Consider the following 72089-nt stretch of genomic DNA (forward strand, 5'->3'; position numbering starts at 1 on the left):
CGTAGAGGCCTGGACAAAAAAGGCCCTGTCCCTTGTTGAGACCAGCTGGGCATCCTTAGGACCAGGAACCACAAGAAGATGTTGTGCAACAGACCCCTCTCACGCACACACATAGCTATAGTACCTCTGTTTTTAATGGACTCAGTTTCAACTAACTCTGTTTCAACCATCCAGCTATGATCACCAACTAAAGGAAAGAGGACAGTGTTGTTAAAGAATATATCTTTTCACATCATTAAATAGTTTAGAAACCCAGTTTTGTCAGATTTCAAAAGCTAAGTGTGAGGGACCTGATTAGAGTCTGCTTGGGAGGGTGACCACTTAAAATTTCTCCCCAGTCACTTTCCCTCAGTCTCTCAGTCACACTCACAGAAATCTTGTCAGACTTCTCAAAATTAGGCACCAGACGGTTTTAAAATTCAAAACCACAAAAAAGGTGTATTGGATAACAAAAAGGTATGGGAGAGAGATCAAAATAATATTGATTAGAACTGATCAATATAAACAGACCAATCAGTTGGCAGCAGACGGATGGCAAAATTATCATATCCTAAATACTAAACGCAGAGAATTTTCAGGCTGAGGTAAAATATATATATCTAAATATCACTGGCAGAAGATCTATCAAACTGCCTCAGGCTTCAGAATTCCACTGAATTCTATGGCAGGAAGGCTGTGCCTTCTGGGCATTTAGAATGCCCCTCAGTTCAGATGTTAGCCCTAGGCTTTGGCTATTCAGAATCATAAAAAAATAACAAACTGACAATCACTCCTCACACACGTAGAGAACTCCTGAGTGGTGCCAGTTAATTCTCCCTTACAGACCCTCTCACACTAGCTTTCAGGACTCACACCTCGTGTGTCTCAGCCCTTACTAGGTTTCTGGTCTGAGTCTTGGGTAACCCTGATGACCACCAGAATCCAGTTCCACCTTCAATGTGTCTTTGTGTGATCTTAGTTTATACACCAGATACTGCCTGATGTGCTGGCAAAATCTCCTTCAGAGAGTTTCCTCCATAGAAGGTGCCTGGTTTTTGCCCCCTTCTGCCTTCAAACTCTCTCTTTCAGACAGAGACTACACACAGTGCTGTCTCCCACAAGAAGCTCAGCCTCACTGGCTGTTCTCAGCTCTCACACAACTGATCGGCCTAAGCCCACAGCCCACATCTCACAGAGGTCTGAGCAGAGCAGCTCTGATAGCTGAGACAGCTGGAGAAATTGCTGAGAATTTCTGAGTTTTTGAAGGACTTCATTCTGAGGTTTGTGGGGCTGCCTAAAATTCTGAGGTGTGATAGCTGGAGAACTGCTCTTTGTTTGGTTGACTGCTCTTTGTTTGGTTGACTGGGCTAAGGGTGAAAGAGATTGAGAGTGATTGCTGCTGATTGCTGAGGAGTGCCTCTGCTCCACCCTCTTTGCATTTTAAGCTGCGCCTTGCCAAAGGGCGAGAGCTAAAGGGCATTTTAAGAGGACAGAAGTCTTGGGTGTGTGCTCGATGCAAGGAGCTCCTGGTCCTCAGGGAACAAGTTCGTACCCTTGAGGCCGAGGTGACTGCCCTGGAGAAGCAGAGACGGTCAGTTAGGCACTTGGGGAAGACTCTCGGGGGTGTATTAGATGAGCCCCGCTCCGAACGTAGCAGCCCCGTTGCTGCCAGAGAGCGTGAGGGTCGAGAGGGAACAGGGCACCGTGCCAAGGATAAGGGGAATGCGCCCTCAGAAGGGACCTCTTCTTCGGTTGGTGAGCGGAAATCCTTTCGCGCCAAGGAACCATCCCTGAGCGGGGGGAGAGGGGGGGGGTTGGTAGTTGGTGATTCAATCCTTAGGCAAGTAGACAGCTGGGTGGCAATGTCGGTGCGGTAGTTAGCAGAGTGAGCTGCGTGACGTGCCCGACACTGAGCTCCAGGAAATAAATCAGCCAGACACCTGCAGCTAGTGCCAAAGTAGTGTATTTACAGAGTATACAGTAAGTGCTCACTAGTGCAGTCCAATATATTGATTACACAGACAAAATGCTCCGCCAGACAGCTAACTCTCGAAGAGAGACCCGTGTGTTGCACACACAGCTTACTTATAGTTCAGTCAGCCAATCCAGGCTGTGCAGTGTCATGCTGACTCAGCAGGTTCCTTCACCTGTTCTCAGCCGGCTCAAACCAGCCTGCTGATAAGGTCACTGTGACCTAGCATGCCTGCTAGATCACCATCTGTCAAAGTAGAGCTGTCAAACTGGGTTAAGATAGATTCATACCTCAACAGGCAAAACTGCGTACTGACCGTATGGTGACTTGCCTGCCTGGTGCGAAGGTAGCGGACATTATGCATGTAGTAGATAGGCTGATAGACAATGCTGGGGAGGAGCCTGTGGTCGTGGTGCATGTTGGCACCAACGATATGGGGAAATGCAGTCGTGAGGTCCTGGAGGAAAAATTTAGGCTGCTAGGCGGGAGACATAAGGCCAGGTCCTCCAAGGTAGCTGTGACGGAAAGCAATGGGATAACCATAAACTGAAGACGCACAGGGCTGCGTCAGGTGACCTGAGGGTGGGGGCAAAGTGCTCAGAACTCTCAGGGAGGGAAAGTCTGTGAGGGACATAAGCTGCTGAGGCAGTGATTCAGTCAGTGAGGATCTGACAGTGTTGGTGCCTGTCAGAGAAGTCTGTCAGTGGGGACCTGACAGAGACTGAGAGGGTCAGTTTGAGCCTGACAGAGACTGAGAGGGCAGCTGATCCTGTGAAGGAGCTTGAGGCGGAGACGGGGAAGTCTTCCAGAGACTGCAAGCTCGACAAAACCAGCCAAGAGGGCTGTGTGTGTGTGAGTCAGTTAAGACCTGAACGGTCACAAACTCTGAAGATCTAGTGAGGTGGTTGTGGGAGTGGATGTGGGTCTGAGACACCAGAAGGGCTGAGAGGAGAGACTCCAGTCGAGGGGTAAGACTAGACACATCAACCCCAAGAGGCCAGACCTTGGCTAGAGGTGTGTGTGTGGGGGGGGGGGGGGTTAAAGGGAAACTGTGAACTGTGTAACTGTGAGAGACTCAAGAAAAGATAAAGTGAATGTAAAGCCGGAAACAACTGAACAACGTATTACCTGTGTAAATATCTCCCATATCCCCAAGTTAAGAACTTTGTGTTACAATAAATCTGTGGTTTAAGTTAAAGTTCTCAAGAACCTATATTTTGTGGGAAGAACAAACAAAGCTGCTGTGGTCCCATCAAATAAACAAGTAAAATACCCCGAAGAGACTGAAATAAAGAGATCCACTGAGGATGTGAGGCTGGCGCTGCTATAGTAGCCTTCTCAGCAGTGCTACCTGTTCCACGTGCAGGGCAGGAGAGACAGGCACAAATTAGAAGTCTCAATGTGTGGATGAGATGATGGTGTAAGGAGGAAGGGTTTAAGTTTGTTAGGCACTGGGATGCTTTCTGGAACAAGCGGGAGCTGTACAAAAGAGACGGTCTCCACTTGTCCCCGGATGGAACCAGGCTGCTGGCGCTTAAAATCAAAAAGGTGGCAGAGCAGTTTTTAAACTAAATCTTGGGGGAAAGCCGACAGGAGATGAAATGTCTCTGGTTCGGGAGGACTCGTCTCAAAGAGATGAAGGGTTAGCTGCTATTTTTCTACCGGGTAATGGACCAGAGTTGTCCACTGTAAAGGTGACAAACAGTATGGACTGTCTGCCAAAGTCTCGAGGCAGCAGGAGGAAGGTGGCGGGCCTCGCTTGCCTGGGAAATTATAGATGTTTGTATGCAAATGCTAGAAGTGTTCGATGTAAAATTGGTGAATTGGAATGCTTAGTGTTGGGAGAAAACATAGACATTGTGGGAATTTCAGAAACTTTGTGGAATGAGGAGAATCAGTGGGACACGGTGATTCCTGGATATAAGCTATATCGGAAGGATAGGGAGGGAAGGGTTGGAGGTGGGGTGGTTCTGTATGTCTGAGAGGATATACGGTCCAGTAAGACTGTCAGAGAATTAGATTCACTTTTAGAAATGCTTTGAGTTGAAATAGAGGGCCCAAAAGTAAATTTAACTATGGGAGTTTGTTATCGCCCACCAAATCAAAAGAGAGAGGACGATTATAATATGATGGAAGGCTTAAAGATAGCGGCAAAACATAAAAACTGTGTCATAATAGGTGATTTTAACTAGCCGCAGATTAATTGGGTCAATATGTGTTCTGGTCAAGAGAAAGAGATTGAGTTTCTTGATGCTCTCAATGACTGCGCTATGGAGCAGATGGTCTCAGAACCTACCAGGGGTGGGGCGATCCTGGATTTGGTCCTAAGTAATGCCCAAGGCTTGGTGAGAGATGTAAAAGTGATTGCGCCACTTGGGAGCAGTGACCATAATGTTATGGATTTCACCATTTGTATAAATAGGGAGTTGTCCAAAATGACCACCACAAGCACGTTTAACTTTAAAAGGGGTAAATACACTGAGATGAGGAGGCGGGTGAGGAGGAAACTGAAAGGAAAGGTACATACGGTCAAAACCCTTGGGGAAGCTTGGACGCTATTTAAAACTATAATCCTAGAAGCTCAGATAAAATACATACCACAAGTTAGGAAAGGCACAAACAGGCATAAGAAAAGGCCTGCATGGTTAACAAACAAAGTAATGGAAGCTGTAAAAGGTAAGAAGGACTCCTTTAAGCGGTGGAAAACCAGTCCAAGTGAGATTAGTAAAAGGGCACACAGGCTGTGGCAAATCAAATACAAAACTGTGATCAGGCAGGCAAAAAGGGACTATGAGGAGCATATTGCAAAAAACATAAAGACCAACAATAAAAATTTCTTCAAATATATTAGAAGTAGGAAACCAGCCAGGGAGGCAGTGGGGCCCTTGGATGACCATGGGGTAAAAGGATTACTTAAGGAGGATAGGGAAATGGCTGAGAAGCTAAATGAATTTTTTGCCTCCGTCTTCACTGTGGAAAACGAGAACTTTTTGCCCGCCCCAGAATCACTAATTTTGGAAGGGGTGTTGAAAGACCTGAGTCAGATTGAGGAGACAAAAGAGGAGGTCCTACAACTGATAGATGAATTAAAAACTAATAAGTCACCGGGTCCGGATGGCATACATCTAAGAGTTCTGAAAGAACTCAAAGTTGAAGTGGATCTTCTAACAAAAATCTATAATCTTTCATTGAAATCTGCCTCCGTTCCTGAGGACTGGAAGGTAGCAAATGTCACCCCCATCTTTAAAAAGGGTTCTAGAGGAGATCCAAAAAATTACAGGCCAGTCAGTCTGACTTCAATACCAGAAAAGTTGGTAGAAACCATTATCGACAGAATGAGTAGGCACATTGATGAACATGGGTTATTGAGGAAGACTCAGCATGGGTTCTGCAAGGGAAGATCTTGCCTCACTAACCTGTTACATTTCTTTGAGGGGGTGAACAAACATGTGTACAAAGGCGACCCGATAGATGTTGTTTACCTTGACTTCCAGAAAGCTTTTGATAAAGTTCCTCATCAAAGGCTCCTTAGAAAGCTTGAGAGTCATGGAGTAAAAGGCAGGTCCTCTTGTGGATCAAAAGCTGGCTGAGTAATAGGAAGCAGAGAGTGAGTATAAATGGGCAGTCTTCATAGTGGAGGACGGTAAGCAGTGGGGTGCCGCAGGGCTCGGTACTGGGTCCCATGCTCTTTAACTTGTTCATAAATGATTTAGAGTTGGGAGTGAGCAGTGAAGTGGCCAAGTTTGCGGATGACACTAAATTGTTCAGGGTGGTGAGAACCAGAGAGGGTTGTGAGGAACTCCAAAGGGATCTGTTGAGGCTGGGTGAGTGGGCGTCAACGTGGCAGATGCGGTTCATTGTGGCCAAATGCAAAGTAATGCACATTGGGGCCAAGAATCCCAGCTACAAATACAAGTTGATGGGGTGTGAACTGGCAGAGACTGACCAAGAGAGAGATCTTGGGGTCATGGTAGATAACTCACTGAAAATGTCAAGACAGTGTGCGTTTGCAATAAAAAACGCCAATGCCATGCTGGGAATTATTAGGAAGGGAATTGAAAACAAATCAGCCAGTATCATAATGCCCCTGTATAAATTGATGGTGCGGTCTCATTTGGAGTACTGTGCGCAGTTCTGGTCGCCGCACCTCAAAAAGGATATTATAGCATTGGAGAAAGTCCAGAGAAGGGCAACTAGAATGATTAAAGGGCTGGAGCACTTTCCCTATGATGAAAGGTTGAAACGCTTGGGACTCTTTTGCTTGGAGAAACGTCGACTGCAGGGTGACATGATAGAGGTTTACAAGATAATGCATGGGATGGAGAAAGTAGAGAAAGAAGTACTTTTCTCCCTTTCTCACAATACAAGAACTCGTGGGCATTCGATGAAATTGCTGAGCAGACAGGTTAAAACGGATAAAAGGAAGTACTTCTTCACCCAAAGGGTGATAAACATGTGGAATTCACTGCCACAGGAGGTGGTGGCGGCCACAAGTATAGCCATCTTCAAGAGGGGTTTAGATAAAAATATGGAGCACAGGTCCATCAGTGGCTATTAGCCACAGTGTGTGTGTATATATAAAATTTTTTACCACTGTGTGACACAGAGTGTTGGACTGGATGGGCCGTTGGCCTGATCCAACATGGCTTCTCTTATGTTCTTATGTCTTCACTTCAGATTCTCTCTCTGAAGACTTCTCTCGAAGACTCTCCTTGCTAAGACCAACTCTTGAGGTGTTTTTCTGCTAAGCAAGCCTCATTTTGTTACTTTTTCATTGCTAGGGCAATGTTTCAACCTATCACTGCGAGCCTGTTCCTCAACTACTCAGGCTAAGTTCCTGAGTCCTTCATACTAAGCAAGGTCAGCCTGGTCAGTATTTGGATGGGAGAGAATTCCGGGGTTGCTATGCAGAGGAAGGCAATGGCAAACCACCTCTGAACATATATGCACACGCACACACACACACACACACACACACACATGTACAGAGAGAGAGAGAGAAAGAAAGGTTACATAAGCACTCATAATAGTGTAATAGAAGCAGGGACAGCTTTTCTCACCTCTTTTCAGCCAAACTGTTCCTGCAAAAAATGCCTTCCTATTCAATAAAGACTGAAAATTCTCTTGGTCTCTTTGCATCAGTCCTGAGAATTCAGTGTATCATCTGCTCAGTTTGCACAGCCTGTGCCTCTCAATATTGCTATTTGCCCTGTGACTAATTTTGTATTTACACACGCACACCTACCAATGTAGCATATACTTCTAATTCTAACTTCTATCCTCAGACTCCACATGTGCTTTATCTATTTCTAAAACAATATATTTTAAATTCATAAATACAAATTATAGTCACATATTTAAGCTAGAGTATTTTTTGCTTTGAAATTAACCCCTCATATAGATTAATACATCCAGGTGGGCAGCCATGTTGGTTTGAAGCAGTAGAACAAAGTTTGAGTCTAGGGGCACCTTTAAGACCAACAAAGTTTTGTTGAAGGTATGAGTTCTTGTGTGCATGCACATTTCCTCAGATACATACATAGATACATAGATTAATACAGATCGCAATATACATAAAGTGTGTGTGTGTAGTGGGAGAATCACTCTTTCACTACTTTGATAGATTCTTGGGTAATTTTAACTTGGCAACCGCCTTATATTCATAATATGAACAGAAGGCAGGTTTTTTGTTCTATTTATTTTATTTATTAGTTTGATTTTTATCCCACGCAGCTCAGGGCAGCTATTATGTATGTTTTAATCCACCAGCCAGGGTTGTGATGAGAAGAGATGAGGCAGGAAAGGGGTGGGAGTGAAAAACACAGCAGAATTAGTGTGGACAGAGAGAAATTAAGGCATACCAGGTTGGTTGATGGGTTTAGCAACATTTTATGATAGGCAAATCTTGCTTCAGCCTCATACTTTATAAACTTTGCAGGCATGGAGACATTTTGTTAAAAAGGTTTGCAGCACCATCCAGAAAGTCTGAGCATTCATCATTCATTTGTCTTGTCCATGCCCCTAGTGGCTACAGTGCTGAATTTCATTAAAATAAAATAATACCGATTTCGCACACAGCTTACCCCATGGTCACGTTCCTCTTCTCTGCACAGCATCCATTGGATTTCCCACTATTTGTGCCAGAGTTACAGAAAGTGTCACAGCTTTCACGTAGCAAACGTAAACCGCTAAAACCCAGTTTACGTTTGCTATGCGAAAGCCACGACACTTCCTGTAACTCCAGCGCAGATAGTGGGAAATCCAACGGCCGCTGCGCAGAGAAGAGGAACATGACCGTGGGGTAAGCTGTGTGCGAAATCGGTCTATATGTTTTTGGATTATTCCAGCTTCACTAGGCCTTCAAGCTTATGTTGACCCTGGAAATTTTATACCTCAAACTCCTGTCAGTGGCCTTATCTTCTTGATCTTACTTATATTTTGATATATGTTTTCTCCTTATATTTTATTGTAATATTTTAAATAACCTCCATGCTACCTTAAGCCCAAAGATGATCTCCTAACAGGACATTTTGGTTTCATCTAAATCACAGCCAATCCTATAATATCAGATAGTTTATCAAGCGGCAGATTTCAGTACTATTATGTGTTAAATTATCAGTTGTTTGATATATTTTGTAAAAAATTAAGGAACACAATTGGATGTTCTTGTTTCTTTGTTAAAATTCCTTGGATGTTTAAAAACAATATTGTTCTTCCCAACCGTAAAAGAACATCTAAATACTCAGACGTTTGAAAGAGAGGCATAATATAATGCTAAAGAAGTTCTTTACTGAAAGAATTCATGTGTGAAGGAACATGGGGAAGCAGATCTAGTCTGTTTTTCCCTCAAAAGCCAAAAGCATCACTGCCTGGGGAGGCAGTGATGATGCTAGTCTCCAAAAGAGATCTAATGGGGCTTAGGGCACTCAGCAAGAGATAGTATAGTACTGGGATTGTGTTATCTGAAGTTGTAAAGTGGTGGGGTAGGATTCACAATTAGTATTAGTAATGAACAGTTGATGCTATTTCAGAATATTTAATAGCTGATTTCAGAATATATAATAGCTGATTGTCAATTAATTAACAATCACATTTACACTATACAAGACCAAGTATTCATTCATTCTGGACATGTCTGATAATATACATGGTTAGTATACAATAATATTTGAGAAAAATCTCAAGCAGGTTACTCAGAATCCTACTAAAGTCTGTTCAGTGGGGCTTACTGCCAGGAAAGTGCTCTTAGGATAGCATGATTACTATCATCCAAGTTTATTTAACAGATGACATGATAATATTTACTATCTGACAGTTTACACAAAATAGATAACAACTAGCCAACCACTTGAATTTCTTAAGTAAAATTTACATTCAACATTTATATTTCATCTTAAAAATTTCACTCAAAATTTGAGTGGTAAAATTTGAAAATTCATATGGTTTGAATTTTTGTAAATATTTGGTACAATTATTGAAAGCTGCAGCAGAAGTAAAATTGGGTCATTATCCAAAGACCTATCAGAGATAAATCATTACTTATCTATGTGTGCCTGAAGCTAAAATATGAGTGCAAGAAATGTGCAAGGGATAGATGAGTTCTGCATGGAGCAGCAGAGGGGGAGTGGGATCTTGAACTGGAAAACATTATAGTTGGTCCATGTTACGTGTCATATCAAGCCCAGGATGAATTGGCTGAATATGTGGTCAAAATACTGAGAAAATTATAATGTGGAGGCAGCAAATGCATCAGTACGATTTTCAATTTTAGTTTATGAGACTGCATATTGTTGGGAGAAAACAAATGTCGTGGGGTGTAAAGTTTGGTGAACTGAAGAATGGAAGTGTCTGAATTTATGAGTTTTTGGGCTCTGTCCCAGTATTCTGACAGTGCAAGAGCCACAGCCAATAAAATATTCCTGAACATAGCCTCAGCCTCCAAAATTAGTCAATCAAAGGGCATGTTGGTTTACTAAAGAAAGCATCCAGAAAAGACATGTCCAGAATTAATGAATACTTGGTCTTGTATAGTGTAAATGTGATTGTTAATTAATTGAACTGTCTAAGGGAGACAGTGGCACAAATGGAACAGTATAGTCATTTTTTAAAAAAAGTATTTTCTTATATCCATTATCTCCCCATATAGGAATATAATGTAAAAATAACATATACAACATAAAAATATCTATGTTGTACTGAGACAGTGACACTGATTGGATGAGCTGCTTAGATTATAAAGCAGATTACCATCCAAATTTTGTAACATCATAAGAACATGAGAACATAAGAGAAGCCATGTTGGATCAGGCCAATGGCCCATCCAGTCCAACACTCTGTGTCACACAGTGGCCAAAAAAATTATATATATATATATATATACACACACACAAACACATATATACACACTGTAGCTAATAGCCACTGATGGACCTCTGCTCCTTTTTTTTAATCTAATCCCCTCTTGAAGCTGTCTATGCTTGTAGCTGCCACCACCTCCTGTGGCAGTAAATTCCACATGTTAATCACCCCTTAGGTGAAGAAGTACTTCCTTTTATCCATTTTAACCTGTCTGCTCAGCAATTTCATCGAATGCCCACGAGTTCTTGTATTGTGAGAAAGAGAGAAAAGGACTTCTTTCTTTATTTTCTCCATCCCATGCATTATCTTGTAAACCTCTATCATGTCACTCCGCAGTCGAAGTTTCTCCAAGCTAAAGAGCCACAAGCGTTTTAACCTTTCTTCATAGAGAAAGTGTTCCAACCCTTTAATCATTCTAGTTGCCCTTTTCTGGACTTTCTCCAATGCTATAATATCCTTTTTGAGGTGCGGTGACCAGAATTGCTAGAATATCCTTTTGAGGTGCGGTATTCCAAATGAGACCGCACCATCGATTTATACAGGGGCATTATGATACTGGCTGATTTATTTTCATTTCCCTTCCTAATAATTCTCAGCATGGCATTGGCCTTTTTTAATTGCAATCGTACACTGTCTTGACATTTTCAGTGAGTTATCTACCATGACCCCAAGATCTCTCTATTGGTCAGTCTCTGCCAGTTCACACCCCATCAACTTGTATTTGTTGCTGGGATTCTTGGCCCCAATGTGCATGACTTTGCACTTGGCCACATTAAACCTCATCTGCCACATTGACACCCAGTCACCCAGCCTCAAAAAATCCCTTTGGAGTGCCTCAGAATCCTCTCTGGTTCTCACCATCCAGAACAATTTAGTGTCATCTGCAAACTTGGCCACTTCACTGCTCACTCCCAACTCCAAATCATTTATGAACAAGTTAAAGAGCATGGGACCCAGTACTGAGCCCTGCAGCACCCCACTGCTTACCGTCCTCCACTGCGAAGACTGCCCATTTATACTCACTCTCTGCTTCCTATTAATTAGCCAGTTTTTGATCCACAAGAGGACATGTCGTTTTACTCCATGACTCTCGAGCTTACTAAGGAGCCTTTGATGAGGAACTTTATCAAAAGCTTTCTGGAAGTCAAGGTAAACAACATCTATTGGGTCTCCTTTGTCCACATGTTTGTTCACCGTCAAAGAAATGTAACAGGTTAGTGAGCAAGATCTTCCTTTACAGAACCCATGCTGAGTCTTCCGCAATAACCCGTGTTCATCAATGTGCCTACTCATTCTGTCCTTGATAATGGTTTCTACCAACTTTACCGGTATTGAAGTCAGACTGACTGGTCTGTAGTTTCCCGGATCTCCTCTGGAACCCTTTTTAAAGATGGGGGTGACATTTGCTACCTTCCAGTCCTCAGGAACGGAGGCAGATTTCAGTGAAAGATTACAGATTTTTGTCAGGAGATCCATAAGTTCAACTTTGAGTTCTTTCAGAACTCTTGGATGTATGCCATTTGGACCTGGTGACTTATTAGTTTTTAATTTGTTTATCAGTTGTAGGACCTCCTCTCTTGTCACCTCAATCTGACTCAGGTCTTTCAACACCCCTTCCAAAATTAGTGGTTCTGGAGTGGGCAAACACTTCTCATCTTCCACAGTGAAGACAGAGGCAAAAAATGCATTCACTTCTCAGCCATTTCCCTACTCTCCTTCAGTAATCCTTTTACCCCTTAGTCATCCAAGGGCCCCACTGCCTCCCTGGCTGGTTTCCTGCTTCTAATATAGTTGAAGAAATTTGTATTGTTGGTCTTTATGTTTTTTGCAATATGCTCCTCATAGTTCCTTTTTGCCTGCCTGATCACAGTCTTGCATTTGATTTGCCCTAGCCTGTGTTCTCTTTTTTTAATCTCACTTGGACTAGCTCTCCACCGCTTAAAGGAGTCCTTCTTACCTTTTACAGCTTCCATTACTTTGTTTGTTAACCATGCAGGCCTTTTCTTATACCTGTTTGTGCCTTTCCTAACTTGTGGTATATATTTTATCTGAGCTTCCCCAAGGGTTTTGACTGTATTTACCTTTTCTTTTAGGTTCCTCTTCACATGCCTCCTCATCTCAGAGAATTTACCCCATTTTAAAGTTAAATGTGGTCGTGCCGGTCTTTTGGGGCAACTCTCTATTTATACAAATGGTGAAATCAATAATCAATTGTCACTGCTCCCAAGCGGTGCGATCACTTTTACATCTCTCACCAAGTCTTTGGCATTACTTAAGACCAAATCCAGGATTGCCACACCCCTGGTAGGTTCAGAGATCATCTGCTCCATAGCATAGTCATTGAGAGCATCAAGAAACTCAATCTCTTTCTCTCGACCAGAACACATATTGACCCAATCAATCTGCGGGTAGTTAAAATCACCTATTACGACACAGTTTTTATGTTTAGCCGCTATCTTTAAGCCTTCCATCATATTATAATCGTCCTCTCTCTTTTGATTTGGTGGGAGATAGCAAACTCCCATAGTTAAATTTCCTTTGGGGCCCTCTATTTCAACCCAAAGCGTTTCTAGAAGGGACCTGTCTCTGTCTCTGATTCTCTGACCTCAGTCTTACTGGACTGTATACCCTCTCTGACATAAAGAGCCACCCCACCTCCAACCCTTCCCTCCCTATCCTTCCGATATAACTTATATCCAGGAATCACTGTGTCCCACTGATTCTCCTCATTCCACCAAGTTTCTGAAATTCCCACAATGTCTATGTTTTCTCCCAACACTAAACATTCCAGCTCACCAATTTTACTTCAAACACTTCTAGTATTTGCATACAAACATCTATAATTTCCCAGGCAAGCTAGGCCCGTAACCTTCCTCCTGCCACCTCGAGACTTTGGCAGACAGTCCATACTGTTTGTCACCATCTCTGACAACTCTGATCCATTACCCAGTAGAAAAGTAACAGCTAACCCTTCATCTTTTTGAGATGATTCCTCCTGAACCAGAGACATTTCCTCTCCTGTCGGCTTTCCCAAGATTTAGTTTAAAAACTGCTCTGCCACCTTTTTGATTTTAAGTGCCAGCAGCCTGGTTCCATCCGGGGACAAGTGGAGACCGTCTCTTTTGTACAGCTCCCGCTTGTTCCAGAAAGCATCCCAGTGCCTAACAAACTTAAACCCTTCCTCCTTACACCATCCTTTCATCCACACATTGAGATTTCTAATTTGTGCCTGTCTCTCCTGCCCTGCACATGGAACAGGTAGCACTTCTGAGAAGGCTACCTTGGAGGTCCTGGCCTTAAGTCTCTCGCCTAGCAGCCTAAATTTTTCCTCCAGGACCTCACGACTGCATTTCCCCACATCGTTGGTGCCAACATGTACCACGAGCACTGGCTCCTCCCCAGCACTGTCTATCAGCCTATCTACTACAATCATAATGTCCGCTACCTTCACACCAGGCAGGCAAATCACCATACGGTCAGTACATGGTTTTGCCACCCAACTGTCTACTTGCCTAAGGATCGAATCACCAACCAAGACCCCCCCTCTCTCCCTGCCCAGGGATGGTTCCTTGGCGCGAAAGGATTCCCACTCACCAACTGAAGAAGAGGTCCCTTCTGAGGGCACATTGCCCTTATCCTCAGCACGGTGCCACATTCAGAGCGGGGCTCATCTAATATGTCCCCGAGAGTCTTCTCCAAGTGCCGAAGTGACTGTCTCTGATTCTCCATGTCAGTCACCTTGGCCTCAAGGGTTCGAACTCATTCCCTGAGGACCAGGAGCTCCGTGCATCGAGCACACACCCAAGACTTCTGTCCCGTGGGCAGGTAGTCATACATGTGACACTCAGTGCAAAACACTGGAAAGCCCCCACTCCCCTGCTGGCATTCTACCTTCATGATAGCTTTTTTAAAAAAAAAATGCAGTTCCCTTTAAATCCTGTTTATGTGGCTCCCCTTTTGGAGGGTCAACTTACCTTATTAGGAACACAAGGAAAATGGGGACACAGCCCCCAGGCCATGGGCCCTTTAGCTCTCGCCCTTTGGCTCACGCCAAAGGCTCTCGCCTCTGGCAAGGTGCAGCTTAAAATGCAAAGAGGGGAGGGACGGTGGCTCAGTGGTAGAGCATCTGCTTGGGAAGCAGAAGGTCCCAGGTTCAATCCCTGGCATCTCCAAAAAAGGGTCCAGGCAAATAGGTGTGAAAAAACCTCAGCTTGAGACCCTGGAGAGCTGCTGCCAGTCTGAGAAGACAATACTGACTTTGATGGACCAAAGGTCTAATTCAGTATAAGGCAGCTTCATATGTTCATATGTTCAGAGAGTGGGGAACACAGCCACTCCTAATCAATCAGCAACAATCACCTTCAATCACCTTCACCTTTAGTCCACTCAACCAAACAAACAGCAGTTCCCCAGCAAACCACAAACTCAGAATTTTCAGCAGTCACACAAACTCAGAAATTCTCAGCAACTAATGAAGTAAGAAATTGAAATTTATTACCATATGTTACTAATAAAATTGTTTGAAACCAAGAAATTCTCAGCAACTTCCCCAGCTGCTCACTCTTATATCAGTTATTCTCTGCTGTATCTCAGAGCTTCTCTGAAATGTGCTCAGCCTCTGGCAAGGCGCAGCTTAAAATGTATGGATGAAACTAAAATCTGACACAGGGAATAGTTAAGGATGGGGAAGAGGTTTTGGGTGGTAGTAAAATGAAGGACTATAGAGCGAGGAGACTAAAGGAAGGCTACAGAGTAGGCAGTGAATTAAAAAAAAGCAGAAGGGTGAGAAGCTGGGACAGATGAAGCAATGAAGGGCAAACTTGAAAGGGAACTCTGAAGAAACTTCATAGTGTTTAAGAGTAGGAGGATCTGTATCTCCCCATTGTCTATGGGGAGGTCATGGAGAAAGACTAGTGTCAAGAGCTGGTCAAGAGACAGAACCCTGAACAAAATAGATAGTGACCAAACAAAACAGGAACCCATAGAAACAATGGGTCGCGGAGAGCTGGGATTTGATCTAAACTTCTGCAAGTGAAGAAAATAACAGTGTTTGCGTTTTTTGTTTATTCCTCTTTCCCACTGCAGACACACATATCACCAGTTCTGAGGAGAGTCCACTGACTCCTAGAGACAGTGTATTGAGAAGTGCTGTGGGTTTCAGTGGCATGAGAAACAAGAAGAAAGTTTTGTTTCACAAGTGGAGTTCTGTTCAAAGTACTTTTGATACAACCTATGGGACTGAAAAAAGAAGGAAGGGTGGGATAAGACTACATATATGATTAGAAGCAGAATTCCAATTATGGAAGGAAAAGTAGAGAAGCTCTTAAAAAGTTCCATTCCTGACCTCCATTTTATCTCCCCCAGATGGTCATGTCCACTATACAAATTATGCATAAATAAACACAACTTTTAGAGCAAGTATACACACTTAGGGCATACAGAAAGTGTCAGTGATGGGAAAGAGCTCTTTCAACAAGCCAAAGCTGCAAAAACAAGTATAAAGAAGCAGTTCAGAGAAGCAGCAAAGAGAAAGCAGGGTCATATTCAGTTGTGAAGGCTTATTCTCACAAATGAGGGCAGTGCTTATAAAAGTTTTGCTGTCTTCAATTCATACTGCAAACTGTGCTAAGTGTGCCAACCTTCTACTCTTATGATACTGGACTGCAAAGAGGTAATGTTTGTTTGTTTTTTACTATGCTTGATGAAGATGGAGCCCGGATAGAGAAATTGTTCCCTTTTCCTATTTCATCCAACAGACTCTCCATTGCAATAGCCACTCCCCACTTCCATATGAAGATGCCCTTCTGGGCTGTTCTATTCCACTATAGTTCTAATTCAATTACAATAATGACCCCTCCCAACATTTCTTTTTTGCACATTGAGCAAAACTGCTGTAGGTCTACAAAAAAGGCTTCAAGTAGTCAAAGGATTCCTTAAAAACAAGGAGTTGTTCAGCTAGTACATGGAAGGCAGGTCCAGCCTTCTAGAGAGTCGGGGTTGCATTCTTAATGGGGGGTTTACAGGTAGTACTGGTAGTACTGAAGGAAACTGGCCACTCAAACTGGTTGAATCAACAAAGTTATCTACTTAGCACAGGGCTTAGATGCTCTAGAGATGGAGAGACCTCACTTATTCCTGAGTTTCATCTGTCCAGGGCTTATTTGACCCCCAATCTTGTGAAGCACTATATGCGCTCTGGCTTGGTAGCTGGAACATGAGCTGCCACTTCTTCCTTTGATAAGTTGCCTCCTTGTAGGCCCACCATCTCTGTCACTTCTTTTGGGTGGGAGGAGAGTTTAAGGGACTGGTAATCCAGGATCGGGCCCTATAAGGTAAGGGACTAACTGCTCTGGAGTCTGACATGCTGGCTGCTTCTTCTGAAGTTAAGCCTTCGGGTGCAGTTCCTTAACTGAGGACTCAGGATCTAGGCTGCCTGGGTCTAGAAGTATCTCAGGGCTTGGAAGGAGTCCAGTTGTGTCCCCTGAGACTCCTGGTCTTCCCCTGAGTGATCTCTCACTTATCCTGGTTATCTTCTGAGGAATCTGTTTCCAAGCTTGGCCCAAGGTGGGGTCACCGCAAAAACCTTCTGAAAGTTTCTCCCTGCCAATTGGTAAGATTGCTAATTGCCACTCATGCACATTGTCTGTGGTGGTTCCTGCCTTGTAGAATTGCCTGCCCTGGGAGGTCAGAAAGGCTCCCACAGTACTATCATTCTGCACAAACAAAGGCATTCACACCTTCAGGAGAATGACATGCTATATTTATATCCCGCCCTGAGCCTGCCCTGGAGGGGAAGGTGGAATATAAATATAATAATAAAATAAATAAATAAAATAATGAGGTGGCAAATACCTGAGGTGATAGAAAATGAAAATTATCACGTCTGCATCAACTTCAAGGATTTTGTTTTTGAATCTTTGGATTTCAGAAATTCTTTGGCAATGTAGATCATTGCAATGCAATGCATAAAAAAAGAAAAATAACTCAATAAAAAGTGGTATGTGAAATGACTCTTATCTTTTCTTTGACAAGAGTTTGAGTGAAGTAAATCTGATGATTTTGTATTTTCTCTGCACAAAACCTTTGATGTAGTAAAAAGCATTCTTTTGATGTTTAAAATGAGATAGCAAAAATTTGTTTCATTAAGACAAATTTGAGAAAGCTGCCCTCAGGAAAAAACAACAACTTTGTTATGGAGCAAGTGTTTCTGGCTATGTGTCTTCCTCCTTCTCTCCTGTACATTATTCCATGTGCTGTGGTACTGGTATTGCCACTTCATGTGATATGTTTGCTTAGCTGATGCAACTGCTCTCCTCTTTATTCAGCTAGTTCAAATGTAGATTTATATGGGTGACTGCACTACTGATACATCTGCTTCATATGTGAATGCATATGCCACACACATCTTGTTATATTTGAAGCCACTACCTGATGTTTAGTGGACAACTATTCCTCTTTTTTTACATTTGTTCAGATTTCCTGTCCAATTATTTATAGTAACCACTTGAATTATGCATTCATCTAATAGTGGCAAGTGGCAGGTTCTAGAAGGGTAGCCGTGTTGGTCTGCTGCAGCAAAAAACCAATAGGCTCATTGTTACTCATTTCAAATAATAATGTGCCCTGCATTTATAATTCAGAAAATAAACTGTTCTAGTAATCAACAGTAGCCACTTATTTTAACTGCTGTCACCTTCTAATCAATACTTGCATTATGAGAAGGTCTGCACAAAGTTAAGATGTGGCTATGGTTGACATCAGTGGGTAATGAGCAGTTGCATAGCATGCGTTTGACAAGTGCTTCTCATGAGAAGACTAGGACAAAAGGGTACATTCATAGTGAGACCATTGAACCACTTCAGACTCCATATAAGGTGACTTCATTTCCTCTGTGTGGAATCAGCTTCTATATGAGCTAACAACTGTGCTACAGTTTCATACGTCATTAGGCTAATGTTCTGTTTAACTACAGCTATCAATCATTTTGTTATTAAATCCTTTTGTGCCTTGCAGCAAGTGTGAAAATCAAAATCCTTCCAAATTGTATTGTATAAGGATGGACGTATCTTGCCTGATGATGTTTTAAAACCATTGATCATGGACTGCTTATGAAATATTGATTCTTATTTCCTGCTTGAGAAGTGTGTGGTACTGGAAAACTTAGAAACAATATATCAGGAAATCAACAAACAAGAGTTTCAATGGATGTAATAATGCAGGTATGCTGGGTTAGAAGATCTTTACCATTGCAGACGTGTCATATTAATATGTTTGGGTGCAGGAAAGTCCTCATAAAGTGAGTGATCCTCTTACGGAAGAAGTGCCTGAGAATGGGGTTGAGCTAAAGGGAGCAGGAAAATTTCTGTGAATGTTTTAGTGTCCATCTAGAGATTGTACAATGTTGTCCCTCTGCCAGTTTTCCCCTCCTGGGACTGCACTGCAAGAGGATAAAGTTTCATTACCCAATCGGCTAAAGTTACCCATATGATATGATTACAATATTTTGAAAAGCAAAAAAGGGACATATTTCTTGACTACTTCAAACAAATGATCACTATGACAAATCTCATTTTAAACACCTCTGCTATTTAAGCTGTGATGATATCCCTAACCTTCCAACCCCAAAAGAGGACATTTTCATCGGTTTTTTAAAAGACTCCCAAAAGAGGAAAGACCAGCAAAAAAAAAGACATCTGGTAACCCTGCCATATGATCAGTCCAGGAAGCATTGCTTTCATGTGTATTCAACTTTTTTTGCTTTGCTGTACAATACAACTAGAGATGTAGGCTATGACAACTTCACAGTCATGACATTATTCTTAATCACTTGGAATCACTGTAGGAGGGGGGAAGAAACACTAGCCAGTAAAAAATGATGACAAAGCAAAGGCAAGTAGCAGAGAATTAGTTCAAAATGAGATAATGAAGAGGGGTTTTTTTGTGAAATATTTATCTTGCATGCAAGATCAACTTGAAACACTCACTGTCCTTGTTCTGATCTATAGATTGTGTCTTTATATGGTCATCCAAAGAGCTCAGCCTGTACCATGCAACCTCTTGGTTCAGCAAAGTCTGCAGTCTCCTTCAGTTGAAGGAGACTTTTTCCAGCTTAAGTATCACTGTTACTTTTGACAATGATGGAGCAATGGAAATTGGAGAAATGTGAAGAAAACTTCAAACTTCACCCAAGTAAGTAGTAAGATACAGGCCCCTATTTGCATTATGACCTGACAATCCACATGCTCTGAACCATGTTTAGGTGGCTGAAGTATATATTTCACGTGTATGAACATTCTATTCACTGTAGTTGCAGTTACTAATAAAGGGCACCAGTATGCTGATGACACCCAGTTATTTCTATTGATGGATGGCAGACTGGACACTATTCCCAGAAACTTGGCCAAGGGCTTAGAGGTCATGGGGGGCTGGTTAAAGCAGAGTTGGTTGAAACTGAATCCTGGTAAGATGGAGGTTCTGCGGCTGCATGGAAGGGAGCCACAGTTGGGTTGCCAACTCCCAACCCTTGATGGAGTGTCCTTAATGCCGTCATTAACCACTTGGGAGCCTAGGTGTGACCCTATCAGTAGAAGCTCAGGCCATGAAGGTTGCCAGACTGGCGTTTCTCCAACCTGTGCTAAGTCAGGCAACTGGTTCCCTACCCATCTCACCCTGACTTAGCCCTGGTAATCCATGCAAAAGTTATCTCCAGGATAGACTACCGTAGCTCACTCTACATAGGCCTATCCTTGAGGCTGGTCTGGAAGCTCTAACTAATCCACATTGTGGCCACATGGGTCCTTACTGGTACCCCTTAGATAGCACACATTCAACCTGTGCTGTGCGAGCTGCATTGGCTTCCAGTGGATCAGATTGGATTCAAGGTGTTAGTTTTGGCCTTTAAGGCCATCAGTGGTCAGGTACCCACATACTTTCAGGACCACTTCTTTTAGTATTCCCTAAGAAGAGCATTATACTCAAGAAGTAAGAGAGCTATCTGGCTGCCTGGTCTGAGAGAGATCTGGCTGTCCTCAACCAGGGCCAGGGCTTTCTCAGCCCCGGCTTCTATCTGGTCGAACTCTCTGCTGGAGAATATCCCATATCCTGTGGGATCTGTTGTCTTTCCACAGGGCATGTAAGGCAGAGATGTTCCACCAAGCATTTAGATGAGGATAGAGATGGTACAGCTTATTGTCTGGCACTCTCATACCCCACCATTCTCTGACCCCACCCCCACCCCACCCCAAGGTCTGTGGAACTGTTGCTTGGAATGGAGCATACATTTTGGTGTATGTACAGTGTATTTTATCATTTATGTTAACCTTTAATTAATCATTGTATTTTCCTGTTATAGACCAACCTGAGCCCTGCTTGCAGGGGACAGCAGCCTAAAAATCTAAATAAATAAATAAATGTAGTCTCCGTTAGGATTAATTCAGTTTGCATATGAACACTTTAAATCAATACACTCAGTGGCCTTTGAACTCCGGCTTCACTTTTAATGAATGGTGAAATACTCTAAAACACTACGTTTGTAATTTAGGGCATCCCTGAAGCCAGCATTTGTCCTGGATTACCAAGGATCTAATGTATCTTGATGTGATTTTTAGCATTTTCAGCTAATGTGCCCATATTTCCCCACTGTTGGAAGAGGGTGGGGTTTTTTAAAAACAAAAAGAAATTATAAAACTGATCTGGCCATTTCTGGAATTAATTACACTGTTGTTAATTGGGTCTGTTTTTCCCTGTATGTATTTCATAGCAGGGAATTTTTAAGGATTACACTTAAATGTAGCTGCTGTTCTTTTCACTACTTAAAAAGTAGTGCTATTTTAATGCACAGAATCACTTGGACATATGGCTTACTTAAGGGAGGAGGAGAATAGCATGAACAAATGGCAGGAATGGATAGCCATAGTAAAACCAAACTGCCCATACATAATAATCAGTGTCCCAAAATCAACATGGGAAAAATGGCAGGGAACGAACCCCAAAATGTCACTGCCACTGGTAATTTGGAATCTCAAATTCAGGATGAAATTCAGAGGCAGAGAATATCAGAAGCATCCCTCATTTATATTGTGTCAGATGTTACTGGCCAATTTCATTTTCATCTGGGGATAAATTATTTTCAAGCATGTACATTTAAACCTGAAGCCTCAAACCCAGTATGTACAGCTGCATCCATCCTCACAAGAGATAAACTGGCAGAACATAACAGATTAACAACGGTAGATCACAATTGTGGTTTGAAAAAAATCCCATTTGGGTATAAAATTGGATGTTGCCTTTCTTTCTGTACCTGAAATAAAAAACAATAATTTTTAAAAATGTTTTAAAGCTGAAGAAATTTTAACATCATTTTTATTATTTCTTTACAAGTGTTCAGATGTATTTAATTAGGGCTGAATAAAAAACAGAGACATTTTTCAACATGATAAAAATAATTTCTTTTGGCAGTGTTCAGAACATTGCTTTGAATGGGGATCATACATGTTTGATTATGAAAGGTGAGTCAGTGCTTCTAGAACTTGTGATGCTTGTTCTCCATGATGACAGTACAAATGTTATTGGATATTTATCTGTACCATCATCTTACTCAGTTACCCATGCATGATGATGCAGGAAACAACATTCTGCTTAACCTAATTGGCTTTGCTTGTCCTCCATTATGGCATCACATAGCCACCTCCATAGCACAGTGACATCATCCTTTTCACTATGTAAATTTCAATTGGCTGCAATAACCCATATAATTAAGTGAGGAAACATAAGATGCAGCAATTTGAAGAACAACTATGGTGAATAGCATCAAAGAAGAATTTTTAAAATGAGGATTTTCACAATTAAGCTATTTTTCAGGAAACATGTAATGCCTTCAAGAGATCTGGATTTTACCTGAGAACTGAAATATGCAAACAAAATGCACACCCCATGGTTATCTAGTTCAGGGGTGGCCAACGGTAGCTCTCCAGATGTTTTTTGCCTACAACTCCCATCAGCCCCAGCCATTGGCCATGCTGGCTGGGGCTGATGAGAGTTGTAGGCAAAAAACATCTGGAGAGCTACCATTGGCCACCCCTGAGTTTATTCCAAGTGTTTGTTTTTAGCCAAAACTTGTATAGGTCTATTCCCTTCTGACTCACCTATGGTTTCTAGTTGTTTCTATCCCCATGGAAGGAACATACACATGTCAAAGGAGAGTGGACACAAGTATGTGGCTTTTCCTCCTGTTATGCATACTTGTCAACTCAGGAACATGGTGTGAGAACTGAAATATGCAAACAAAATACACACCCCATGGTTATCTAGTTTGTTCCAAGTGTTTGTTTTTAACCAAGATTTGTATAGGTCTATTCCCTTCTGACTGACCTATGGTTTCTAGCTGTTTCTATCCTCATGGAAGGGACATACACATGTCGAAGGAGAGTGGATACAATTATGTGGCTTTTCCTCCTGTCTATGCATACTTGTCAACTCAGGAACATGGTTGAGTCCCTGTAATCTTAAATACTGCTTTCCCCAATCATCATAATCATTTGTTCAAAGGCAGGAGCAGAGGCATCACATTCATGCCTGGTCCCCCCCTCTCTAGACATTGAATTTCACATCTGCCTTGGCCTGACCTGGATGGCCCAGAATATCCCAGTCATTAGTTTTTGGAAGCAGGCCTGACCCTGATTAGTACTTGGATGGGAGATCACCAAGGAAGTTCAGGTTGCTACCACAGGCAAGTAATGGATCTTGAAAACCCTACAATGTCACTATAAATTGACTGTGACTTGACAGCACTTTCCACCAATATCATCTTCAGACAGCTTCTGTGTTGCATTCAAAACATGCACACAGCATTTGTCTCTAAGACATGTTTAAGGAGGTTCTCCTGGAATTTAGGTATTCCAGATGGTTGTCTTGTCTGCTTCTACAATTTCATCATCTTCATAATGTCACTAGTTGACATCTGAGAAACAACAGATTTCAACATTTGATAATAAACTCAGGACAATGATAAAATATTTTTCACCATATTTTTCCTGTACCCCAAATGCACATTCCTCTCTTAGTGCCAGCTACAAGGGACTACCTTTACCTTTTTACAGTCTATTGACAGTCTGATATCTGCCAACATTTAAGCAATTTCACCCTGTCTTCAAACTGAGCTGGTATTCTCTTTGTCCTCCTCAAAGACTTGTCCAAAAAGGCCAAGCCCCATCCTCTTTCCTCTATGCCATACAGCAATTATATTTAGCTGAACAGCGTCTGTTCTCCAGTTTCCTAGCCAGGTATACAATAAGCAGCTGTGTTGAGGAAATCTTCCACATGCTAGCACATTTATAAATTAAATACTCAAACTCTTACAATATATCTAAAACAATACAATTTTATCATAGTTATAGAATAACTCAGGGGGATGCTTTCTCATCTAAGGGCTGCCCAGTCATCTATAGCATCCTAGTACTGAGGAAGATTTTAATCACACATTATGTTCATAAAATGTATATTAGTAAAATGGTCATCTAAACCTCAATGGAAATCCTGATGATTTCACCAGTTCCTTTGAGCTTGACACCTAAAAGCCAAACAATTGCCTCAGCTTCTCCACCCACAATAGAACACAAATGTCCACATAATGTTAATAGAATATCACAGTTTATGATGTGTTTTAGCAGCATGCCTGTTGTTTAACCCAAAGCTACTATTTTTGTACAATAAGTCTTAAGAGAAGATGCTTCGAGTTCTTCTAGCCTAATGCATAAATTTTGCACATTATTTTTTTTTAAAAAAACAGGGAGGCATTATATGCCTTTGTTTTGAAAGAACAACCCCACATTAGTTGCTTCATTTAAAAACCGTTCTGTTGTCATGACAACCAAAGCCCTAACTAGGAATACCCTGTAAACAGCTGTATTGAATTGTTATGTTAATAGAATTTTAAAAGTAATTAGCTCACAAAGATGTTTTGTTTTGTCTAGTTCGGAGCACTGTGAAACTCCACTAAACAAATTATTGTGAAAAGAATAACTTGTTTATTTTAATAAGATATTGTCATATGAATCTTTTATCAGCTGTCTTACAATGTTCAATCATGTACATGGCAGAACTGAATGCTGTAGCAGAGTTGTATAACTTGAGATTTATCAAAACAGGATTATTCAAATTTTCTGGAATTCTGCTCTGGTTCTCTTGTAGATTACAACTCAGTGCAAAAAGTACAGGTTCCAGATGAGCTCAGGTCTGAACTCAAAATCAGTAAAGGCTATGAATGTAATTCTCACAAAATTCTACAGGAATTAGGTATAAGAGACCAGGGTTTGAAACACAACAGTCCTTCCCTATATATCCAAGAGTGTTCCTATTTTTTTAAAAAAAGATTTCTGTTACTTCTATTCATGTTACTCCTAATCACATTACCTACTGAGAATCTGTTCTGTGTTTATTCAAATAAGAAAATCAGAACATTCTTTAGTCTGGGTTGCTGAGAAATTCTTTGACTGAGAAAAGACATCTGACTTAAAGCATACCACTTGTCATCTGAAATGATAAAAGAACCCTCGTGTTTGCAAAACATTGTGAAGTTCTCTTTGGAAACACAAGCCAGTATAATAGAAGAAGAAGAAGATATTGAATTTATATCCTGCCCTCCACTCCAAATCTCAGAGTGGTTCACAATCTCCTTTATCTTCCTCCCGCACAACAGACACCCTGTGAGGTGGGTGGGGCTCTCACAGCAGCTGCCCTTTCAAGGACAACCTCTGCCAGAGCTATGGCTGACCAAGGCCATCCCAGCAGGTGCAAGTGGAGGAGTGGGGAACCAAACCCGATTGCCCCCCCAAGTCGGAATAACAAGACGGACACAATTAGATTGGTGAAATTATGGGCCACTTTATTAAATAACATAGCATATTAAATAACATAGCGAGACGAGAGGACTGAAGAGCCGGGAAACGGAGGTTTTAGCACAAGCGCTGCTGAAGCCCCGCCTCCCTTCAAACGCGCCCAAAAGCACACTGAGAAGTCCGCTCTCCCTCTGGTGGGGGCAAAATCTCCCCTGCAGCCACGCTGCGATGTGACGGGCTGCAGGAGGCTCTGTTGCCCCCCCAAGTCGGAATAACGAGACGGACACAATTAGATTGGTGAAATTATGGGCCACTGTATTAAATAACATAGCAACGGCAAGGGCAACCGAACTGCGGCCAGGTCAGGGCCAGGGGTCTCCTCAGACCGCTCCCCTGCCTTTTTAAATGGGCGAGAGACCCGGCCCCCAAGCCGGAGCTGTGTGCCACAGCTCCCGCCCAGCAGGCCCAGCAGGGAGGCTCGCACTGGAGGGCCCAGACACCAGACGCGAGTCTCAGTGAAAGGCACCCATCCAACCGAGTCTCCAGGACAGTCTGCATTCACACACCCCGGGCCACACCCAAAGGTTGATCCTGCCAGACCCCCAACTCCCCAAAAGGGGGAGGCTAACCGGTCCTCCCCAGGCCGCATGGTGCCATAAACTCCATAAAACCTGCCACTACTAAGGCCAAGTCTCTACTTAGGGCTTAGCACCCACCAAAAGGCCCAAAGCCAACACGAACCCTTGCCGCAGATCCCTCAGGAAAAGCATATTACCCTTTTCCGAGAGATGCACCCCATCCCCTCTGTAGAGGTCGGGACATTCCCTAGAAACATCCGGATGAGGCAAATAGTGGCCCAAACCACCCTCCAAAACCTTGCGAATCTCCTTATTCGCTCTGTAACATGCCCTCCCCATCCCTGCTGGATTCCAAGCACTGCGCCACACCAGGCGCGGAATCATGGCCGACCAGACCATAATGGTACCAAGCCATCTGTTCCATATGCACTTGAAATCATCTCGGGCTTGCAAGATCAACGCCTTGCCTTTTACCCGCCCGAGATCATTCCCTCCCAGGTGAACAATTAATACCTGCGGAGGAGGGCCCAAACATCCCAGAAATAAAAGGGGGGGGGAGCAAGCCAGGCCACTGAAGACCCCTGTGCCCTCTCCATTCTATTGTAACATGTTTTGCTGAGCCCCAGCTGAGAGCCAAAGCAGTTCTCCGAGCTTGATGTGCTGCCCAACACATAACTGTGCCCGCAGGTGAGAACTCAGCTCCTCAGGCCAGGAACAACAGCATCTAAAAGGAAAAAACAGACAAGTTATAAAACCCTAACTTAAACTACCCCCCGCTCCTAATAAAAACTACTAGCGGAGCAAAGGGCGAATAGAACTTTGAAAGCCTGAGACCACCAAAGGCCAGGGCTAAATGGATGAAGTAGGATAACCCAGGGCAGCAGCCGTAGTGGCCACGCCGATTCTAAAGTTACCCCCTGAAAACTTAATCTCCCTACCTGAAACTAAAACTTTCCTCAAGAGGACCCCCCCCCTCATTGGGCTGGGGCCTTTCCCCAGATTGAGAAGGGCCCCTCCCCGATCCTTTCTGACCCTTGCGTGGTCGGACTCTCGGGAAGTCGTTGAAAGAATGTGGGCCAGCTCACAGAGGGCATTCGTGCTTGAACTAGCAAGCTTTACGACCGCACACCCGCTGGGACCCAAACTCCCAGCAGAGCAAGCGGGGATGAACCGCCTGCCCTGCAGCACTGTGGGAGGATATTGAAGCACCGGAAGGAGAAGAGGAATCCTTGGATACAAGGTGAACACTGTCGGATCGGTCACCCAAATTGGGCCACGCAGGTGACATCACCTGCAGCCACAACTGTTGGTGAATCCAATCCCAGGGAGTGAAGGCTACAAAGCAGCCCTCATCCTGAACTCCTGGTCATATTGGATCCAAGCTGGGCCACTGAACATCGTTTACCCCTTGTATATGATGTCCATATATTGAATCAAGGCGGCAGCCCGTTAGGGCTGCGCACACACTATCACTCCCGTATATATAAAAAACCCTGGAAGCCAATTGGCCCAGGTCCGATCTACCTTCCTCTTCCTAAGCTTCTCCTTCTCTTTATCATCCAGCTCCTCCTTGTCCTTCTTCTCAATTCCCTAAATAAAAGGGAGAATATGTCAACATATTCCCCTTTTAAGATTTTTTCCCTCGTGGCAGGCAGCAGGAGATCGCCCAGAGGCAAGGCAACCTCGCCAAAAGGCATAGAGTCAAAGGGGACCTCCCTGTAAGGGGATGGTAAACCCCATCCACCCAACCAAGGCACTGCTGCCCCCTGCTGCCCCGCCCCAGGCCAATTACTAAACGGACAGAACTGACCCTGCGACGCCATCCAATTGCTTCACTGCAAACCTAAATTTGAAGGAGCCCCTGAACCACTTAACGGACCAGCAGACCCCCAAGCCCCCCAAGGCCACACGGGCCCAGTGTGAGGCAAGGAGCCATCCCCAGACTTACCAGGAGGTAACGCAGGCACCAATGCTGACCCGGCACCAACCACACCGGACGACGGGCCCGCACCAACATCCGATCCAACAAGCCCCACAGCTCCTCCAGCAGCCATCGCAGCAGATCTACCCTCTAAAAGAGATAATCGGGTCAATATGTCTGCCTGCAGCACCTGCTTAGGAACCCGCCCCTTCTCGGGCATCTGAGAAGGTGGAAACCCTGATGCCCGCTCCAATGCTTGCAGTCGCTGGAAAATGACTGCGTTCACTTCACTGTCCCCCTCCTCATTAGAAGACGAGGGGAGTGGAGGGCGCTTAGGGGGCGGCCTAGGAGCCTTAGGGGCAGGCCGCTTCCCCTTTGCTTTTCCACTACCTTTATGCCCCGACATGCTCGCTAAAGAGCACAGCACAAATCAAAATTAAGGGGTGAATGGGCCGCTGTAAGGCAGCTAACCACTCTAACCCCGAAAAAGAAATGAGTCGCCTAACCCACCAAACCCTTCAAATGTCTTGACAGAACGACGTGGGGAGAAGGGCCAAGGCCTATCTTCCAAATAGACCTTAAAATGGCCACAGCCCCACTGCACTTTAAAATGGCTGCCACCACACCACCACCTAAAATGTCTGCCCCAAGAGCTAGGTGTGAGGAAGCAGAAGCGAGCCTAAAATGGCTGCCGAGCACCAGAGGGAAGGAAAAACAACAACCACTCCAGTACCTATAAAAAATGGCCGCCTGTAAAAAAGACAACCACGTCAGCCCTGCTCAGGTGGCCATCCAAAACCATGGGCCACCCAGAACCAATAATCTGCCCCCCACAAAAACACACTGGCAACAGGGGCCCTTATAAAAAAGGGGGGGAAGCCTCCCACCGCTCCACAGACGCTCCCCAATTGAAAATATGGCAGAGAAGACTCAGTAGCCCTAAATGACAAGGGGCCTCATAAAACCCAAGGTCAAACAACACTGAACCAAATCCAGCAACGAGCTTCCGACACGATCCGCGACGCACCGGCCCCACCGGCCTAATCCCCTCCCCCGTTCAAACGAAGAGCGTGCTAACATGCTCCCTTCAGTCCAAGTGAGACGAGAGGACTGAAGAGCCGGGAAACGGAGGCTTCGCACAAATGCTGCTGAAGCCCCGCCTCCCTTCAAACGCGCCCGAAAGCGCGCCGAGAAGTCCGCTCTCCCTCTGGTGGGGGCAAAATCTCCCCTGCAGCCACGCCGCGATGCGACGGGCTGCAGGAGGCTCTGTTCTCCCAGATAAGAGTCTGCACACTTAACCACTACACCAAACTGGCTCTCTCTTAGGACTTGTACTGTTGGCTGGGTTTGATGCAGTATGTAGGGAATGGAGTAGGGAACAGGGAAAAAATGTAGTGGAAACAAGGGAGTCAGAACAGTCTATACAGGGAACTGTACACATTTGTACCAATGATGTCTCTAGCCATTCCTCTGAAGAAGATACAGGATATGTATCTCATGGTCTTACTCTTCAGAAAACGTTTAAATGTTGAGATGATAGATCAACAGAGATCATGTAATTTCCTATCCTCTTTTTGGGTTCACAAAGAGTCCTTTACCATTTAACATTTCTCCCTGTGGGTGTCTCTGTGGTTTGATCCCCCGCCCCCCGAAAGGTGCTGCATTCTGTAGAAACAGAATAATAGATTTGGTAGGGTCTCCAGGGTCATCTAGTCCAACCCCCTGCACAATGAAAGAAATTCACAAATACCCTCACACCCCCAATGACCCCTGATCCATACCCAAAAGATGGCAAAAAACCCTTCCAGGATCCCTGGCCAGATTGGTCTAGAGATAAATGCTTCTGGACCCAAAAATGGCAATCAGCATCTCCATGGGCATGTAAGAAGGGGCCATGAGAACTAAGGACTAATTCAGCCCTTCCTGCCCTCTCTCTCATGATCTGCCTAAGTTCACAGAATCAGCATTGCTGTCAGATGGCCATCTAGCCTCTGCTTAAAAACCTACAAAGAAAGAGAGCCCACTACCTCCTGAGGAAGCCTGTTCCACTGAGGTACCAATCTGTTAGGAATAGACAGATCCAGGTGGGCATTGGTCTGAAGCAACATAACAAAGTAGGAGTCCAGTAGCACCTTTAAGACCAACAAAGTTTTATTCAAAATGTAAGCTTTTGTGTACATGCACACTTCTTCAGACAAGGAATGAGGCACAAATGAGCAGAGCTACATATCGCTGGTGGGCAGTGGTTTAGAAATTATAGTGGATTACAGGAAGAATAGTTTGGACATCCAGCCGTTGTTTATTGATGGTGTTATGGTAGAACAGGTGACAGAATGGAAGTTTCTGGGAATTACCATGAAACAGGATCTAACATGGGGGGCAAATACTTTAGCTCTAGAGAAAAAGGTCCAGCAACGACTATACTACTTAAGACTCTTAAGATCACTACAACTGTCAGGGAGTCTGCTGGTTGCCTTTTATCGTAGTTCCATTGAGAGCATTTTATCTTATTGCCTCTGCGTGTGGTTTGGGAGCTGCACGGAAGCAGAGAGAAGGGTGCTCCAAAGAGTGACGAGAAGAGCACAAAAGATTTGTGGATGTTCTCTCCCCTCATTGGTGGATCTGTATAATATGGGATGTAAAAGGAAGATAAAAATGATCCTAAGGGACCCTTCACATCTGGGCCATTTGCTATTTGAGATCTTACCGTCAGGTAGACGATATAGAGTGTTGAAGGCTAGGACAAACAGATTTAAGGACAGTTTCTATCCAAGTGCTGTGGTTAGGCTAAATGCAGGGTTATGAAGGATTATCTGTTTTAGATATATTTAAATGGTTTAAATGGTTTTAATGGTTTTATGAATGTTTATCTGTTTTAGATGTATTTAAATGGTTTTAATGGTTTAAATGGTTTTAGATGTATTTAAATGGTATGAATATGAATATGTGTGTTTGATGTGTTGGTATGTTTTGTGGAAGAGCACCTCATTTCGTTGCTCTCTTTTTGTTGAGAACAATGACAATAAATCTATCTATCTATCTATCTATCTATCTATCTATCTATCTATCTATCTATCTATCTATCTATCTATCTATCTATCTATCTATCTATCTATCTATCTATCTATCTATCTAGAATGCAAAGTGGTACAGTTAAAATCCAATGGCAGAATAGTAAAATTTAAAAAATTGAGAAAACTTTTGATCTGGGTAGCATATACTATATACATATCCTAACAGTGCAATCCTAATGACAGCTTCTTGGGAGTAAGACCCATTGAATAAACTGTAGTCGAATTCAGAGTAGACCTGCTTAGGATTGCTCTCTAAACCCATTTTCACTATATCTTAATGTATTTTTTTCTAATGGCAAACTAGAATGATGTTTATATGTATGTTACGGTGGGAGGGACAGTGGCTTAGGGGTAGAACATCTGCTTGGTAAGCAGAAGGTTCCATGTTCCATCTCCAGCATCTCCAACTAAAAAGGGTCCAGGCAAATAGGTGTGAAAAACCTCAGCTGGAGACCTTGGAGAACCGCTGCCAGTCTGAGTAGACAATACTAACTCTGATGGACTGAGGGCCTGATTCAGTAGAAGGCAGCTTCATATGTTCATATGTACACGTTAAAAGGTAAATTAGTTGGATAGGAAAAACTTCTGAGAAAGAAATGCCCTCATTTTGGCTCAGGCTTTCTAGCAATAGAATAATTAACAGACATTCTCACATTCTGACATGTTATTGTTTTATTGGCTTCTCACGCTAATGCTACCCAGATCAAAGGTTTTCTCAGTTTTGTTAATTTTACTATTCTGTCATTGGATTTTAATTTTGTACCACTTTGCATTCTAAACCACTGCCCACCAGCTATATGTAGCTCTGCTCACTGTACCTCATTCCTCATCTGAAGAAGAGTGCATGCACATGAAAGCTCACATTCTGAATAAAACTTTGTTGGTCTTAAAGGTGCTACTGGACTCCTACTTTAATCTATTGCTTCAGACCAACACAGCTGACCACCTGGATCTATCTATTCTTGTTATTCTAATGTTTAGTCAAAAACTCTTTGGATTTAATTTCAACCCATCGATTCTGGTTTGACCTACTGGGGCAACAGAAAACAGCTTTGAAACATTGTCTATATGACAGCCCTTCAAGTACCTGAAGATGGTGATCATATCATCTCCTCTCCAGGCTAACCATACCAAGCTGTCAAAGATTTCAGGTCTTCATGGCTGGTAACATCATTAGGGTTTGTAGAATATTTCAGGCTCAAGTGCCGTGTTCTACTGGAGAAAGTTTTTCTTCCAGACGTTTCGTTCTCGGCTGCGGAGAACATCCTCAGTGGTGTTGCAACTGGAGCAGGCGCTCTGACCTTCTTGGCTGCTGTGCATTGAGTGAGGCCAGGACTGCTGGAGAGCTGCTATTTCTAGGCTGGAGGGGGTGTGGTGAAAGGGCAATAGGTTTGTGGATGTGCTCATTGTTTGGTGGGGCTTCCTGGAAGGGTAGTGATAAGGAAACTGGCTGTTGAATGTGACCATTGTTCTGTGTTAATTGCTGGGAGGGTTGGAAGGGGTGTGAAGATAAGGAAGATGGTTGTTGACTGTGCTGATTGTTCTGTGGAATGTACTGGTTGTTCTGTGAATTTCTGCAATTTATAGTCTGTAGGGTGTTTTGCAGAGCTGGGTACCAAGTTTGGTGGATGGAAATGCCTTCTTCCTTTCTGTTAAAGTTGTGCTGGTGTTTGTAAATCTCAATAGCTTCTCTGTTCAGGCGGGTATGATGTGAGGCCGTAGAAAGGACTTCAGTTCTTTCAAAGTGGATGACGTGGTCTCCTTCTTGAAGCGCATGTTCAGCTACAGCTGATTTTTTTGGCTGAAACAAGTGACAGTGTCTCTTGTGTTCGGTGAGACGGGTGTTGATACTGCGTTGGGTAGTGCCAATGTAGACTGCACCACAGGAGCAGGGTATTTTGTAGACTCCAGGGGTTGAAAGTGGATCTCTCATATCTTTGGCCGAGTGCAGCATGTGGCGGATCTGTTGTGTGGGTTTGAAGACTGTGTCAACATTGTGGCATTTGAGAATTTTGCCAATGCGGTCGGTGACAGATTTTATATAGGGCAGGAAGGCTGTACCTACATTTGTGTGTGGCTCGGGATTTGGTGTGGATGGTCTCTTGGGATGGAGGGCTCTTCTAATTTCTTGTAGGGAGTATCCATTGACCTGCAGTGACTGGTTGAGGTGGTGTAGTTCCTGCTGGAGTTGGCTTGGTTCACAGATGCGTGATGCTCGGTGGATGAGGGTTTTTACAACTGTACGTTTTTGGCGAGGATGATGATTGGAATTCTTATTTAGATAGCGGTCTGTGAGAAAATGACCCCTCTGTCACAAACATGGTTGCCAGGGCGCCTGGAGAAGTAAGCTTGCATCCGCCTGGCCAGTGAATGCGAGCCAAGCTATCCAGGGACTGTGTAAGACTCCTGTGTACCTATTCATAAGTATACAAGTGCTTGAGACGGGCACCGAGTGTCTGCAGCCGCACACAAACATTTCCCCGCTACCGCGTGGAATCCGCCATGGCGAGGAGGAGGCTACGCCGCAACGGAGCTGTCCAGGCGAACGGTGTTGAAGCGCTAAGCATGGAAGCCACTGTGTTTCGCTTACACCACATGTAGCCATCTTCCTGCCTGGTGGGGTTTCATTCCTACTAAGTGGGAACCTCACGTACACACCTTGAGTCATTCCTAGCCCGCAAGCAACCTATCTAGTTTATAAATGGATTAATGGCTCCGCCATTAATCCTGATTGCCAAGTAATATCCTGAACAACAGTCCTCGCCCAGGAGAGTTGAGAAAGAGGAAGAATCTCTCCTGATACATCCAAGCCCTTTTGTCTACACCGGAATACCTAGGTTCATATCTGATTCTCTATTGTCCCTTTCCCAGTTAATCCCATCTCCTCCCAATCACCCAACCATTCCCATATTGATATCAGCGGAGCCGCCCCAGGCCCTGTCGCAACTTGGAAGTTTCCAGGATGCCCAGGATGAAGGTGATGTTCATTGGTTGAAGCACACATCCAATCAGGTGTCGCCATTGACTCGCCATTGGTCCAGCCGATGTCCAGCCTTCTTGGTCATCAGCCGAACCTCCCATTACCACTCCCAGTCACTTCCCATCCCCTCAGGATTAAGGTGACTCTATATAACCTGTGGACTAGCTACCCACAGGTGTGCCTTCTACTCAGTAACCCCCATTCCCGCTGTGTAGTTACACCCCCGATTCCTGATCAGTTTCGGGACCTTTCCCCCATTTCCTCATTCGTCGCCATCGGAGCCTTCCCTTGGAGTCTGCGAGAGGTAGTATTACCCTGTATGTCCATCCTTTATGTTCCCCTATCGATCTCTCTATATTTCTTAGACCTGTGTGAATGTGTGATTGATTTTGTACCTTGAATGAAAGAACTATTGTTTCAAATAAACCATAATTGATTTTATTAAATTAGAGTCCTTTATTGAGCATTGACCATCTGAACGGTTGAGCCTCGTATACACAGATAACAAAGATCCCTTTTTGGGGCTAGCTGTCTCTCAGTCTAATTCCCCAAGTTATTTTGAGAGCAGTTTCCCTAACAGAAATTGGTGGAGAAAGCTTGGGCATTATCCTGTTTGTGTGAACGCACGCGAGTCGACACGCGTGTCTTCATACAGACAGACGTAAGGTTGCACCGTTCAGAAAGTCTTGCTAGCGAGGCTATTGCGTGAGTGATTGAGTGAATGAGTTCTGTGTGAAGGCTCTAGCGAGCATTTCTATAAATTGTGGGTTGGGCTGCTCCCCTTTCTATCATTCAGCGTTGGACTTCTCAGCCGCACCTAGGAGGCCAGACACCTCGCAAGAGGACTGAGCCCGATAGAACGCAAGGGGGAAGTCCCGTGAAGTCTGGCCGCCGTCCCGAGGCCTTCTAAACGCGTCTATCGTGGGAGGGAATGTCAGGACAGGCTAGGATTGTTTAAGATCTGGAAAGAGCGCCCTTCCCTTCTCCCTTTTCTTTAGAGCTTAGTGCACACACGCACACACACTACATACACACTCAGACACCTACACACACACACCCAAGTCCTTACACGAGTCTAGGCCAAGGCTAGTCTAAGGCACCCGACAGTCAGGAGGGCAGGCGGGTTGTAGGACCGCTGCAATCTGACTGCCGGGCAACTTTTATTTTGTTTGCCCGAGACACGATCGTTGGGTCGGCTCGTGGCTCCCTTCTGCCCGAAGACGCGACCGTCGGGTCGGCTCGTGGCTTCCCTTTTTGGCCGAGACGCGATCGTTGGGTCGGCTCGTTGCCTAAAATTTTGCCCGAGACGCGATCGTTGGGTCGGCTCGTGGCTCCCTTTTGCCCGAGATGCGATCGTTGGGTCGGCTCGTGGCTTCCTTCTGCCCGAAGACGCGACCGTCGGGTCGGCTCGTGGCTTCCCTTTTTGGCCGAGACGCGATCGTTGGGTCGGCTCGTTGCCTAAAATTTTGCCCGAGACGCGATCGTTGGGTCGGCTCGTGGCTCCCTTTTGCCCGAGACGCGATCGTTGGGTCGGCTCGTGGCTCCCTTCTGCCCGAAGACGCGACCGTCGGGTCGGCTCGTGGCTTCCCTTTTTGGCCGAGACGCGATCGTTGGGTCGGCTCGTTGCCTAAAACTTTGCCCGAAGACGCGACCGTCGGGTCGGCTCGTGGCTTCCCTTTTTGGCCGAGACGCGATCGTTGGGTCGGCTCGTTGCCTAAAACTTTGCCCGAAGACGCGACCGTCGGGTCGGCTCGTGGCTCCCTTTTGGCCGAGACGCGATCGTTGGGTCGGCTCGGTGCCCCGTAACCTTAGCTGAAACACAACCAGAGGTTGGCAGTAGGCGAAATATAAGGAGAACCAAAAAGAGAAATCCCCACACGCCACAATGGATATTCTTGCCAAGAAGGAAGAGATCCCCAAATTGGATAAATGGCTGATAAAGAAAGGAGATAATCCCTGGAAAAAGGGACTCTTTAACCAAGGCCCTGATCCCCTCCAATCCCTCAGGGACATTTTTGAAGAGGGTTGCAGCAACAAAACAATTAGCACCGGCAAGAGAGATCTTTTTGCCACGTGGGGCTTGTTTGAAGCCCTAAGGGATAGCACTACCTTGAATAAACAACTCAAGGAGCAGCTAACCCAGAAAGACCAGCAGATAGAAAGGAAGGAACAAGAATTTGAGGAAACTCTTAAGAAACATGCAGAAGCATTGGAACAGGAGTTCCAAAAACATACCACTGAGAAGGAACTCCTACTCCAGACCCATGAGGCAGAAAAAGCAGATGTTTGGCAAGACCATGAGGCCGAAAAGGCAGAATTAGGTAGGAAACACACAGCAGAGATAAATAGGCTAGCAGAGGAGAATAACAACCTAGACCTCGACTGGCAACAGGCAAGTCGAACCATAGAAGAGGTCAAAATAGAGAAAAATACCCTGGCCTTAATACACCAAGATACCATAACCGCTCTACAGAAGGCCCAATCGCAAGTAAAGGCATTGAGCAAGGAGCTGGAGCAAACAAAAGAACGTAATAACAAATTGCAACATGCTTTAGAATACGCTTCCGAGAAAAATAAGAAGGCAAGGGAGGCAGTTAGTCACGAAGCATGTAAAAAGGAAATAGAGGCCTTACAAAGGAAATTAGAACTAAAGAAAACCTTCATAGCGGCCGTCTCGGCACCTGGCCTCTATGAGTTTTCATCCGATGAGGAAAGTGAGGATGAGGAGGAAGCACAACCCTCTGAAACTGTTCCCGCCCCAATATGCCCGGTGGTCACCCGGCAAACTACCACTAAACAGGGGAACGGCAAAGAGACAGTGCAGGTAACTAAGGAGGTTAAGGATTGGAAAATTGAAAATGTTAAAATGGCACACCAAATTCTCGGCCCATATAATAGGGAAACCTCCATCCGATGGATGATGCAAATGTACCGCGAATACCCGAACATAACCATCAGGGAGTTAAATCAGGTCCTGAGATTGGCTCTAAACGGCCCTCATGTAGAAAAGGTGAGAGAAAAATTGCTACTCGCACACACAGACGCCATAACCACCTTGGAGTGGATGGCCGAACTATTAAGAATCACTTGGAATGAAGAGAATGTTAAATATGTGTATACCCAGACCGTGCAAGGTCCAGATGAAGACCCTATGGTCTATCTAGCAAAAAAACAATTCTTAGCCTTAGCTGCCGACGTAGTATTCCCGGAGGAAGAGGGTCAGGAGCCCGACTACGATGACGCCGATTTTATAACCGATGTCATTAAAGGCCTCAACCCAGAAACGCGGCAGTCACTGGGACCCACACATGCACCTAACCCCAAATGGAGCACACTTCATGCTAATCTGGAAAATATTAGTAGATATATGGATACGGTTGCGCAAGGGAAAAAGAGTAATAAGAAAGACCGGGCTAAGGAAGCTGTTAGTACGGTTACTTATGCTAACAACGGGCCTCACTCTCAGTATCAGAAGAGGGAAGTTAATCCGGGCCCCTATAACCCATCACAGCCTCCAGTCAATCCTCCAACAGGACAAAATAAGTACGCTCAGGCGCGAAACAATGGGAAACCGGCCAGGCAGAAGCACGTAGCAGGGGGAGGGAATCCTAACTATCAACCGAGAGCCCCTCCTCCACCTGCGCAGCCCTCGGCCCCTTTTCCTTCTCCCACTGTGCAGCCGCCTCCGGCCCCACAGCCCAACATAATGACGGGCCCTTATGGGGAGGCATATCAAGATTTGCAGAATCAGAGTCGAGGGTACAAGCCTCCCTATAACAGAAAGGCCGAGCGAATTCGTTTTTGGAATTCAATGCCGCCCGAAGAACAGACTCAGAGAAAAGCGCTCTGGAACTTTTTACTACATGCAGGGTGCGACATGACCAATATAGATCTAGCACCCACTGCACTTTTGATAGAGAGGCAACAACAAGTGATGCAGGGGTGGGGAAATCAGCAGCCGTCTGCTCCCCCGCCTCCACCAACCCAATCTCATTTTGCGGCACCTCACGGGTATTCACCACCCGTAGCTGCGGTGGCCCAGAACCCGCCTACTCCAATGTACCCTACCGTCCCACTATACACAGCACCAATGGCGGCCGTTAATCAGTTAGCAGTCGTCAGCAATCCCGAATATGAGGAACAGGGTTTGCGCTAGGGGTGCCCGGGGCCCACTAATCTCCCCGAAGGAGTAGTGGCTAAACTTAAGCCAGACACCTGGGGGAGACCAATGGTAAAGGCAGGCATTGGGGCTCCAGGGAACATTAAACCTGCCACTCTATTAGTGGACACAGGAGCATCGATTAGCGTGCTCCATCCAACGCTAGTTACTCAGGGAACCCAGACAGACAGAACTCTGGAACTGGCTGGGTACGCGGGAGGAAGCCACCTCTCACACATCTGGAGAAAGATTCCAATCACTGTAGGGAGACTCAAAGCCACCATGACAGCCTGTAATAATGCAGGAGAAGATGACGGAATGATTGGGGCTCCCTTCCTAAAGAAAAACCATTTAACTGTGGATTTAGCCAACGGACTCCTGTGGCACATCCCGGGAGGCCCGGACTTTATTAATGCTATACACCGATGTGCTGCTCTAAAAGCGCCCTTCCCTGTATGTTCAGTGACGGGAGATCTATGGACCCAAAAGTTTCCCGGGGTGTGGATTGCTGACAAGGCGGAGTGTGGGACGGTGAGAAACGCTTGTGTTCTCATAGAGGGCAAAGATCCTCCTCCCCAGCGTCAGTACAAATACCCCGCGGAAGCGGAAGCAGGAATAGGGAAAACAATTGAGGGTCTGTTGAAGTGGGACGTCATCCTCCCAATGCAGTCCATCTGCAACGCCCCCTTGTGGCCGGTCCTTAAGGCAGATGGAGTAACTTGGAGGATGACGGTGGACTTCAGAGCCCTTAATGCAGTGACTCCCCCGGTGGCCCCGGTGGTCGCCAAATACAATGAGATAGTAGCAGCCATTGCGGCGGGATCTAAATTTTACAGCGTGGTGGACTTGGCTAACGCGTTCCACTCGATCCGCTTGCACGAATCCTGTTGGTATAAATTCGCGTTCACCTTCCGCGGCCAACAGTACGTGTTCAAGCGGACACCGCAGGGCTTCCATTCTAGCCCAAGCATCTGTCACGCGCATGTTGTGCAGATGTGGGACCGACTGCTACCCGGATCAAAGGATTGCGTGCTCAGTTATGTAGATGACGTGCTGATCCACGCAGAAACAGAGGAAAAGGTCCGGGAGGTCACCGAGGAGGTCCTCAGTCTCATTCAAGAGACGGGATTTAAGGCAAGCAGGGAAAAGGCTCAGCTAGTGAAGACTGAGGTGAAATACCTCGGCATTACATTAGGGGCAGAAGGGAGAACACCGGATTCGCAGAGAGTAGAAGTGATTTCCAAACTCCCCGCCCCCACAGACCCCCATTCACTAAGAGCTTTGTTAGGCACCTTTAACTTTTCCCGGGACTTCATAGAGATGTTCTCGGAGAAAGCCCGACCTCTTTATGAGCTCCTGAAGAAGGACGTGCAGTGGTGCTGGGGACCGGAGCAGCAAAAGGCTTTTGCAGAGCTTAAAAATGACCTCGCAAAGGCTCCGGCGCTCGCCCACCCCGATGTAACCCAGCCGTTTTTCATTCAGTTGGCTATCTCGGAGCACAGTCTGGGGGCTACTCTGATCCAGAGACGAGCGGGATCTCAGCGGGTGGTGGCTTACGCCTCCAGGAACCTTTCTTCCGTGGAGGAAAAATTCTCCCCCTGTGAGAAGGTCTGCCTCGCTCTGGTTTGGAGTTTAACCCATTGGGAGTTTATAATAGGAGGAGCCAGGGTGGTAGTTCAAACCACTCATTCTCCTCTTAAGTATATTCTCTCAGGGAAAGTTAAAGATGGGCAAGTTTCGAACCAAAGGATTGCCCAGTGGACACTGGCGTTAACTAATAGAGGGGTAGATTTCCAGAAGGAGCAAAAGGAACCGCCCTCGCCCTATGGCCTCGTAGTTGAAGGGGAAGAGCATGAGTGTCCGCTGCCAGTGGTACAACATATACCCTGGCCGGTTAATGGAGGAATAACCCTAGCAGAAGCCCGACAACAAGAGCTTGTTTGTTGGTTTTGCGATGGGTCTTCCTTCCATGTAAATGGCTCAGCCCGAACCGGCTACGGCGCCATTAGAGTACAGGATTCCCTAGTCCTTAAAGGAACCGTCCGCCCTCATTCTAGCCAAGCCGCAGAAGTGGAGGCAGTGCTAGCAATCCTCCAGTTTGAGCCTCTGGATGTGCCCCTAGCCATTTTTACAGATTCTCATTGGACGGTGCAGGCGATCACAGCCTGGCTGCCCATTTGGAAGAAACAGAATTGGCTGAATAGCGAGGGGAAAACGGTCGCGCACTCTCAGAAATGGCTGCAAATAGCTGAGAGAATAGAGGCGCGAACTGACTCCACCTACGTGACTCATGTCAAGGGACATCAGAGACAATATACAGAGGAAGGGATGTGGAACAACAGAGTAGACGCTATTGCCAAAGAAGCTGCATTCGCAGACAGCAATCCTTTCCGCTCACCCCCCACCTTTCCTCTACACCCGGTCACCACCCGGAACCAGAGCAAAGGGAGGGAAATCCTGATGGATTTGGGCGAGCTCCAGAAAGAAGACCCAGAGATCCTGGAGCTTGCCAAAGCCCAGAAGGATGAAACGGGGAAATACACCATCATTCAGCAAGATGGTATTTACTGGGCAGTAGATAGCCAGGGGGAACAACACTGGATTGTACCCCTGCAGGTCATAGGGGATTTAATCAAGTTTGTGCACGAGCAGGGACACCGCGGTGCAAATCTAACTTTGGAGCGGGTAAAGGAGACGGGCTGGTGGCCGGGCATGCGCCAGGAGGTCGCGCAGTGGGTTAATAATTGCCTTGCGTGTGCTATGGTTAATGCCGACACATCAGGACCCAAAGCTCCCATCCAACACCAAAGAATAGAGGGACCCTGGGCTCGAATACAAATTGATTTTATCGGCCCCCTTCCCCGCACAGCAAGAGGAAATCGATACTGCCTCACGGTGATCGATCCTTTCAGCAAATGGGTGGAGGCTTTCCCTTGTAAATATAACACTGCCGCTACAACGGCTAAAATTTTATTCAACCACCTGTGGACGAGATGGGGGATCCCGAGGGTCATGGATTCGGATTTGGGGTCACACTTCATCGGGGAGGTCACAAAGGAATTGTGCAAAGCCTTGGGGGTGGAGCAGCGGTTTCACATTGCCGGGCACCCCCAGGCATCGGGGGCAATTGAGAGGACCAACCGGACTATCAAGGAAGCCCTACGGAAAGTAGTAAAATCCACAGGCAGGGACTGGGACGAGAAGCTACCCATTATCCTGATGGCGCTGAGGGGAACTACTGCCGTCCATGGTCACACACCGCATATGGTCATGACAGGAAGGAAAATGGTGTTGCCGAAAGCCTTCTGGCTCACAACACAACTTCCATCTGACTGGATGCCGGTGGTTGTGAATGACGCGTGGGTGCAATCGCTAGTCACGGAGGTCCACAATATCCACCTGGAGGTAGCTAAACAACTGGGAAAAACACAACAGGCAATGGATCAGAGACTAGGCTGGGTCAAAAATCCTCGAGTGTGGGATCCAGGCCAGCTAGTGCTATATAGGAGATTCTCGCAAAACGAGCACTCCTTGGAAGCCAAATGGTTAGGTCCGGTCCCGATAACACTGAGGATCAGCCCAGCAGTTTACCAAGTAGAGATACAGAAAAAGAACGGAGAAACGTGGCGAAAGTACTTCCATTGCTCCCAACTCAAGGAATGGAAGGGGACTGCTCCAGCTAACACTAATCCGATTCAGCAACTTGAAGTGGCGCCGCCGCAGAAAAGAGCTGAAATCCGACAAATCTCTGTCATGCCATGCCCCGAGCCGGTGGATTTCCCCTTAAGCGATACATTCCTCACCCTGGGTGTAACTTGAACAAGGCAGAAACAGGAACAGATTCCTGAGACAGACCTGTCCACAGTAATCTAGGGGGGGGGGTATAGGAGACAAGAACACAGAACACAAACATGTAATTTTAGAATTGCAGCAAGTTTTTTTTCTCTCCGGTGAAATTGCTCCTTCCCTTTCCCCTCTTCCCCAACCTCGTTTTAGTACTTTGACTCTTTCAAGCCTATAGAAATAGCAAGAAGGGTCTACAGCGCAATTTTATCTTTTATTTCCAGGTACACAATATGGATTACCAGAATGTAAAGGTGAGATGTGTGGGAACAATGATGCATGCAATGTATTTAGTGTTGATGTTAATGCAAGAGAAATGTACAGCTGATAGAGCAGTATTGCCCACTATAGTCCCCTTCTCTCATTGGAGATGTAAAACAAGCCTATACCCCAAGGAAATCATGCTATGCAAAGTCATAAAATCTAATTATGGGGAAAATGACAGCAGACTTCCCAGAAGCAGCTATGACTTTCGCAGCTGTGATGAAGAATGGGTTAGACCACCTAATATGATCTTGTTATGTGCTGGGACTAGAATGCTAACGCAGGAACTGTACTGTTTTTCTCATGAGGATACCATGAGACCTCTAGTGCCAATGCATTGTGTTTATGTCCCAAAAGGCCCACGGAAATTAACAACAACTCCTACAATAACTCCTAGCGCTACTCCAGCCTCTAAAGGGTTTACTGAGGACATGGGGCCATACTGTGAAATTGCCATGGTGTCGACCGCAGTATGGAATGCAGGAGACCCCTTCAAATTTATATTATCAATTGGCTCCAGGATAGAAAAACCGCTTGCGTTCTCAATACAGACACCTAGTGGAGAGACGCATCATTACCAGCTAACCGCATGGTCAAATAGAAATTGGATCGTTACTGATTTGGAGCTGGAGACACAGGGACCTCCTGACTGGTTTATAGTAATAGACCCTCTATGCCAGCAGGAGCCCGCGATAGGAATGAAATTCACCAAATTAGGTACCCTCAACACAGAGCTTCCATCGGAGGAAGGAAACTATACCCTCACGATAGGGAATTTCACCCAGCTCCAATTCAACCCTCTCATTCCAGACGCTGAGAGCACACTAAGCGCCAACTCCCACATAATTGGCTCCCATGTGATTAAGCGGGATATAAGGGAGCAAGTTTTAATTCGCCCACAGATGGTACTAAAGGAAATCAGGGTCAGCCTGACGGGATTGAATACCATCGAAAAATTGCCACAATGTGCTCCCTACTTGGAACCCAGTAAGAAGGGCTGGGAGGCCTGGCTGCAGTTATGGGTGGGGAACACACCTCGCAGATTGAAACGATCTGTAGGAGACTGGGTAGCACCAGTTGCTGGAGGAGTAGCGGTTTTAGATTCTATAAATATAGAAACACTAGCAAATAAATTTGCCTACGCTACCTCCTATATTTCCCAGCTGGGAAAACCCATTAATGACTCTTTCCACACCATCTCTGAAGTCCAGCACTCTATCAGCTCCATTTTAGTAAATTGGGAAAACCAAATTGAAAGGGATTTCGCCTTACTGTTGAGAGGCACTCAATCCCTTCAGTTAAATATTTCCTTGGCGCTGGCATGCACCCAGGCTCAAGCTATGAATTTAGCAGTAACCATGGGCATGATCAGGCAAGCCACGGAGGGAAATATCCCACTAGAAATCAAGCAGTTAATTAGACCAGAAATTCCCACCCCACAACTGGAATTGGAAGCCTGGTGGACTCTGGTTAATACATCCTTTTCTGTGGACAGGCAGGAGCTAAGGCTTCTCATCCTGATGCCCACTGCACAAAGGTTCTTTTATGTGCACCCCGTTGTGCCACTAGGACTGCAAGTGGGACCAACCGACGTTTTGTATTCCTCGGACTCAGACAAATGGGCCAGGAATGACAACGGAAGTTGGGAAGCTGTAGATTTACAGGCATGTGTACATAAGGACAACTTGGGATTTATTTGTGATGAGCAGACTCTACAAACTCACCACCCCTGTGTGAACCCCCTAAGGGACTCTCCCCGAGAATGCAAATATGCGCTTAGGCAAGAGAATGCCTCCGCTTTTGTGTATTTGGGAAGAGGGTGTGCTTGCGTGAGGACATATTGTGAGTACCTCATCATAAATACCTTCCACATCCAACCCATGTTGCCAGGTGTTAACAGATGTTTCTGCAACCTATCTTCCATTGTAGGGTGCGATATAGAATTCACAGTCCCCATAGGGACTAGGGAGGAGATCTTGTTGGCCCCTAGCCTGTTCAAATTTATTCAGCCGGTTTTCCTGGGCATGGGGCTGCGGGCGATTAGATCCTTGCTGTCTCATCCCCTTTTAAAACAGACCTTGCAAGACATTAAGAGGAGCGGAGATACAGCCGCCATGGTGGTTAAACACGATGGACAGGAAATCTCTGGGCTTTTAACACAAATCAAGGACACGGGAAAACATTCGTTCCTTGACGCGCTTCTTGGCTGGAGCCCGACTGGGTCAGCGATACTCAATGTAGCCTTGCACCCTATTGTGGTCATTTTGGTCTTCCAGATTATACTCTGTATCGCAATAATTATCTTGGGGTGCTGGCTGAGAAAGCAGTTAAAGAAAGTGGACGAGCTCCAAACCATGTGGAGATATCGTCCCCTCGTCATTGAAAAGCCCTAAGTACCGCCTTGAATCCCCTCCCCACTTGTGCGAGGGGGGGGGGCTCCCTTTCTTCATTCCTTTTCCAAGATCTTTCTTTTACTTGTAAGGGAGGGCTGTAAAGCCCAAGGGAAAGGGAGAGGGGAGAAAGGCGACGAAACCGAACCGTGGAGTGCGGACCAGCAGTGGCAAGGTAGAGCTTGCAAGGGCTGCTTCCCGAGGGTTCAGAAGTGTTCATTGGAAGACTCCCATCGGGTGCGTGCCCTGCTTTGCCACTTCAGGCTCCCATCTGAACTGGATTGCGCCAGGCGCTTCAGTTCAACAGGCCCGCTGAGACCCCCGGTTCTGCAGCCCCACATGTTTGACAACAGCGGGGACCGGTCTGGTCACAGGCTAAAGCCGCCCGATCATCCCCCTCTGGTGCCTCGATCCCACCAAGTGGCTAAAAGGTCACAACGAGTCAAATGGAGGCTCGGCCCACACTATATTCCAAATCCCTGCATCCTGTGTATGGGTTTGGGAAAACTTCTCCCTCCTTGTTCACCCCTGGATAAAGTTTTAATGGTTGAAAACTCCACTGCCCCGTCGCTCCCAGGTCACCCTGGACTTAAGGCATTTTGCATAAACCTCTTCTGCGCATGCCCCAACTTTTGGGCTGGGAAGCGAAGGACGATGGGAAATGTAGTCCCCACAGCCTGTACATTATTCTGAATGCCATCTCTCAGCCCCTCGCTTTGCCCCTATGGAAAGTTCTATCTTTTACCAAGTAAAGGGTGGGCTTGTTAGCCCAGGGGGGGGGGTGAGGGGAAGCCCAAATTGAGCAGAACAAACTCAGGGCATTCTTGCAAGTGTTGGATCGCTTCTTGATGGTCTAGATAACAGTCCCACCAAGTGATCCATCACTACAAGGCCCGAAGTGACTCTGGGACAGAACCTGTTCTGACCCAGAGAGACTCCCAGTATTCCAGTATTTGAGCTCTGTGGCTCTTCCGGCGCTCCGTGATCCTGAAGGAACACAGGGAACGGAGAGGGGAAGAAGTTGCAGACGCTCAAAGAATCAGGAACCTGGTGCAGCCTCTGTTCTGACCCATTGGGACACCTGAGCGTGCAGCCCTTATCCACATAACTGTGGAAGGGACTCAGGCTGTGCATGGGCACCCGAACCGAGGAGCTTAGGAAAACCCTCTCTCTCGGGCGCCCTGTGTCTGTCAACTATCTTCTAGATTAAAGGCAACATAGGTAAAGAGCGATCTCGGAACCCATGGGACGCCTGAACAGTGGCCCTCCGGGAGCCGCTATTCCCGCAGGAACGGACCGAACTTAGGTCCATTTATTTGGAAAATATTTTACAAGGTCCTACTCCCAACATGCCTTAGGCTTAGTTCATCTGCATAAACGCACTATGCGCATGCACTAACCCACAGCGCAGGATTGGGGACATCTGGGACTTAGAGTTCCAACGCCATATGTGGGCAATGAACAGTTGATTTTAAGATTTGTCTATCTTTTACCAGAGAAGGTTGGGCCGCCGAGGCAGCCCGAGGGTTAAAAGAGGGCAGGCAGTGACACTTGCCCTCCGGAGCGCGGAGCCTCAGCTAAAAGTTCCGCCCACCTAGGGTCTCAGGGTGCCAGAACAGACTCTGCACCAGGTGCCATACTTGCAGGGGCACCCTGAGTTTGTAAGGGCGCACACGAGACCAGGCGGAATGCTTGAACCCGGCCTCCACCGGGAGAGCCAAACGCACCGAAGCACCTTCAAGTCATAGTGATTCTGGTATTCCCCACAAGAAAGGGGCGCCCCATAATAGGAAAACCGCTTGAGAGCGACCACAAGCCTTTCTGGGGTGACTCTGAAAAAGGGGTGCCCCACAATGGCCCAAGAGACCCATTTCATGGAAAAGGATATTTGCATATGTGCCTCCCACTTGGTCTGCGTAATGAACTGCATGTCATCATTGCCTGGCGCCTCTATAAACCGCCCTGTCTATTGATGGACGGCAGTGCGACGCGGGAAACCAGTGACGTGGCATTAGTGCAGTTGCCATCTCCCGGGCGGGAGGGGTAACATAAAATGAGGTCTTGAAGGATTATACCCATGTTTGTATGTTTTAAGATCTGTTTTTATACCAAGAGGAGGGTGCCCGCCCTTGGGTGGGCAGGCTTGTGGAAAAATTGGAGCAGGCTTTTGGAGAAATTGCGAGGCCGAACCAAGGAGTACGGAGTTGGAGGGAGCGAGAATCAAGTTAGCCCTTTTTGCAGAGGCTCTTTTCTCGCTTCACCAAGAAACATCTCCCGGGCAAGGGCCTCTCCTGATGTGGTAGGTTCGGAGAAGCCCACCCAATGGAGTATCCGGCCAGCCTCAATACACTCCTCTCCATGATTTCCACCGCATGGTCAGGTTAGCGTGAGGAAAGGAAAATCTCCCACGCTGCTTTGCAAAGGGTCATTTGCATCTCCCCCGCCCACCGACGGGTTGTTGGCACCAGGACATGGGCACAACCTCACAGGAAGTGGGAACCAACATGCAACTAAGATCCCACCCCTGCCGGCCAAAACCTTGACTCACAGGCAGGGAACCTTAGGCCCAATACTAACTTGGACTAAAGTGTTCCCGTGTATATGTTTTACTTATTTATGTTTGTCTATCTTTTACCAAGTAAAGGGGGAGTCCCCCCCTCCCAGTCAGGGAGGGACTCCAAGAGGCCCTAAAAGAGAGCCACGCTTATAGCTGACTCTCCGGAGCCCACACGGGCTCCAGATTAAAAAAAGGGGAAAGCGGCCAATGGATCAACTTTCCCGAACCTATTGCAACAGGAGAGGCCTTTCCGCGGCCGTGCTCCCCGGTTCGGGTTGTTGGTCCATAGGCCCGCACTTCCAGGCGTATGCTTTCCCCCTCCGCAAAGCCGGGAAGGCATGAAGAACGAGGTGCTTTAAGGTTGAAGGAAGCAATCTAATGTCAACTCGAGAAAACTGTAAACTCATTAGGAAAGCTGGTTTTGTAAAAATGCTTCAACAGAATTTGCTAAATGTTGTTCAAAAGAGGTATAAAAATGAGCAAAGTATGTGAAGATTTCTCCCAGAATCCTATTGTTCATTCATTTGCATGAGTACCCTGGAGACCCCTCTAGATAGGGTCTCCCCAGGTCATGTGAACGGACCTCCGACGAGGTCCGAGCTATGTCGGATATTTTAGTTTAGAGCATGCTCCGACAGAAGCTCGGCTTCACTGTGGGCAACCTGGATACAAGGGGGGGTGGGATATCCGCAGCAGACTCCTCGGCGCCGCCAGCCTCCTCCCCTCCAGAAAAGGACTACAGACAAGCCAAATGAGAAGGGAACCCTCTTCTGTACCCAGCGCGGAAGTTATCGAGGGGGGGGGGGAGAAGAAGAAGCCTGAAGACCAAAGGTCAGAAAAGAGATAGATGAATTATGTATTAGCATAGTGTCAGGATTTTATAAGTATGAAATGTAACACGGAGATCTCGAATGATTTGCCTTGTGACTCCGTTGATAATATGTAATGTTTATTTCCTATCCAATCAACTATTGCAGCCTAGCCGGCCTAGACTGCGCGCATGATTTCGCTTTTAAGTAATCTTTGATTCAAATACTTTGTATTGTGTGATTTTACCATGTGTTTTTATGGATTTTATAATGCTACATGAAATGCTGAGTATGCACCATGTATCCCAACAGGCCTCCCTGTAAGCATGAACGCCAAGGAAGGATCTGATGGCCCATTGGCATTTTTAAAATTATGTTTTGAGTAGCTTTAAGATAGTGGCTCCAACCTTTTTGCAGGTAGCCGGTATTCCCTAGTAGACACCTCATGCTTCAAGGGCTCACCGCCCGCTTACCGAAGCCCCCGTTTTCCTTTTTCCATCTTTTATACATACGAGACTTTGCCACTAGACGGTGACGTCAGTCTCGAGGGGGGGAACTGTGAGAAAATGACCCCTCTGTCACAAACATGGTTGCCAGGGCGCCTGGAGAAGTAAGCTTGCATCCGCCTGGCCAGTGAATGCGAGCCAAGCTATCCAGGGACTGTGTAAGACTCCTGTGTACCTATTCATAAGTATACAAGTGCTTGAGACGGGCACCGAGTGTCTGCAGCCGCACACAAACATTTCCCCGCTACCGCGTGGAATCCGCCATGGCGAGGAGGAGGCTACGCCGCAACGGAGCTGTCCAGGCGAACGGTGTTGAAGCGCTAAGCATGGAAGCCACTGTGTTTCGCTTACACCACATGTAGCCATCTTCCTGCCTGGTGGGGTTTCATTCCTACTAAGTGGGAACCTCACGTACACACCTTGAGTCATTCCTAGCCCGCAAGCAACCTATCTAGTTTATAAATGGATTAATGGCTCCGCCATTAATCCTGATTGCCAAGTAATATCCTGAACAACAGTCCTCGCCCAGGAGAGTTGAGAAAGAGGAAGAATCTCTCCTGATACATCCAAGCCCTTTTGTCTACACCGGAATACCTAGGTTCATATCTGATTCTCTATTGTCCCTTTCCCAGTTAATCCCATCTCCTCCCAATCACCCAACCATTCCCATATTGATATCAGCGGAGCCGCCCCAGGCCCTGTCGCAACTTGGAAGTTTCCAGGATGCCCAGGATGAAGGTGATGTTCATTGGTTGAAGCACACATCCAATCAGGTGTCGCCATTGACTCGCCATTGGTCCAGCCGATGTCCAGCCTTCTTGGTCATCAGCCGAACCTCCCATTACCACTCCCAGTCACCTCCCATCCCCTCAGGATTAAGGTGACTCTATATAACCTGTGGACTAGCTACCCACAGGTGTGCCTTCTACTCAGTAACCCCCATTCCCGCTGTGTAGTTACACCCCCGATTCCTGATCAGTTTCGGGACCTTTCCCCCATTTCCTCATTCGTCGCCATCGGAGCCTTCCCTTGGAGTCTGCGAGAGGTAGTATTACCCTGTATGTCCATCCTTTATGTTCCCCTATCGATCTCTCTATATTTCTTAGACCTGTGTGAATGTGTGATTGATTTTGTACCATGAATGAAAGAACTATTGTTTCAAATAAACCATAATTGATTTTATTAAATTAGAGTCCTTTATTGAGCATTGACCATCTGAACGGTTGAGCCTCGTATACACAGATAACAAAGATCCCTTTTTGGGGCTAGCTGTCTCTCAGTCTAATTCCCCAAGTTATTTTGAGAGCAGTTTCCCTAACAGGTCGGTGTATGTGGGTTTCCTGAATACAGTGTGGCCGAGTTTTCCGTCATCTTTCCTGGTAATGAGGACATCAAGAAAGGCAAGTTGACCATTGTTTTCTTTCTCCATGGTAAACTGGATACAAGGATGGACTGAATTCAGGTGAAGGAGAAAGTTATTCAAAGCAGCCTCTCCATGACTCCAGATGGCAAAAACATCATCCACATATCGGAGCCACGTTGTATTCAGGAAACCCACACACACCCACACACAGTCAAAGTGCTCAATACTGACCTTAATAGTCTCATGTATTGATGTGATTGCAATAGGACATACAAAACCTTCAAACTACAGATGACATTCAATTGTTCAGGGTGGTGAGAACCAGGGATGATTGTGAGGCACTCCAAAGGATCTGTTGAGGCTGGGCAAGTGGGCATCAACATGGCAAATGAGGTTCAATGTGGCCAAGTGCAAAGTAATGCACATTGGGGCCAAAAATCGTAACTATAAATACAAGTTGATGGGGTCCGAACTGGCGGAGACTGACCATGAGAGAGATCTTGGAGTCATAGTAGATAACTCACTGAAAAGGTCAAGACAGTGTGTGACTGCAATAAAAAAGGCCAATGCTATGCTGGGGATTATTAGGTAGGGCTTGAAAACAAATAAGCCAGTATCATAATGCCCCTGAATAAATCAATGGTGTGGCCTCATTTGGAATACTGTGAACAATTTCGGTCACTACAACTCAAAAAAGATATTATAGCATTGGAAAAAGTCCAGAAAAGGGCAACTAGAATTATTAAAGGGTGGAACACTTTCCCTACGAAGAAAGGTTAAAGCACTTGGAGATCTTTAGCTTGGAGAAACATTGACTGAGGGGTGACATGATAGAGGTTTACAAGATTATGCAGAAGGTAGAGAAAGAAGTACTTTTCATCCTTTTTCATAATACATGAACTCGTGGGCACTCAATGAAATTGCTGAGCAGTCAGGTTAGAACAGATAAATGGAAGTAGTCAGTTTCAGTTTATTATTATGGCCCATGGCCAGCATAGATCTAAACAAACTAATTTACATAAAATATAGAAAGTTGCAGCCATTTGTATGGGAATATTGTAGTTTAATGTACAAAGACTTAAGAAGGAGGTATTTAAAGGAAGAGTGGCACAGAGTGGTAAAGCTGCAGTACCTCAGTCGGACCCCTCTGCTCACGACCTGAGTTCAATCCCAGTGAAAGCTGGTTCAGGTAGCCAGCTCCAAGTTGATTCAGACTTCCATCCTTCTGTAGTCGGTAAAATGAGTACCCAGCTCACTGAGGGGGAAGTGTAGATGACTGGGGAAGGCAATGGCAAACCACCCCGTAAAAAAAAGTCTGCCGTGAAAATGTTGTGAAAGCAACATCACCCCAGAGTCGGAAACGACTGGTTCTTGCGCAGGGGACTACCTTTGCCTTTATTTAAAGGAAGAAGGGAATTTATAATATTATTGAGAGGGGAGGAAAGAATACAAAGTCTAAGGGGACATTTATATCACTTCTTTGTGTAATCTTCATGGATTCTACAGGCTGCAGCCAAAAATCTGGAACAAGCGAGTGTAACTTGAGGGTTAGAGTCTGCTAAAAGTATATTCCTTTATTCAAAGTCCAGAAGACCCATACATTTTCTCCAGTAAAGGCTGACTAAATTTGGTATGTATTTCTTTATAGAGACCACACCTAAACAGAGTATGTTCAATAGTTTCTACTTTGCCTGTGCCACATTGGACAAACACACTAAACTATAGGCACCTTTTTATAGCGACCCTCTATGACTGCCAAAGAAAAAGTGTTACATCGGGCCATAGAAAAGGCCCTTCTATAGGATGGAATTGTCAGATTCAATAGATAGGGGGCTGGGGAAACTACATACCTCTTTTGGAGGGGAGCATAACATCTTGAAACCTTGGCAATATCATTCTTTTTCTCAGTGTCTAGTATTCTCTGCTTGACTATAGCTCTTGCTTGATCTAGGGCCATTATCTGTAAAGACTTGGATGAAAAGCCAAGCATAGACACCTTCTGATGGATAGCCAAAAGCCAGGCAGAATTGTACCTACCCTTGAGAGTTAACGAGGTGATAAAAGGAATATCAATAAAAGGTTGATAAAAGGAAGTACTTCTTCACCCAAAGAGTGATTAACACATGGAATTCACTGCCACAGGAGGTGGTGGCAGCTACATGTTAGATGGCTTCAAGAGGAGATTTGGATAAACTTATGGAGCAGAGGTCCATCAATGGCTATTAGCCACGGGATACAGATGGAACTTTCTGTCTGCGACAGTGATGCTCTGTATTCGTGGTGGTTGTGGGGGGGGGGCAACAGTGAGAGGGTATTTAGTGTTCTGACCCCACTTGTTGACCTCCTGATAACACCTAGGGTTTTTGGCCACTGTGTGACAGACCGTTGGACTGGATGGGCCATTGGCCTGATCCAACATGCCTTCTCTTATGTTCTTATTTTCCCCCTTCTGGTATTATCTGTGTTTTCTGTCCTGAACAATGACATAGCATATTAAAATCAATGTTTTTGGATACGTGATTTTTACAAATCCCCAGTGCTTATTTTGCATGCTTTTTGCACATTATTCCCCATTCAAATCAGAGATTGTTTAGCAAGTGTGGTGTAGAGTTAGTGTAGCGTAGTGGTTAGAGTGTTGAATGAGGATCTGAGAGATTCAAGTTCAAAACCCCAGTCTGCCGTGGAAGTTTTCTTGGTGACCTTGGGCCAGTCACACATTCTCAATATAATCTACTTTACAGACTTGTTGTTAGGATAGAATGGAGAAGAGGAGAACAATATAAGCTGCTTTGAATCTCTAATGATGAGAATTATGAGGTATTGATGAAGTTAATAAATAAATACCAAATGAGTCAGCCTTCAGTATAACTAAAACTTATCAGTGTTGCCCATACAAAATAAAGAGTGCTTTACCATTACACGTTATCAAACTTCTGCTCTTCATCATCTTCCCTTCAAAATGAGAAAGCTCTCATATCCACATTAGCAATTTGAAAATCAGGTGTTTTATTCAGGACACTTCAACAACTGGGAAGATGAGATACCTGTTCAGGAAAAAATCCCCAATATTGGTTGCTTTCCTTAAACCAGGGGTGTCAAACATGTGGTCTGGGGGCTGAATCAGGTCCCCGGAGAGCTCCTATTAGGCCCCTGAGCAATTGGCCACCATCTGCTTCCTTCTACATAATAGCTTGCTTTGCAAGGCTTGCTCAATCACACAGGAACTACAGAGCTTAGCCTCTATTTTCTCCATTGGCTGAGCGAGGAAGGGGGGGAGGGCAAAGCTTGTTTTTTCCAGGCTCTCTCAATGGTACAGCAGATCTACTGAGCCAAGCCTCTCTTCCTTCTATTGACTGAGGCTCCTCCCCCCCTCCAGTCCCCTGGGCAAGGAAGGAAAGAGCCAGAGCTTCTTTTGCCCAGTTCCCTGGATCCCATGGGAGAAATACAAAGAAAACACCTTTAAGACCAATTAGTGCTAATGTTTTAAGCATGTTTTAAGGTTTGTTTTTTTTTTTAAAAAAAATATTTAATTGTGTCTGCTTTCTCTCCCCATATATTCCCCAGAGGGAATCTATTGGTAATCCCCAGGCCGAGGGAGGCCAAAATGAAAGTCAGCAGAGAAAGGGCCTTCTTGATTGTAGCCCTTCACGGGTGGAACCAATTGCCAGAGGAGGTGCGGGCCTTGTGGCGCCTTGCCCAGTTCCGCAGGGCCTGCAAGACCACTCTTTTTCAGCTGTCCTTTACTTAAGAAGGAATTTACTGTAGAAGGAATATCGTCACCAAGGAAAAACTGTAAGATGTGTAACATCAAGATTTTAGCACCAAATCAACTTAGATGGTTTTAATGTATGATTTATAATATGTATGTATGATTTATAATATGCATTGTTTTAATTGTTGAAGTATTTATGTTGTGAGCCGCCCTGAGCCTGCTTCAGTGGGAAGGGCAGGATATAAATTAAATATTATTATTATTATTATAAAGTTTATATCTCTGCCACCTGATCTTAAATAGGTATATACATGGCCCAGCCCGACATGGCTCTGCCCTGCCCAACAAGGTCTCATTTATGTCAGATCTGGCCTTCATAACAAATGAGTTTGACACCCCTGCCTTAAACCTCACAACCTTCCTTTAAACTGAAAATTAAAGACATTTTGGTTGTATTTTGTCTAGAACAGAGGTGTCTAACATGCAGTTCAGGGGCCGAGTTAGGTCCCTGAAGGGCTCCTATAAGGCCCCTGAGCAACTGGCTATCATCTGCTTCCTTCTCCCTATATCTTGCTTCCTTCTGCATAACAGCTTGCTCAATTGCACAGGAGCTACAGAGCAAAAACTCTATTTTCTCCATTGGCTGAGGCTTGGGGAGGAAGGAGGGAGGGAGAGCTTGCCTTGCAAGGCTCTCTCAATCACACAGCAGAGCTACTGAGCCAAGCCTCTCTTTCTTCTATTGGCTGAGGCTCCTCCCCCTCCTGGTCCCCTGGGAAAGGAAGGAAAAAGCCAGAGCTTCCTTTGTCCAGTTTCCTGGATCCCATGGGAGAAATACAAAGAAAGTATCTTTAAAACCAATGAGTGCTAATGTTTTAAGTATGTTTTAAAGGTTTTTTTAAAAAATATATACATATTTGTGTTTGTCTGTGTTGTTTATAAAAATTATATCTCTTCTACCTAATCTTAAATAGGTACACACATGGCCTGGCCCAACATGGCTTGGCCAAACTCGACATGGCCCCGACCAACAAGGTCTCATTTATGACAGATCCGGACCTCATAACAAATGAGTTTGACACCCCTGGTCTAGAAGATCAAAATTATTTTCAAGAAGTCCCTTCCAACACAGCCATCTTACAAAGTTTCCAGTGTTTTATTATCATTGTTCCTGTCTGTGGTCTGCAGAGAATTTCAGCTTCTGGTCCCTCAGCCTGTTCAGTTCATAACAGTAGCACAACTGAACTCTAACTATATTTAGAATAGATGTAAAAAGTAGTCACTAACATCAATAAAGCAGGTTGTCTGCTTGTGTTGTACAAGTCCTTGCTTTGAAATTAAAATGTCACTGCAGCTATGATGAAGTTATTATAAAATGAATAGTCTGGGAGGCGGCGATTCTGGTGTTTTTCAGTGGTCTCATAAAGATTCTATATTATTTATGTTATTTTATTTATTTAAAACATTTCTATGCTACCTTTCTACACTGGCCCTACTGCCAAATGGGACAACAGGCCAGGTCAGCCTCCCTCTAGCAACCCCCACCTCCAGATTGCAAATGCCAGGTAAGTCTTGGCCATGTTTCTTGGGTTGCCACCTGTCCAGCCTCAGATGGTGGGAGCACCTAGAGCAAGGCCTCTGAAGATGTCTGGAGTGGATAGATAGGTTCATTTGGGAGCAGGTGTCCTTGAGGTATGCTAGCTTCAAACTATTTAGAGCTTTAAAGGTCAATACTAGCACTTTGAATTCATTCATTCATTTTATTTAACTTATATCCTGCCCTACCCCACAAATGGGCTCTGGGCAGCTGACAGCATATTAAAATCACAATAAAACGAATAAAATCCAACAGTCAAACAAGCTATTTAAAATAAGATGGTACTAAAATACTAATAACCCAAATCTCCTTCAGTATTTTACAGCCTGAATCATAATAGCAGTTAGTCAGACAGTGATGGTACCCTGGTGTAGCTTCTGAAGCAAACTGGAAGCCAATATAGATGGAACAAGACTGGAGTGATATGGTCCCTATGGCTCACTCCAGTCAACGTTCTGGCTACAGCATTTGGTACATATTGTAGCTTCTGGCCAGTCTTCAGGGCAGCCAAAGCATATTGCAGTAAACTAATTTAGATGCTATCAGGGCATGCACTGAAGTGGCAAGATATTTTCCACCCAGGGAAGGCCACAGATCACAAGGAGAAATGCATGAAACCCAGTGCTGGAAGCAATAAGCACAGTCGTTTTTTTAACATGTTCTATTTACTCATCAGTCTTAGACTCCACACAATCAACGTGCATATGAAACAATGGTATGAGGAAATTCACCAGGTGAAACTTGCAAGCTACAAAAAGCTTTAGATGAGGAATTCTACAGACCATGCTTGAAACTATTTTGTGACAGAATTCATAGAATGTAAATACACCCCAATACTAAACTCACCTCGACCAGGGCCAGGGCTTTCTCGGCTATGGTCCATGCCTGGTGGAATCAGCTCCCTATGGAGATCCGGGCCCTTACCTGAGTTACTACCATCATAGGTCTTGCAAGTTAGAGCTATTCTGCTGGGTTTTTGGTTGAGGCAGTGGGTGTCCCACTCCAGCAACCTGTGATGTGCTTTATTCTGTTCTGTTGTTCTATTGTTCCGGTTTTTATAGCATTGTTTTAAAATTTGAATTGTAGGTGTTTAATTGTTCAATTTTTGTTGTAATCCACCCTGAGCCCATTATGGGAAAGGGTAGAATATAAGCCTACTAAATAAACAAACAAACAAACAAATAAATAAATGCAATAAAGAATTCTTAGTTGCTAGGCTTATAACTGGTACAGAACAGATATAACTTTGTATTTAAAACATACAAATATTTATAAATATCTCTTTTCAGTGTATAATGTGCTCTGACACTGATTGCACAGAGGACATTCTCTACAAAGTGCGAGTTTCAATTAGACTTTATCACAAATACCTTTTTGACATTCTTCCAGTTATATGGAAACCGCTTATCATGACTAAGGATGGGCACGAACTGGGAAATTTTGGTTTGGTTTGTGATTGAACTATAAACCGAACCATGAACTGAAGCAAGCCAGTAGGCTCATTCATGAACTGAACTGGTTTGAATGGTTTGTGGCCAAGTAAACCCCATTGAAAGAGACCACAGTCGCTTTAAAAGTTTGCAGATACCCCCAAAACAAGATATTTTGACCTGTCTACTGCAGTCTCTTTAAAGTGAAACTGCAAAGAACAGCCAGAAATACAGTTTCATGGCAGAGAGTCATGGCCAGCAGAAAGGAGGGGGTGAACTGCCTCCTTTGGAGGCACTTCAAGCCTTCCATTCTGCTAGCTGCAGCATTCCCTGCCAAAGACAGCTCAACCTGGGCTAGGGAGATGCTTCTCCTCACAGGCTCAGCTCTGTTGGGCTCTCTATTGCAGCCCTATATATGGAGCAACACAAGAGTGTCCACAGCTGGAAGAATTCTCCCCATAGATTCACTTGTCTTGGGCTCCCTCCTGCAGCCCCTTTAAACCAGACTGCATGAGGGAGCCTGCAGTTAGAACACTGGGGAGAGCTCTCTCTGCTGGATCAGTGGTCTTGGCCTCCCTCCTGCAGCCTCCTTAAACTATCCATACCTCAGTCAAAGCTTGGGTGTCACATTTTGGACCTGCTGAAGTTTCTGGACAGTTTCCAAGGCACTTCATGCAGAAAGTGTAATCTAATCTGTAATCTAATCTAATCTAATCAATTTATGCAGCCAAGCACAGCTACAATCTGTTTCTCAGTCTTTCTTACTTCCCTTCCTCTACCCTACCTCTGGGGATCTCAAAGAGTTTCAGTTTCAGTTTATTTCAATTTATATCCCGCCCTTCCCACTGAAGTGGCTCAGGGCGGCTTACAACACATAAGAACTAACATAGGTTTTGGATTTAAAATACAACAAATTACACCGTTAAAACAGTAAAATATAAAAACAAGCGATCTATCAGAATACTACACTGAAATCTTCTATAGAGTTTTCAAAGCCAGTTAGTTATAGTCCAGCTGGAAAAGGGCTGTCTTACAGGCACGCTGGACTTCCCCTTACACTGCCTCATCCCCACCATCAACAGCCCTATGAGGTGGTCCAGGCTGAGTAACTGACCCTGGTGACCCAGACAACAGGGTCCTGGCTCAGGAGAAAGGGGAAGCTAAATCTGGCTCTCCCAGATCTGCTCCTGCATTTCCCCACAGAAGCAGCAGAGCTGAGCAGAAGACCTGACAGAATGTTTCCAAAATCTCCAAGGGATGCTTTTTGTCTTTCAGGGGCTCCTTTTCTTTCATGAGCTGAGAACAGGTCACCACCCACACCCTCCCCAACATTCACTCTGCCTCCCAGCTCTGTGCCTGTTCAGCTGAGTGGTGGCAACAGTTCCCCTTTGCTGCTCCACTTATTTCTGAGGCCAGGTTTCTTTCACCTCAGAGTAGCATACACAAGACATTCCAGTTGCATCTCAATCCACACACCAGCCTTCCTCCTCTTCTCTTCCCTACTGGACCCTCCCCTCGTCCCTTTCTCTGCCTGCACTGCTGTTCCTCTCCACTATTTACCTCAGCCTCATAGTCCTGCCCGTTTTCCTTCTTGACAGCTTTGACCACACACTCCTTACGCACCTACTTGCCTACTTGACCCCCTCCCCCAAGCAGCCTCCTACCTTCCCTCCCTTGCACTAGTTACTCACAGGCTGGATAAGAGCCCTGGACAGGCTGCTTCCAGCCCCGAACCATATGTTTGACTCCCCTGATTTAAAGGGTTAAATTTGTATTTAGAATTGCAACAGTTTCTGAAAAAATAGAGACTGCATTAACTAGACACTGGAATATAGTAAAGTGACAATTTGGTACTGATCTTGTACTCTTTTTGAAGAATTACTGCAAGGCAAACAGGTTTGCAACATTCATTTAGGCACAGAAAAAGATTTTTAATTATGAGCCAAAACCTGTTGAGTGCTGGACAGTTATCTCTCTTATTTACAGGGAGTTTCTTTTCCTCATGCAATCACAAGGACAGAATAAACTAGCAGTTTTGTATGTGACTGATAATTTTATGACTTGGATTTTGGCCTATAATATAATATATATTTACATAATTTTAACTATACCATTATTTATGTAAGCTCAGTGGTGTTATTGCCGTCTCTCACCAGGGCCATTCCAGTTCAAGGCCACCCTGCCTGAAATGGGCAGGAGCCATTGCAAGCTGGTTGACAGTCCCACTGCGAGAAAGATGATAGGGAGCAGCTTCTACTGTGAGCTACCAGCCCGCTCACAGCAACCCCTGCCTTGTGGGAAGCAGATTTGAGCCAACTCTCTGCTGTAACCATGCCCCCTCCATCAGGAGGTAGGTCCCTCTCACAGCCATTTTGGCCTCCCAATCCACCCCTGATTAGGATTAATATATTTTATATTAGATATGATAATTCATAAAATGGGTTTTCTCTAAGCAACATAAAATATCTGTATTTTTATATACTCAACAAAGAAGAAGATATTGGATTTATATGCCGCCCTACACTCTGAATCTCAGAGTCTCAGTGTGGTCACAATCTCCTTTACCTCCCCCCCACCCACAAGACACCCTGTGAGGTAGGTGAGGCTGAGAGAGTTTTTACAGCAGCTGCCCTTTCAAGGACAACTCCTGTGAAAGCTATGGCTGACCCAAGGCCATTCCAGCAGGTGCAAGTGGAGGAGTGGGGAATCAAACCCAGTTCTCCCAGATAAGAGTCGGCGCACTTAACCACTACACCAAACTGGCTCTCTTAAGCATGTCTTTATATACTCCCTTTTTCATAAAAATGAACTTTGAAAGGGGAAGGGGACTCTATGGCTAAAGCAAAGCAAGCTGAATTAAAGCTGAGCTACAAATACATTTCCTGAAAATTGGCACTGCATTTTTCCCTTCATTTGATGTCACTGCAGGTTTTAAGTGTGACATTTATTATTTGTACTAATACATTTCATAGTTCAACAAAAAACACTAAAAATAATGAATATTACTCTTAACAGTTTCACTGAAGCTAAATTCCAGTGGATTATTCCAGAATGTTATTCTATTGCAGTAAAGCAACCCTGTCTTGTGGCACCTCCAAGTCTTCCCAGGGCAACGAAATAAACAAATCATTTGAGATGTTTACAAAGAATTCTCCATCCAAACAGTTTGCTTGACTTTGTGGTTGCAGGTTATCTGGTCATCTTTGCAGAGTAGCACTGATACATTTGAGATCATTCTTTTAAAATATACATATATTTCAAGACTGATCCATAAGCATGCTCAGAGCTGCATTTCCATTGGGAAAGACTGTATATATGCATATATGTATTCATTAAAACACTGTGCAAAAAGCTATCAGATTGCACTGTAATTTAATCAAAGTGCATTTCTGCACATACCTTGCATAACTTATAACTGAAGGGAGGGCATGGACTGAAAACTGCCACAAATTGCACATGCACCCATTCTGAAATATAATTTTAGAAATTATCCACATTAAACTGGAATGCAGGCAGAGTGGGATGCAGGGCACAGTCACCCCACAAAACAGTACTGAAACTTCATGGTGCCGTCTGTTCATTTGTATTTATAGACATTTGAACAAATACTTTTGTTCATTTTTAACTTCCAACAAAACTGACTGGCATGTCTTGTCTTGCTCAAATTGTAGTGAGCTTAGGAGCTCAGCATTTTTCTAGCATCTCCTTTAAGTGTGCGAAATGAGTTGCTGAGTGAAACTATTGCCAGAAGTAACACAGCATGTACCACTTTGTGCCTGTATGTGTTTTCACTTTACAGAGCCTAGAACATGATTACAGATTCGCACTACGATAGCCATGGGACTTTGCAGATTGTCACAACTTAAAAGATTTGCATAAACAGCCATCTTGCTATTGATAAGGCAGACAATATGACCATCTGTCTTTTTTTTTACTGTAGCCAAATGAAAGCGACATGAAGTATGAATCTTGTCATTTAAGACACAGCAATTTCCTGACTCTTGTTAGTATTAATTCCACTTCTTATTCTCAACATGTTCTCCAAAGGTGATTACTTTCCCAGAAGTGAAACACATCAGTCTCTGATTTATCCCTACTGTGGATTCTTGTTGAGGAGAACAGCGCAGTTGATTCCATTCTGTTCAGACATCTTCATTGTCTTGAAGCTCACAATATTGACAACAGAACTCAAGTCTTCCTGAAGGATCTCAATGACTTTCATTCTAGATGCCTTTACAAAATTGAGGCATAGTAAATGTCATATATTTTCATAAGTGATTACGCAAATGACAAAAGATGCAATGTTAGATTTGCCAATAACCTTATCTAACATCAGCTTGATAGTTGAGTGCTTTTAGCGACTTCTGTACAGACTCCAACTGTGTCACCATTTGTGAAGGGGTTTCCCCCCCCCCCTTTATTCAAAACTGATCTTTGGGAACCCCTTTATGATTGCCTGCTTTTATCCCTTATCTTACTCTTGCTAAAGTACTGCATTGGCAGTATTGTTAGTATTAAATTTATTGTATGCAGTTAGACAAGAAATTATGATAGTAGAGTGATGTTGGGAAAATCAGGACACTGCTCTGGCCATTGAGTCCATTATGCATTTTGACTCAAGGTTCAAGATCATTCCATGTCTATCTCTGCTGTGTGTGTGGGTGGGGGGGGGGGTTCTTCTGTCCTTCCACTTACAAAAGTGTCTTCTCAATGGACTGACTTTCTGTTTCTATACCAGATGCTCAGTTCCTAAAACCTGCTACTAATTACCTTGGCTAAATTTCAGAAGCAAAGTGCTTTGCCAAAAGTAAGAGAGTGGTCCCTCTGATATACAAATAACAAGCTGGCTCTCTGCTTGTTAATCCACCATACGCTGCACTTTGTTTTGTTTACCCTGGTGGGTGGGGTTTGCAAGGGAATGATTGATGAAGCAACCTACAATCAAGAGATACTGAACAGACAGTCTCAAATTTAATGTACCTCGAAGGGACTGGAAGTTGCCCTTCCTTGTAAGTGGAAGTCTACAGTTCTTTTTAACACTGTTGCGTTGTGTTCAGAGATTTATGTTAACCATGGGATAAAAATCAACAGTTCATATTGAAGACTATAATGGATTGATGTTGCTATTAGAACATTATGAATACTAATGGTTGCTAGGTCTTCTTATAAATCTAGGATGGGTAATAAAGTTAAGCTGAATATTTTCTATATGAAGGAAGAGGGCTCAAACTTGCCTCAAAATTGACTGATGTTATTTTATTAAATTGACCCTGTGTCATTGCACACATAAAACATCAAAATGCTGTGATAAGAAGTTGTCCTTTTAGGAAAATGCAGGTGGACAAACCTTTTATTTTCCCAATAATAAACTATTGTATTTTTAAAAAAAGCCTTTGGAAGTTGGGGAAAGAGCCAAAAAGAAAAATAATGAGATAACTCAAAATAACAGGTCAGTTTGTCCAGGAGTAGAGTACTGAATCATAGCCACACATTCTACAGATATTTAATCATAAAATTCACATATGTGAAATCAGGGGTGGAATTCTAGCAGGAGCTCCTTTGCATATTAGACCACACACCCCTGATGCAGCCAATCCTCCAAGAGCTTAGAAGGCTTTTTTTTGTAAACTCTTGGAGGATTGCCTACATCAGGGATGTGTGGCCTAATATGCAAAGGAACTCCTGCTAGAACTCCATCTCTTGTGAAATGTAGCTGTGTGAAATGTAGGCTAGGTAGTTTCAAACTTGTATGGAATATTGTCTCATTTTATGATCCTTAAAAACACAATTCTCTTATGAATTTATCAAAAAAGAATGAAATGAATAAATCTTACAGACAGAAAAAACACTTGGATGGAACAAAACAGGGAAGATAAGATTCTGGGAGGAAAAAGAGAAATTCACAGAAAGATTCAAAGGCCTGTTCTCAGACATAGTAAAGTAAAATTGTGGACACTTCAAAATAACATTTGATTTGCATCTGCTGTTATAATTATATCTCAGTATAATTAATGTTGAACCATAGGTCAATGGTCAGTACTCCTCAACCCCAGTTTGGATGTTAATAGATTAACAGTTTGGAAAGCGAAGCTAGTATGCAGGTAGTTACAGTTGTTTACAATAGTTCATTATGTAGAAACCAGTAAATTCCTCAGTAACAGCCCTGACTGAAAATATGATGACAGAGTACAGCTTAGCAAGGAACAAGGAAAATGAACCTAAAACTTGATATAAAATATGTGCATTTCAGTGATGGTCACAATTTTAATTCTTGTTTGGAAACTGGAGAGGGAGGGACTTTCTTGTCCTTGAACTATACCACCAATAAGGGTAAATGACAGGCTTCTCTGTTGAGTAATAATGATGTTAATGTCAGGAGAGGCCTGTGCTCAAACAAATGAGAAATAGGTGATAGACTTGGAACATTAATTTGATTTTATATAGAATCACATATTTTCATCCATGATCCACACACTTACTTTGTCAAAGTTTTACCTGGTTGCAAATAGTGGCAACAGTGCTATTGGCTGAAAATGGCGCAGAATGAGGATCCACAATGACACTGGGCTAAAATGTTGGAATCCAGCTACCCATTGGTGAAATATAACTTCTATTGTGATTGGTGAAACCTTAGCTCCTGAGACCACTTTGGTGCAAGGTCAGGATCTGAACTGCTATAGAACAGTTCAAACTTTCTGTTGTAGAGTGGTACCAGAGAAAGGTACCTAGGAAATCTAATGGAGAAATGAGATGTGTCTGATTAACATTCCTTACAGACATGTTAATAATGGCAGATGGCCCTTCTTAGACTCTTTGTATACTCCCCTGGTAACTCAATCAAGAGTCTAGGAAGGGCCTGTCTGTGAGGGGAATTCTAACAGCCTCAGATATTACCCTGAGGACTTGGGTCATTACTCATGACCATGGCTGTGAGGGGTTTGAAGGGCCACACAAAATATCCTTGATTAATTGGTACTTTGAGGTTCTCAAGCAGACAAGAAAATTCCTCTGGATTACAAAGTGCCTTGAACTGAGGCCTTCTTATAAAGACTATCATGTGGACAATTGTTCTCGCTAGTAAATTATTCAGACACTGCCATCCTAAGAGCTGTTCTATTCCATTGAAGTCAATGGGCTTATAACAGTGTGACTCTGCTTGGGGTGACCCTGCTAGTCACCTTTTCAAAACAAGAGAAAGGAGAAGAAAAGATCTCTGTACCTCCTAGATAGTGGAAGCCCATAGTCCCTTCACTCTCCATTATTTGAGTGATGGGAAACATAGAAGGCATGCATGTCTCCTGTCTTGTATGGCTTATTCAGGAAGTAAATGAGAAGCAGTCAGTAGAGCTGGTGCACACAGGATGCACGTATGTGAGATGTAGTATCCTGTTTATTACCCAGATGCCTCTGAACTGGCATTCAATTTTGGATTTCTGCAAAAATCAATTGATTGAATTTTGAGAGGTGCTAAGCACCTAATGTTTCTAGCACCTAAGAAAGGGAGTTACAGGTGCTCATCATGTCTAAGAAACTGGTCCAGTGACTAGAATGTAAAATGTGATACTACTATTGTCTCCAGCTCCAAATAATCTGAACAATTAGCTTCATTTGTGCAGGCAGTCCATTCGCCCAATGATGTGCCGCATTTACACTCATAACTCCAGTTAGTTTTAATAGGAGTTAACAGCATACATTCCCCATGAAGCAAGAGATGAATGTACTCTGAGGAGTGAAACATAAAACCCTATGCAGTTTTTGCCCGTTCTGAAACCATCTGATATCACTAAACTGATATCCCAATAGATAGCAGGGACATAGCATTTTAGAAGCTTATGAACTAATTATATAAGTGAAAAATAAAACTGCATAGGGTTTTATGTTTCACTCCTCGGAGTCCATTCATCTCTTGCTTCATGGGGAATGTATGCTGTTAACTCCTATTAAAACTAACTGGTTGTTATTGATTCAATCATTCATATCTAATCTTATTATAAATAAAGTTTTAGAAACCTTTAGTAGTATAATCACTTTGGTGTGGATGTACCTGCATTGGAAGTCCACTCACTAGGAATGTGCAGTCTGAAATATACTAATCAAGACTCAACTTGAACTACATCCATTTGTAAAAATAGGAAATGCTCTGAATTTGAACAAAAGTACGAACAACATTCGGGAGTGGGCAGAGACCTCCTAATATGCTTTCTGCTTGGATGCTGGTGACAAATGGCTCTTCTGAAGTTACAAGCTGTATGGTGATTTGTGACCTGACAAATGGTTGTCAGTATCTACCCAATTATCCCTTTTTATGTAGTGTTTCCAGAGTTCTGTACACATCCCATTCAGACTACTTAAACATTTTCACTTTTTCTATGCTTGCCAAACCCAAAAGAGAGTCTATTTTCTTCAATTTAACAGTTCTCCTTTTGGGAAGCTTTGTTGTGATAAGTCACAACACAATTCAGTTGTTGCTGGTGGTGCTGTTAGAATGGTGCTCCCTTTCTATGAAAATCTTATTGCACTGTACTCCCTTTTCTGAAAATCCTTCGTGTGGGCAGAAAAGCAACTTGCAAAGAATAATCAGTATTGCATAGATCAAGATGGGTAGCCCGGTTTGTCTGTAGCAGTAGAAAAGAGCAAGAGTCCAGAAACACCTTAAAGATTAACAAAATATGTGGCAGGGAGTGAGCTTTCATAAGATATTTATATCTGAAGAAGCAAGCAATGACTCACGAAAGCTCCTATCCTGCCACAACTTTTGTTAATCTTTAAAGTGTTTCTGGGCTCTTGCTCTTTTCTGCCAGTATTATACAGGAGATTATGCAGTAAACAGAGCATCTGAATTTCTAGGGTTTAACTCTAAATAGACTAAAACACTGTATGTTCTATAGCCAGAGCAGGACCAATGTGTGGGAGTAGGCAAAGTAGGTACTTACCTAGGGTGCCACCTGGCCTAGGGGGCATCGCTGGGCACTCCCTCCCCAATGCATGACTCTGGCTCCTGACTGCTGTCGCCTCATCCTCTCCCACCACCAAGCTGCCCTCAACAAAACAAGCTGCCCTCAACAAAGGCAAGCACTTATTCTCACTATTTTTTTATAACTTATCATGTTTTTCTTTGAAAAATTAAAATTGAAAATCAATAAATTAAAAATGTGAAAAGTTTCAAATTTGGTGCTCTTCATTTTCCTATATATTTTAAATAATGGGGGGCACTAGTGGGTGACTTGCCTAGAATGTGTTATAAAATACATTGTCACTAATGCTAGGATTCAAGATGTGCAGTCATTATTTGGCTAATCATGAGCCATTATGAAGCACCATCATGTTTTTTTTATTAAATATTGTATATGCTCTTATCCAAACATAACTATTTCCAACTTACAGAAAAAGTTAAAAACCTTCCAGTCTGATAATTTATTCTGTCACTTTGCTAACTGATTTTATTTTCCTGGTTAGCAGGGAGTGAGAGGGGAAGCACATGGGGAAACTGACTCAGCAGATATATGTGCAATAGTGATATTGTCAATCCGCAACAGCCAGTGTTCCTTTTCTAAAGGATCATGTTAACTGGGATTTCTGTGCTCAGCATTTTTATTTTCTGCCAATCCTTGTATCATCTCAGGCTTTTGGGAGGTGTTCTCTTTTTATATAAACATGTTGTAGATCCTTTATTTACATAAAGTATTTCATTCTATGCTAGGGTTGCCAAGTCCAATTCAAGAAATATCTGGGGATTTTGGGGGTGGAGCCAGGAGACTTTGGGGGTGGAGCCAATATCAAGGCTGTGACAAGCATAATTGCCATCAAGGCCTGGCGCCTGAAGAGTGCTGGGAGAAGCCTGCCCGAGCGGCCTCCGCGGGGCTTTCCTGGCCGCCCTCCTGATGCAAGCAGGCCCCAGGCGAGGCGGGCTGAAGGTTCCTGCGCTGCAGCCGCATTAGCAGCTGTCCCTCCCTCCTCCTCCTGCTTGTCCTCCCCGCCCCTCGGCGGCCGCCTGAGGCTGGAGGCCTGGGTGAAGCAGGGCGGTGGCGCGCGCATGGAGAGCGGGGCCGGGGGCTCGGGGCCTCCTCCTCGGCCTCCGGCGCTGCCGCGTGTGGAGAAGCCTCTCCGGCAGGCCTTATACATGACGGGCGCTCTGGTGCTGGCGGGGCGGCCGTGCTGCGGGGCGGCCGTGCTGTGCGGCACCTTCCTGCACCCCTTCAAGAGCTCCCTCACTGCCCTGGGCCGTGCCTGGCTCTGCCACCTTTGCCGTGCCCGTCCTCCTCGCCGCGCTCCTGCTGCCCCTCTACTGCGCCAACACTGCTGGCGAGGCCCTCGGCTGACAGCTCCTCCGCCGCCACCTCCTCCTGCTGCTGGGCGCCGGTGGGCCCGTCGCCTATGGCCTCACTGGGCGGGGAGGGGGCGGCAGCGGCGCAGCGCAGCGTGGCGGCCTCGCCGGTTCCGGGATGGGGCGGCTCACCATTTCCCCCCTCCCCCCGCTTCCGTTTTTTGGGGGAGCGGGGGAAGAGGGTGGAAATCCTGGGGTCCCCCGCCAGGGCGGGAGGGTTGGGAAGCCTATTCTATGCAACTGTGTGTCTCTGTCTGTAAGGCAACCAGGCATAAAGCTTTGCTTGTACCCACTGGCAGAAAGGGTTGCATGATATGAAGAAAGTGTAGTGGAATAGGCTTAAGCCCCCCTCTATCCCACACACATGCATTAGCTTGCTGCTTTATACATGGGACTGGACTCTTCTTGTTTCTCCCCTTTCTGCACAAGATATATATATATATATGGAAGTAGCTGTAGGACTGGAATATCTATTGTCTGTATTGTTTATCAGGAGCACAGGCACTGGGGAACTACACAGGCAGAAGCAAACCACATGATATCCTGTGATAGTTTAGTTAGTTAGCTGCCTTGGTGGCCTTTGTAAGGGCACAAAGGTGGGATATAAATTTTGTAAATAAGATAGATAGATAGATAGATAGATAGATAGATAGATAGATAGATAGATAGATAGATAGATAGATAGATAGATGATAAAGTAAAATAACTAATAGTACTACTATAGCTACTTAATAATATCCAGGTATACAGTATTTCCCTTAAAAGGACTGCTATTTAACCAAGGAAGCTCAAATACTTGCATAAGCTTAATCAGACAGGTCTTGCTACACACATGCTTTTATGTTAATATCCATTTCAGTTTTTCCCCTTTTCCATTCCATTATTGTCCATGCATGTTTCTCTGTGCTTTATTGTATTTCTGGCTAATTTCAGGTCAGGTACACAAATTTATGCAATTTATTCTGGAATTAGGTAATGAGTATTTAGTGCCTTCAGTTGACTAGCATCATCACCACCACCACCACCATCATGACTTCTTTTGTAGCAGGGACTCCTTTGCATATTAGGACATACACTCCTGATGTAGCCAATCCTCCAACAGTTCACAGGTAATAAGAGCCCTGTAAGGTCTTGGAGTACAGGCTACATCAGGGGCATGTGTTCTGATATGCAAATAAGTTTCTGCTTCAAAAAAAGCACCGATAATCATAGTTATTGTTGTTGCCCAAATGGACTCATTGCCTTGTGTGCTAAAGACCAATAATAATCACAGCTAATTAGGATTCCAAAAGCAGATAAAACTTTAACTGCAGGTAGCAAAAAGATCCCAAGGAATCTGGAGCTTCATGTTAACATCGATCTCTTATGCAGTGGCTGCTGGGCAAGTGCAGATGCCCTGTTATTCTATGATCATTTGATTTCCCTGATGCCTATTTGTGGTTTATCTTTGCTAATCAGGTGCATTTGGCACGCGTAGAAGCATTCATTTCACTATATTAGTGCTTTTGACTTTTAGATCATTGGACTTCCCAGTTCCCTAAATATTCCAGGAGACTACATACAATGTGAAGAAGGAGATATTAGAAAGAGCTTTTGGATTTCTGGACAAAGATATATTGGAATACAGGGATCAATAGAAACAGGCCAGGCCGGACATGTCTTGACTTACTTGGTTAACAGACTGTCTTGGCTGAGGTTACTTTAGGCATATTGACCTGGCATTTTGGCTTAGCTGCACTTAGACACATAGAAATAGCAAGGTAGCTTGGTTTAGGGAGCTTGGTTTGGTTCAGGCTCCTGACAATAGTATGTTAGCTTGGGCGGCTCAGGCTTTGCAGGTGTTAGTAGTAAAGGGAAGCAGAAAGGCTTACCCACAAACAGACAAAACCAAAAACCACAGAAGAAAGTTGCCAAGGCAACGGATGTACCAGAAGGGGTTAGAAGAGGAACTAACAGGGGACTGAAAGAGGAACATGTCGTATAAACATAGCATGTTGTATAGAGGTTGGCTTTTGGGCTTTTGGGTTTGGGCTTTTGGGTTTTAGTTTAACTGAAGGAAGTCACCAGTTGTGTAAATGGTATATAAGGGCCTGCGTGCCCTGTGGTTGTTGCTCAGATGCCCACCTCGGTCTGAGCCCGTGTGTACGTATCAAATAAAAGCTTGGCTGTTTTCCTGACCTCGACTCAAGCCTCCTTTGTCAAGGCACCTGATTTACAAGACAGAGCAGCTTTTCCTGCTACAAATGCATCCCAATTATTTTTGTGCAATGTTTTGCTGATGCTGGTATGTATACCTGATGCATCCATCAAAATGAATCTTGAGCCACCTGTTCATGAAATTGAGAGAAATTAATAAAATGTGCTGAAACAGTAATATAATCAGACTGCAAGGAATATAGGTGAAAGTTGAGGCTGTGGCACAAAAGGGGAAGTGTTATGGAAGGCCATGATAAAGTGCTGGAGTAAGAGGAAGTTGCCCCCCCAAGTCGGAATAAGGAGACGGACACAAATAGATTGGTGAAACTATGGGCCACTTTATTAAATAATACAGCAACGGCAAGGGCAACCGAACTGCGGCCAGGTCAGGGCCAGTGGTCTCCTCAGACCGCTCCCCTGCCTTTTCAAGTGGGCGAGAGACCCGGCCCCCCAGCCGGAGCTGTGAGCCCACAGCTCCCATTAGGCAGGCCCAGCAGGGAGGCTCGCACCGGAAGGCCCAAACACCAGACGCGAGTCTCAGCGAAAGGCACCCATCCAATCGAGTCTCCAGGACAGTCTGCATTCACACACCTCGGGCCACACCAAAGGTTGATCCTGCCAGACCCCTAACTCCCCAAAAGGGGGAGGCTAACCGGTCCTCCCCAGGCCGCATGGTGCCATAAACCCCATAAAACCTGCCAGAACTAAGGCCAAGTCTCTACTTAGGGCTTAGCACCCACAGAAAGGCCCAAAGCCAATGTAAGCCCTTGATGCAAATCTCTCAGGAAAAGCATATTACCCTTTTCCGAGAGATGCACCCTATCCCCTCTGTAGAGGTCAGGACATTCCCTAGAAATATCCGGATGGGGCAAATAGTGGCCCAAACCACCCTCCAAAACCTTGTGAATCTCCTTATTCGCCCTGTAACGAGCCCTTTCTAACCCCGCTGGAATCCAGGCACTGCGCCACACCAAGCGCGGAATCATGGCTGACCAAACTATAATGGTACCAGGCCATCTGTTCCTTATGTACCTGAAATCATCTTGGGCCTGCAAGATCAGCGCCTTGCCCTTAATCAGCCCGAGATCATTCCCTCCCAGGTGAACAATTAATACCTGTGGAGGAGGGCCCACACACCCGTGAAACAAAAGGGAAAGCAAGCCAGGCCACTGAAGACCCCAGCGCCCCCTCCATTCTATCATAACATGTTTGCTGAGCCCCAGCTGAGAGCCAACAGCAGTTCTCCGAGCTTGATGTGCCGCCCAAAACACATAACTGTGCCCGCAGATGAGAACTCTGCTCCTCCGGCCAGGAACAACAGCATCTAAAAGGAAAAACAGACAAGTTATAAAACCCAAACCTTAAACTACCCCAGCTCCTAACCACAAACTCATTAGCGGAGCAAAGGGCGAATATAACCTTTGTAAGCCTGAGACCGCCAACGGCCAAGGCGCTGAATGGACGAAGTAAGATAACCCAAGGCGGCGGCCGTAGAGGCCGCACCGATTCTAAAGGAATGGGTCCCGAACTTCACTCCAGACAACCCTAACAAGGCCAAAGCCTTTGACGTCACAGCCCAAAATTGATGCTTTGTCAGTGGACTGCCTCCAGCATGACAAAACAGCAACCCATTGCAGCCTCCCCGCACAGCCAAATAGTCGTCCAATGTGGAAACTGGGCAAAGCTCCACTTCCGAACACAGACCCAACTCTAGCACAGTCCCCATGCCCTCTTGATCAGTTTTGGATCACCGGATAGTAAGAACCGCCTTACTCCCCAGCAACTTAATATCCCGCAATAACAATGCCCTACCTGAAACGTCACTCTTGGAGCTTGCCACCAGTTCACTAACCCTCAGCGCCCCAAAAAAGGCCACTAAAGAGGCTGTGTGGAACAAAACTGCCTCGAAATGAGATGCACAAACTGCGCTCCAAACCCCTTTCAAACCCCGAAGAATCACAGGAGACATAGGGGTCCTAGTATCAGGCTTAGGCCCAGCCTCCCTGGTCCACCCTTCCAGCATCTTTCGAATACGAAAATCTGCTGTTTCCTCTTTAAACCCCAAGGCCTTGCAAGCAAAGGCCAGCGCTGACATGCGTCCCCGAATCGATCGCACAGCCAATCCCTTACCTCTTAAGGAAACACCATAATGGAGCAACTGCTCCACCGGGATGGGCCAAGCAATGCGATACCCTACCTCAGCCCTAAAGTCCTCAAACTGCCGCACAGCACGTTCATAAGACTTCCTGGTGCTAGGTGCAATGGCTAAGCCTATCGCTCTGCAGGCCTCGGCTCTCCAATCAGCCATAGCTCCTGGGGCATTGGCGCCGCATCCAGATCAGTGTCTGGGGCCAGCTGACAAAACCTCTCCATCGGAAGGTAACGCAGGCACCAAAGCTGACCCAGCACCAACTGCACCAGACGACGGGCCCGCTCCAACATCAGAGCCCACAAGCCCCACAGCTCTTCCAGCAGCAGCTGAAGATCTGCCCTCTAACAGAGACAAGCGGGTCAGTATATCAGCCTGCAAAGCCCACTTAAAAACCCACCCCTTCTTGGGCAACTGAGAAGGTGGGAACCCCGATGCCCGCTCCAATGCCTGCAGTCGCTGAAAAATGACTGCATTAACGTCATCGTCCCCCTCCTCATCAGAAGATGAGGGAGGAGGCGGACGCTTTGGTGGCCGTTTAGGGGCCTTAGGGGCAGGCTGCTTCCCCTTTGCCTTTCCAGCACCTTTACGGCCCGACATGCTCGCTAAAGAGCACAGCACCAATCAAAATCAAAAGGGGAAAATGCACCACTTTAAGGCAGCTAGCCCTTCAAAACCAACAGGCCAATCACCAGAACCCCAAATTCTTTAAAAGCCTAACAGGACAAAAAGAGGGGGGGGCGGAGGGTGGAAGGGCCAAAGCCTGCCTCTAAAATGTCAGCCACCCCACAGCACTCTAAAATGGCCGCCTCCTCACCCTCAGAAAATGGCCACCAAAGAACCAGGAGTGATGAAGAAGGGAGTCCAAAATGGCTGCCCAGCACCAGAGGGAAGCAAAAGCACAACCTCCCCAGTGCTTATACCAATGGGGACTATAAAATGGCCAACCCACCCTGCTAGGCACCCAGACCTGCTCCAAAAGCACTAACAGATAAAATTTTAACAATGATCTACACCCCCCAAGAAAAACAGGGGGTGGGGGGGGCAAAGAAGCTCCAGCAAACAGGAGCCCCTAAAAAGAAAGAAGTGCTCCAAAA

Source organism: Heteronotia binoei, chromosome 2 (genome assembly GCF_032191835.1).
Source record: "Heteronotia binoei isolate CCM8104 ecotype False Entrance Well chromosome 2, APGP_CSIRO_Hbin_v1, whole genome shotgun sequence".
NCBI lineage: Eukaryota > Metazoa > Chordata > Lepidosauria > Squamata > Gekkonidae > Heteronotia > Heteronotia binoei.